We start from the raw sequence: 68363 nt of genomic DNA on the forward strand, positions 1-68363 counted from the left end.
ATTTGTCCACATTGAACATCACCCAGTTTTGTCATATCAAAGAGCACCACCCTGTTTTGCCTGTCGTTTTCCAAGACCACCCAGTTTTGACATTTGGGATCCAGTTTTGTCGGCAAAAGTTAAAAACCACCCAGTTTTGACATTTTCCCGGAAAATATGCCAATAGTCTTCAACAGACTGATGGGACAAGTGCTGTTAACCAGTAGTACTTAGGGAGGCTGGCACGGCACACGAAGGGGTGCGGGTGGCAAACACCACGCCCTTGTCTCCAAAATGCTGATGTTTACACACCACACCAGGTACTCATTTGAAGCCGCGTCGACCAGTTCAGATAATTATCACTGGTGTTGACATTGAGCAGTAATCAAACTTGGGTCACTGATAGTGCAGTGGGCTGACCACTCAACGACTGCTCCGCTATGTAGGCAACACTCACACACGCCAATTACGACAGCCAATCACCAGCCACACTGCACAAACACGTGTTGGGTGTGAAGTTTTATCAGTACCATGATGTACCTGAGACTCGTACACACAGACACGCACACACAACGACCCCCCAATTAGCCTCCACAGGCTGTTGGGGCAAGTGCTGTTAGCGCACAAGGGGATGATGGTGTGGCTTAACAGTCTGCCTGGCCACCTTTGTCTACCCAGTGCTGATGTTTAAACACACCCTCTGCATTGGGTACTCATTTTAAGGACAAGCTGACCTAGGGAAGGACCCAGGACTGGTTCTGATATTACTTGCCCACTGGTATTGAATTCGAGCAGGAATCGAACTCGGACCGCTGGGGTTTTTAGCGCAGTGCGCTAACCACTGTGCCACTGCTCCCCACACACACACGTATCGAAAAACAGCAAGTGAGAAAAAACTGTAAAAATTCAGGTGTCAACGAGGGTTGCCTTGATATCCGCTTACACCATACGTACAATGTCGTCACGACGATGGTGTTTGTGATCAATTAGCCATGAATCTATAAGTGTATTTTGCGTTCTTGTCTTTGTTATTACACACTTTCTATTAACTCACTCTGTCTGTTGTTGTTGTCTTATCCTCACATCTTGTAACTCCATTTGAACCCACTTCCCAATGTGGTATCGACTGCAAACTTGGTATACGTATGGCATACTGATGACAATACTATATTCTATCATTAAATTTTTTTTTTTAACAATCTTTTTTATATGTTATGTTTCGCCTTGGGTCTAATTGTCCACGCTCAACTGACGTTGGCTGTAAATCACCACGGCCCCTTACGTTATGGCAAGCTTCGGGCCACTTCCTGGAGTCGTGGAGTTCTTCCATTACTAGTACGGTACATTCCATTAAAGCGTGTTTTTAAAAAAAGTTTTTACAAATATTTTTGCTGAACAAGTACAAATAAAGGTTTACTGAAGAGTTCTTCAATTGCAGCTCGCTCGCCTCGCCACGCTTCTCATAATAATCATTGCCACTCTTACGATCCGTAGCGCTCACGCTGTCAAACTCGGTACAACGAAATAACTAAATTAGCCAAAACAGCGACACCACTTCGCCGCCAATAACCCCAATTACTCCGAAAGATGTTTGGCAAATCACTAATTTGACCATGGGCAATAGCTATTCATCTCACACTTTAACTGTCGTCTTTTCACGTCCGTATTTTGTGTGGGCAAGTAACGCATTGTTTGCCAAGACAATTCAAACGCAGGCACGCACTCCAATACCACGGCAACCCTACCTAGCACAGGTGTGAGATGGAATTTTGACGCTAAAGAAATCAGGAGGACCCCGCGGGGAGGTAACAGAACACTTTCCCATTTTTTTTGAAAACCCATTTTTCTTTAGAACTGCTTGTTGTGTTTAGTTTGTTGTCCTTCCCCCGCACCTACGATTAGCACGTTTCGGTACATACAGCGAGAAAAAAGTTCAACATATATTGAAGTCTCGGTTACAAATGATAGAAATTGGGCTCCACCCCATCTCCCCCGCACTCCCAAATTCTCAACATTACATTATTAAAGCTAGAATGGCACAAACTGACCTGGGGGGGGGGGGGAAGGGGGTTAAATAATACATCGTATTGTGATCCCGGTGGTCAACATGACGTGGGGGTCAAAACGCCATCTCACACCGACACCAATGCTCTGACGCTTGCGGATAATGTAAACAGTTCCGCCCCGCTGGGCGGTACAGTCATGGGTGGGGGGGGGCGAGGTTCCCGTTGAGGAGTGGGGGGCCCTGTCTGGGTGGGCTTATATGGGCCCCCCCACCCCATATCCGGGTCCACATCCGAGCGAGCAGTCGCGGGAGCAGATCCGACACCCCAAAAATCGCGCAACTTTAAAATCGCCTCCTGCCGCGACTGCTTTGTCCACATCTGAGCGAAGAGCTGCTGCACAATAGAGGGCGTGTCTAACGAGCCTCTGGCCACACCCCTCACGGCATAGCCACACTCCCTTGCTCGCTCGGTCTGCCTCCCCACACATTAGGATTGTAAGGACCCCCCCCCCCTCCCGTCGGTGACAGTAGTAATTACAGCATAAAGTACAAACTAACAAACTCAATGGTTGTCTCGCAATTCATCGTGAAAGCTGCCATTTCTCTACCATCGTTCCAGTTTCGTGTTATCTTACAGAAATAAAAATCTACCAGTACATTTACACGCGTCGTCCGTTTTCAGAATTTTTTTTTTGGGAAATGTTCTTTTAAAAAGAATATTTTTGCTTGTTTCCACCCTCTCGTTATAAAATAGAGCGCCGTTCCTGCCCAGCACACGCACTCACACCTATACACACTCACACCTACACACACACTCATACACACACACACACCTATATACACTCACACCTACACACACACACGCACTCATACACACACACCCCTATCCACACTCACACCTACACAAACACACACACTCATACAAACACACACACCTACACATGCACTCACACACACACCTATACAAACACGCGCTTATACACACTCATACTCAAGATAAAAAACACGCACACTCCTACACACAATCAAACACACACGTGCACTCATACACACTTGCATCTATACAAAAACACCACAATCATATACACTCATACAAAGACATCCATACATAACACATACACCTAAACACTCACTCATATACACCCATACAAACTTATGCAATAATGCGCATAGCATTACACATCCAAAGGCAAACATTCCCCCCCCCCCATAACTGAACAGACTGTAGGAGCCATCACATTCACACACAACTACACACACACACACTCGCAAAAACTCGCACTCACGCACTCACGCACTCACGCACACACGCGTGCACATGCACCCACCGCCCACACAATGCAGAGACCCCCCTTCAAAGCCTGGACACTGTTTTGCAGGTTGCCCAATTAGTGAGCACCCATTAAGGCTGACGTGGCACATTACACGCGACACACACACACCCTGACCGCCATCGCCTCCCCCCACCGCCGACGTCGGAACGCTACTGCAGGCAGAATCATTTTAGGCAAAGTCGAGCGAAGGGTCGTTCAAGCCAGGCGGCCTGGGACCAAACCGAGGCCTTTGGGTTGATAGCACACTGTGCCAACCACTTGCCCGCCTCTCCCCCCACGCACACGTGCTCATACGCAAAGACAAAGGTCCCCCCCCCCCATATACACTTCAATAGTCTGTTGGGGCAAGTGCTGTTAGAAAGCACCAGGTTCTCATTTAGGGCTGAGTTAACCTAGGGGAGGGCCCAGGACCAGGTCGGATATTCATCAGCGATGTTGGTGGCCGCGAGCGTGAATCGAACTCGGTTCGTAGATGGGTCCATCAAGCAGTGCACATTAACCGCTGCGCCACCACTCCCTACAGACACACACGATTACACGCACGCGGTGGTGCAGTGGTGGCACGGGGTTGGCTGCGGTGCGCGCCACCGGCGTTGCTGCGAGCGCTCCTCCCGAGCCGACGGTGAAATTCTCGCGTCTTTACGTCAGCATGGACCTGTGTCGGCACAAAGACAAAGCCCCCCGGCACCACCGTATAGTTACGCAGACAGTTGGGGCAAGCGCCGTTAGCAAGTAGCAGCATCAACGGTGGTGGTGTGGCTGGGGCGCGACGGCCGTCCCGCTTTGTCTCCCCACGACAAAGCGGGGAGAATCGGAAGCGACGTAGCGTCAGTCAATAGCGCGAGGCTCTTCTAGTGCCTCTCCAGAAACCATCACCCCTAATCACTCGACAGGAACACGCTCGTAAAATGGAAAAGTAAATAACGCGTGAAATGCAGGAGCCACGTCGTTAGAAGGACCCACTTCTGGGAGCCGGGAGGGAGTTGGCTCCCTTATCAGGGTGTTCACGAGGACAGGGCTCATGGCATCATCGGAACTGGGCCTTGGAGCAACACGAGATGATGACCGAATCATCGCCCACGTACGCGAGTGTGAGTACGAGTGCGCGTATGAACGTGTGAATACGAGTGTACGAGTGTACTAGTGCATGAGTGTGAGTGTGCGAGTATGAGGACGAGTGTGTGTACGAGTGTATGTGTGCGTGTGTATTTGTGTGAGAGTGTGTATGTGTGTGAGAGTGTGTGCGAGTATGAGTGTGAGGACGAGTGTGTGTATGAGTGTATGTGTGCGAGTGTATGTGTGTGAGAGTGTGTGCGAGTATGAGTGTGAGAACGAGTGTGTACGAGTGTATGTGTGCGAGTGTATGTGTGTGAGAGTGTGTGCGAGTATGAGTGTAAGGACGAGTGTGTGTACGAGTGTATGTACGAGTGTATGTGTGTAAGTGTGTGTGTGCAAGTGGGGAGCGGTTGTGCAGCGTTTAGCGCGCTGCGCTACGAACCTGGTCACCAGAGTTCGATTCCCGCTCACGGCCAAAATCAGTCACGATTATCTGAACCTGTCCTGGGCCTCCCCTCTAGGTCTACTCAGCCTCAAATGAGTACCTTGTGCGGTGTGTAAACATCGCCACTGGGGAGACAAAGGTGGCCGGGCGTGTGCCGTTCTGGCCTTCATAGGTGCTCGCTGACAGCACCTGCCCCAACAGTCTGTTATAGGCTATACGGGGGATCTTTGTCTTTGTGTGCGAGTACGAGTGTATGTGTGTGTGTGCGAGTGCGTGGGAGTGTTTGTGAGTATGAGTGTGTGTGTGTACGAGTGGGAGTACAAGAGTGTGAGTGTGAGTGCGTGAGTGTGCGAGTGTGAGCGAGGAGAGCCATACGCACCGGAGGGATTTGAGTCGTTCTTTCTCCGTCTGGTTCTCGGGACTCTCACTCTCGTATGACGCCACCTGCAGAGCTGGGGGTGCAATGCACGCCGTGTCGACGCAAGCGCACACACACGACGCACAGCACACACACGCACGACACACGCAAAGCAGAGCAACAAACACAATGGTGAGGACACACAGGCACACAACCCACATGCGCGCGCACACACATACACACGACGACACACGGTGAGCATGACATATCATACATGGCGCTCAAAACACAGCACATGCTGAACGGGTTTGCGCTGGAGGTCGTGAGCGAGTGAGTGGATGAGTGAGCGGGTGAGCGAGCGGGTGAGTGAGCCGGTTGAGCGAGCGAGTGTATGAGCGGGCAAGCGGGTGGATGAGCGAGTGGGTGAACGGGCGAGTGAGCAAGCGAGTGGGCGAGCAGGCGGGTGGGCGAGTGGCTCACCCTCCTCGCTGTGGTAGACGGGCGCGTGCTGCAGGTAGTCCCGCACGCTGGGCACGGATGGGTACGGGCAGCGCGCGCGTCGCCACGTCACGAACTCGCGTACCTGCCTCGTCAGCTCCTGCAGCTTCTACTCAACCACCACACCACGGACGGGCAGGAGAGGGCAGTGGAGAGGAGGGGGAGATACGAGGTGAGAGGATGAGGGGAGGAGGGTCTTTACATGGGCAGTTCCACAGGTCAAGTGGACATGCGGTCAAATTAGAAGCCCATGGTCATTGCAAATCATCCCAGTTCCACACACACAGACACGCAACAAACACAAACATCCCCACATTCTTGGTTCTTTCGGTATAGTCATGTAGAAGGGAAATAATAAAATAATAAAAGTATGAAACAATAAAAATTCTCACGACGTTTCGACTGCAACACAAGCAATCATCAGGTGTGAAATCCAAACATTCTTGCTGTGGATTTCACACCTGATGACGATTGCTTGTGTTGCAGTCGAAACGCCATGATAATTTTTATTGTTTTATATTTTTATTATTTTATTATTTCCCTTTTACGTGACTTTACCGAAAGACCCAAGAATATGAATCCCTGCAGTCACGAAAGCTTTCAATCACGAACATCCCCGTTTAGCCTTTAACAGACTGTTGGGGCAAGTGCTGTTAGCGAGCACCTATGAAGGCCGGCATAGCACAGGAAGGAGGAGGTGGCCAGCACCATGATTAGACATCGTACTGGGTACTCATTTGAGGCTGAGTCGACCACAGAGCTACCCAGTCAGGCGGGTAAGCAGATGAATGTGTGGGTGAATGGATGAGTGGCTGAGTAAGTGAGTGAGTGGCTAGTTGAATGAGTTGGTGGGTGGGTGAGTGGGTGGATGAGTCGATGGATGAGTCGGTGGATGGATGAGTCGGTGGGAGAGTGGGTGGGTGGTGGGTGGGTGAGTGGGTGAGTGAGTGACATCTTGGGTGAGGTGGTGGATGAGTGAGTGGGTGGATGAGTGGGTAGATGAGTCGATGGATGGATGAGTCGGTGGGAGAGTGGGTGGGTGACACCTTGGGTGAGGTGGTGGGTGAGCGAGTGGGTGGGTGAGTGGGTGAGTGAGTTGGTGGGTGACACCTTGGGTGAGGTGGTGGGTGAGCGAGTGGGTGGGTGAGTGGCGAGGTGGACTGTTCACCTCCACGTTGAGGTGGCCGCTGGGCAGCATGCTGGGACTTGACTCGTTGAGGAAGTAAATATCCTTGAGGAGGAGGCTGAAGAACGGGATCACGATCTGAACCAAGACACAGACAAAGATCCCCCACTTAGCCTACTCAAACTATTGCGACAAGTGCTGTGAAAGAGAGCCTATGAAAGGCAGTGCGGCACAAACGCGGGTGGCGGTGACGTCACCACAGATCTTGTGCCAGACCCAGTGCACTCGAAGTGTGTGGGAGGCTTGCTGCTGGCAGGATGTCACAGGACAGACCCAGCAGGTGCCATGGGATGACTGGCTGAGATGACTGGCAGAGGCACCAACTGTGTCAACTTGCTACGTTTTAGCCGCCCGGCGCTCCGCTCATTGTTGTCGAGCGTCGCTCTTTGCCCTCCGTTGTTGTTGGAGGGCGACTGCCTCCAATGCCAAGTAGCGTCTTTCACGAGCCTCCTCCATAGAGACCAATCTTGACACCACCGGTGCAGGTCTTCGGCAATTCTACTCAGCTCAATGTCCTCCTGTACCACATCAGTCCATCTTTTCTTCCGCCTGTGCTGTGTCCATTTAGCCCCCTATATCTGGCCAAACAGAAGCGGATTGGGCATGCAGTGGCTGGCATGTGGGCTACGTTACCTAGCCAACGCAGCCTTGCCTGCAAGAGGAGCTCATTGAAGGGACTGTGTCTCAATCTCTCAAGGATTTGTCAGCTCCTCAAACGTAATCCAGCCTGGTTAAACCGAGGATGGATCGTAGGCAAGCCAGCCGAAATCTTTTAAGCCGGCACAGATGTTCCATTAAAGGGTTCCAAGTTTCATAGGGATAGGGAAGGGAGGGCATAACGGTGGTTGAGAAGACCCGGAGCTTTGTGTGGAGCGACAGGCCAGACAGCAACATGACCCTAACTCAGGGGTCGGCAACCAAAATAACAAGAAGAGCCATTTCTTTCCAATTCGGTACAAAATTCAGTATTTCAAGAGCCGCAATGCATCTGAGTACATACTGTACATACGTACATATTGTCAAGAAGCAGCCCGTAAAGAGCCGCATGCGGCTCCGGAGCCGTAGGTTGCCGACCCCTGCCTTAACTCATCCACTGACCCACACACTCGCTCGCTCACCTTCTCACGGTCGCTCTGTGCCGCGTGTGCGCGCTGAGCGGCGGCGCGTAGGGCGGTGCGGTAATTACAGAAGTTGCTCGTGGGGTCCATGTGGTGCTGCACACACAGAGACAAAGACCCCCCAACCCTGTAGCTTTAATAGATGTTTGTGGCAAGTGCTGTTAGCGAGCACCTACGAAGGCCAGCACAGCATGCGAAGGAGTGGGTGGCCAACACCATGCCCGACCGCCTTTGTCTCCCCAGTGGCGATGTTTACACACCACACCAAGTACTCATTTGAGGCCGAGTCGATCTAGGGGAGGCCCAGGACTGGATCAAATAATCGTCACTGGTGTTGGTCGTAAGCGGGAATCGAACTCGGGTCGTCGAGTTCGTAGTGCAGCGCGCTAACCACTACGTCACCGTTCCCCTCACACACACACACATGCAAAAGCACGCGCACACACACGCGTACAGATGCACAAACACACACACACACACACACGTGCATGCACAGATGGGAAAGAGGTGAAAGAGGAGGGTATTCGGTAACATCGTCACCACGGTTACGGCGAGAGACGGCGAGCGGTAACGTGAAACCTTGGGGGTCATGTGGGGTCACGCGGGGTTCTCACCTCAAGGATCTGGAATTTGTCGGTGTTCACGTGGGACCAGGTCTTCTTGAGTCGTGCCACAGGACTCATGTTCATCCCGGCTGCAACACGGCGGGGGGGGGGGGACACGTGATATTGGATGGCTTCGTGGCTGTGTGAGCATGGTGCAAGTCGGCACAGTGGGAAGCACAGGTGGCACACATCTGCCAGTCATCTCAGTCAAGCCCATGGCACCTGGGTCTGTCCCGTGCTGTATTCATGTTAAACTAATTTTGCACCGTACATAGCCGACCGTGCTAATCGGAGGTGTCACCTGCTAGCGAGGATTTGACACTTTGCATGGCCTCAAGTGCACATGGCCTGGCACAAGCGTCGTGGTGACGTCACCGCCACTTAGTGGCGAACGGGCGGTGTTGTTGCGTGTTTGGGGAGTGGTGGCGCAGTGGTTAGCGCGCTGCGCCACGCCACGCACCAGCGACCAGCGTTCAATTTGCCCTCACGGCCACAAACACCAATGAGGATTATCTGAACCGGTCCTGGGCCTGCTGTAGGTCGACTCGGCCTCAAATGATGACCCGGTGCAGTGGGTAAAAACATCAGCAATGGGGAGACAAAGGCGGCCGGGTGTGGTTCTGGCCACACCGCCCCCGAGCAGGTGCTCTGTGTCAGCCTTGGAAGGGTGCTGCCTGCTCACAACACTTTCCTCGACAGCCTGCAAGGGCTACACGGGGGATCTTGGTAAGTTTTGTGCGAGTGGCTCACTGATGATGGCCATGAGCGAGTTGAAGTTGCCGAGGTTGAGGCATTCGCGGGCGACGTCGATGAAGAACTCCATCACTCGCGCGCGCTGCTTTTTCTTGCCGGGCTGCACGAGCGCACACACACAAAGCACCCCCCACCAGGTAAAGCCTTGAAACAAGCCTGCTGGGCCAAGTGCTGTTAGCACACGCGGCCTGCAAATGTACACCAAACATACAGACATGTATTGGACATTTTTGCTCTGATCTTTACGATAGCTACGATTCCGCTTGTTCACCCAGGAAAGGCTCACCGAGTCTCATGGCTCTTTTCCAGGAGGGTCCTGCCAAGTGTTTTTTTTTTAGCACAGAAAGACAAAGTTCCCCCGTGTAATCTACAGACCAATGGGGCAAGGTCTGTTAGCGACCACCTATTAAGGACGCCATGGCACACGAGGGGGTGGGTGGCCAGCACCATGCCCGGCCACCTTTGTCTGCCTTGTGGCGATGTTCACACACCGCACCAGGTACTCATTTGAGGCTGAGTCGACCTAGGGGAGGCCCAGGACAGGTTCATAGAATCGTCACTGGTGTTGGCCGTGAGCGAGAATCGAACTCCGGTAGCCCGGCTCGGAGAGCAGCAACTTCTACACTACCGCTCCCCAGTACACAGGTGGTGCCATCTGCCTTCAGTCATCTCAGGCAATCAACCCATGGCACCTGGATCTGTCCCGTGACGCATGTATGTTGAACTTCTTTCGCACCGTACGTAGCCAATCGTGCCACGTACACACACACACACACCTGTGTAAGCGTGCGAGGACACACTTAATTGCACGGAGGGAATTCTGGGTAAGCCACCCACCACGCAAATCTCGGTGGCCACCAGGTATGTGAGGCGGTTGAACCAGTCCACGTAGACCTCCAGTGGGGGGCTCTGCACTTTGGGAGGGCCCTTATTCTGCAGCCCACCCACGCACGCACACGACAAACACAACAACAACAACAACAGCTATTCGCCAACCGGTCGTTTATTTGTAGTTTTTTTTTTGCGTTTTAAAAAATTGGATGCAAACGATGTTTTGTGAAATCGATGACAATTCACGGGCGATTTCGTTTGGCCACGTACTGACGCAGCCAAATAGACTATTGCTCTTTACTACTTTTATTTTTGTTGACCAGGTAAGGCCCATTTAGCTATTGTTGGCCATGAGCGGGAATCGAATTCGGGTAGCTTAGTTCGTAGTACACTGCAATGCCATCCACAGCGGTATTGCATACAAACAAAGATAAAGATCCCCCGTATAGCCTTAACAGACTGTAGGGGCAAGTGCTGTTAGCGAGCACCTATGAAGGCCGGAACGGTACACGAAGGGGTGGGTGGCCAGCACCACGCCCGACCGCCTCATTTCAGGCTGAGTCGACCTAGGGGAGGCCCAGGACCGGTTCAGATAATCGTCACTGGTGTTGGCCGTGAGCGGGAATCGAACCAGGGTCGCCGGGTTCATAGCGCAGCGCGCTAACCACTACACTACCACTCCACGCACACACACGCACTCACACACTCACACACTCACGCACTCACACACTCACACACTCACGCACATACACACACACACTCACCTCCTCGCCGTCCGCCTGCTTGCTGCTGCTGGTGGCCGCCATGATGGCTTGCATGAACTCCTCGGGGCCAATGTCGTTCATCCGCTCCTGCGTGCGTACCCAAGCCAACACGCGGCATTAGCGAGCGCCTATTAACGCCGGTTAGAGCATGCGGTATTTTGACCCCATATAGAATTTGAATCCCAGGGTCAGGATATAATGTATTATTTTAACTCTGCGGTATAAACACCGTTATTGCAAAACAATAGCGTTTGTCCACACCTGAGCGATCCGTTGCATGCAAGTGAACCTCTTATGCGTGAATGTCTCTGCAACTGGTTGCGAGTAGCCCGCGCAACCGTTTGCGAGCAAATCGTGCAACCAGTTGCAGGCGTCCATCTGCTCTCCGATTTCATTGCCACGTGACGCATTTGCGTGGATGCGATTGGTTATTACAATCGTGAATTCCCGGGACACACGCATAACACCGACATTCTCGCACGATTGGGATGAACGTGACACATCACAAGAGGGTGACGCATGGCGCTCGCAAGCAACGATGTGGATGGGGCAGCTGTGGGTGGTTATGCTGCGCCACTAGTTTATCTTCGGCCAATAAACCCCAACTGGTACTACCACCACCCACCACCAGAACGACGACTGATACCACAACTACCACAATCAGAACCACAACCGCAACCACCACCACCACGACTGCTACGACAACCACCATCAGAACCACTACCACCACATCATCATCAGCCATGGTCGCTTCACTGCTGGATGAAGGCCTCCCCCCCCCTCTAAAGCCGCGGCTGTCTCTCAAGCTCGCGACGTCAGACAACCGCAAAACTCAGAAGCGAAAGCTTACCAGCTCGATGTCCGTCAGCTGCTGCGCGAGGGTGTAGGGGTCGGCGCAGGTGGCCGCCAGGTCCCAGGTCCCGCAGAGGCCCACCGAGGCCGCCCCTGCCGCACACCCCTTGGCGGCGGTCGGCTCCGCCGATGACGCCGACGATGCCGAGGACGCGGAATCCGGCGCAGCGATGCAGTGGAGAGAGAGCCGGTCGAGGGAAGGGACCTCCCACGGCAGGCCCGGCGTGGGGGGCAAAGGGGGACATCCGAGAGGGACGTGGAATCCGTCAGCCTCCTGCGGGGCGGGCGGTGGGGGGATGCGGTGTCAGAACCGCAGTGATGCGGCACAGCGCCGCAAACAGAACCAGAGGAACCGCTGCGAGCAAGAGACTGTGGTCGAGACGCACGGTCGCTACCACGGCAACCGAGATGGGGAACCACAATCACCAACCCCGACAAACACCACCAGCAGAACCACAACCGCTAACACAACCACAACCACCACCAGAACCACAAACCACCAACACCACGACCACAATCACAATCGCTAACACATCCACAACCACCACCAACACCAAAGACAAAGTTCCACCGTATAGGCTGAACAGACTGTTGGGGCAAGTGCTGTTAGCGAGCACCTATGAAGGTTGGTACACCAGACGAGGAGGTGGCTGGCCAAAACCACGCAAGGCCACCACAAGCACCACCACAAGCCCCACCAGCTATGGGCTAAAGTTAGGGGCTAGAATGAGGGGTTAGTGGCAGGGGCTAGAGGTAAGAGTTTGGGTTTAGGGTTAAGGTTTAGGGAGTGGGAACGTCTGTGACCTCTGCATGACCCACGACCCTGCGGGAGACTTCGGCGAGGAGCTGGGCGACCCGCAGATCCTCAAAGTCACGTGGGAACGTGTCGCGCCACTCGGAGAGCAACTCGGACATGTGACAGCCAAACCTCCTCCGCTTAGCCTGCACCCACAGGCACACACACACACAAAGACAGACTGTTAGGGCAAGTGCTGTTAGCGAGCACCTATGAAAGCCAGCATGGCACACAAGGGGGTGGGTGGCCAGCACCACGCCCAGCCACCTTTGTCTCCCCAGTGGCAATGTTTACATACCACAACAGGTACTCATTTGAGGCTGAGTCGACCTAGGGGAGGCCCAGGACCGGTTCAAATATTCGTCACCGGTGTTGGCCGTGAGCGGGAATCGAACCCAGGTTTGTAGCGCAGCACGCTAACCGCTACACTACCACTCCCCCCCCACACACACGCGGGCACATGCACACACACACACACACACGGATACATACACAGGCACAACAACAACAACCGCCATTCGCCACTAAGTGGCAGTGACGTCACCACGACGCCTGTGCCAGGCCATGTGCACCTTGAGGCCACGTGAAGTGTCGAAGGCACACACACACAGGCACACACAAAAACAAGGGGATGCACTCACAGGCACACGCCGCACACACCGTACACAGCACCGGCACGGGATCTTGGCACCGCATGCCGGCACGAGCCGTCCCTCACCTCGTCCCCGAGCTCCTCCGAGTGCCACCGCCGGTCGCTGGCCTCGCTCAGCAGCGCCGCGAGGTCGTGCGGTGCAGCAAACAGACGTCCACACAGCAGCACGGTGAACGCAAGCGACTTCTACGGGGCCCACGGAGACACGGGGGGACACGGGGGAGACACGGGGGGACACGGGGGAGACACGGGGGAGACACGGGGACACAGGAGAGACAAGGGGAGACAAGGAGGGACACGGGAGGGACACAGGGAGACACAGCAGGAACACGGTGGAGACATGGGAGGGACACGGGGAGACACGGGAGGACACGGGGAGACACAGGGAGATACGTGGAGACACGGACACATGGGGGAACACAAGGTAAGAGACAGCCATGACCACATGACATCTATTAAATCACTCTCCTGAGCGACTGAGAAAGTGACTAGCTGACTGCAATGATGATGATCGTGTTGACGATGTTAATGTCCATGGTGGAGGTGATGACGATTTCGATGATATCATCAATGATTATCTTTGTGACGTTGATGATGCCTTCTATGTCGATGATGGCAATGATGACGGGATGTCATTGATTGTGTACGTGATGTAAAAAGTACTGGCAATATAGAAAATGGCAGCGACGATGATGTTGGTGGTGATGTCATGCGTGATGGCGTTGGTCGTGATGCTGGTGGTGGCGGTGTCGGCAATGGCGGTGTTAGTGGTGGCAGTGGTGCCGATGTCGGTGGTGCCGATGTCGGTGGTGGCGATGTCGGTGGTGGCGATGTCGGTGGTGGCGATGTCGGTGGTGGCGATGTCGGTGGTGGCGATGTCGGTGGTGGCGATGTCGGTGGTGGCGATGTTGGTGGTGCCGATGTCGGTGGTGGCAGTTGTGCTGATGTCGGTGGTGGTAATGTCGGTGGTGGCGATGTCTCACGTCTGTGGGGAAGTCCCCCGTCGGCACCAGTCTGTCCACGAGCGCTGGCAGGTAGCCGCCCACGAGGACCCCAGCCTGGAACACCAGCTCCCCCGAGGTGTCCAGCTCACTCCTGCTCGCGTGCCTGTCCGAATCTGCAACACCCCACGCCCACAACAAGGCTTAAAACGTTGATCACGACGCGGGATCACGATGTATGCAGCACGGATGTTGAGCTTCTTTCGCACCATACGTAGCCAACCATGCCAACTGGAGGTGTGGGGGAAGGACAACAAACTAAATCTATGGCTCTCGTAAAGAGGATCGGACGTTAAAAGAATCTTTCACCTGCCAGAGAACAGGCGGCCACGGTTATCAAAAGGTTGCTCCCAAATCTTGGCAATAATAAAACAGCGATCAATGGCAAGCCTTCTCATGCAAGGTTCGTAACGTTATTACTGCTAATCAATGCAGAGTGGGAAATGTTACTGAACATTGAAAAAAACATTATTCACAAGTAATTTCTAATTTTTTTAATTTTCAAAACCTCACCGCCAAGGCCCCCGAGGCTGCCCACGCTGCTGTGCCTGTGCGGTTCGCGCGCCGTCAGGACCCCCCCGGGGCATCCATCGCTGTCCTCCCCCGCTGCCCGCGAGTGCCTGCTCGGCCGTCGCTTCAAGGACCCGCGGGCGTCCGTGGCGCCCGCCGCGGGTCGCCCGCCGGCCTGCAGCGCCACGCTGCCCAAGTCGTCCAGAGAGCGCCTGTCAAACCTGTGCGCGAAGACCCCGTCGCGGGCGTCCCTGCTGTTCTCGCTCGCGTGCCTGTGCTTGGGTTGCGACGCCGGCGTCATCAGCACCAGCGAGGCGTCTATGGACCTCCTGGCTGTGGACGGCCGTCTGCCCAGTGTATGGATCGCAAAGACCCCCTCGCGGCCGTCCTTCCCTTTCTCGCGTCGGAATTTTTCCGCCATTGTCGACGTCGTCACCGTCGTCGTCACCGTCGCCACTACCGTCGTTAACGCCGACGTCGTCGCCGCCGCCGCCGACGACGCCGACGTGGTCGTCGACTTCGCCGTCGAAGCGGCCGGATCCTCCGAGTCCACGCGGGCATCCGCGGCTCGCCCGTCCGTTACATCCGTCGACAGTTGGAGCACGTCCCGGGATCCTTGGATGCCCCATGCTAACGCGGGGGTCTTCACGACGTCCACTGGGTGGGCGGGGACCGCTACAACGGGGACAGTCATCCCGTTGCCCGTCGCCACGTGCCTGATTTTCTGCTGCTGCTGCTGCTTTCTGGGTCCTCCTCCCGTGATGATGGGCTCCACAGGGCCCCGCCCCTCCACCGCCCGCTGCGGCAGGACCCCGAGCGAGGCGTCCTTGGCTTTTCCGCGCGCGTGCCTGAATTTCTGTATCGCGAGCAACCCACGCGAGTCCAGCAGGCGCTTCATGGACGGGTGGCGGACCACGCCGGGGCGCTTCTCGACCACCTGTTGCCCCGTCAGGACCCCCCCTCCTCCTCCTCCTCCTGCCACCGTTACCGCGGCAGGGGGGGAGTCGACCGCGACGCGCCGGAGCGGCGGCTGCCGCGGGATCCCGTCCAGGGAGCGCCGGTCCCGGTGCGTCGGCGGCAGCGGCGTGGTGCCGGGGTCCACGGACCGGCGGAAAGACGACGGCTGCCGCAGGAGCCCGGATGCGTCCGCGGTGCCGTGCCGGATGGATTTTCCGTTGAGCATGGTGGCCAGTGCGAGCGTGTGAGGCATAGTTCCGTCCTGCTGGAAAGGGGCGAGATCGTTAGTGCCGAGACTTTTGCATTGGCATCATTGTCGTCGTCGTCGTCATCGACATCGTTCATCCCAGGCGCTTAATCGGCTACTCAGTGAGCCACTCACCCAGCCAATCACCACCCATCAAACCACTCACCCACACCTATCCAATAATTTTCTCACCCAGATCATGCATTCACCAATCCACCTATCCGGGTACCCACCACTCAACACCACCACCAACATCATACCAATTACATCCATCAGCACTACCAACACCATACCAATAAACAATAATTGCACTACCAGGAGCACCCTACCAACAGCACCATCACTAACACCGCCAACATCAACAATTTGGCAATGTACGGTGTGAAAGAAGTTCAACATACATACGTAAACCTTGACACAATGAGCAGCACCCCTCACCACCAACACTGCACAACCGTCGTGACACACCAACACGGCAACAATCACCACCACCGACACATTCACCAGAACCACACCAACAGCATCGCAACAGCCCAACCAATAAATAACAGCTCCACCACCACCACCACCAGCAGCATCCCCACCACCACCGCCCCTTGTTAATGTTCCCATTTGATTCTGTGTGACCAGGGTAAGAACTAGAGACCAGGATAGGAGTTCCATTTGATAAGAATGATAGTGAGTATGTGAATGGGTGGGTGAGTGAGATGGTGGGCAAGTGATTAAAAATTAGAGTCGGGTTGATTCTGTGTGACCAGGGTGAGAACTCATGACACCAAGACATGAGTCCCATTTGCAAGAGTATCCGAGGTCACCACAAAGACAAACGCAAAAAAAAGTCACAGCTATGAAGCAAAGAGAAATCGGTGCAAAGACTAAAAACATGACTGGTGAGTTTATGATTGCGTACGTGTGTGTGCGTGCGAGTGTGTGTGTGAGTCAGGTGGTGCATCAGCCAGTCATCTCAGTCAGTCAACCCATGGCACCTGGGTCTGTCCCGTGGCCTCCTACCAGAGGGCCTTCTGACACGTCACGCGGTCTCAAAATGCACCTGGCCTGATAAAAGCGACGTGGTGACATCACCGCCACTTAGTGGTGAAGGACGGTTGTTGTTGTTTTTAATGTGTCACGATCTCCACTGCAAATGCAATGCACAGATAATGTGCGCACTGTTGTTGACAAGCGCGAGTGGAGTTGTGTGGGCGTGTGTGCAGATGTGTGGGTTGTCGCGGGTGTGTGCAAAACGCGTGTGTTGATAGGCATGTCTAAGTTGGCATGTGGTGGATGCGTGCGTGTTGTGGTTGGCGCGTGTGTAAGTTGAAGTGTGTGCGTATGTGGATACGGGTGTCTTCGTATTGTCATGGGCAGGTGTACACATGTATGTATGTATGTATGCGTGTGGATGTTATCGTGCATGTGTGTGCGCTGTGGTGTGCATGTCGTGTTTTGGTAGATGTGTGTGTGGATGTGTGTGTGTGTATGTGGATGTGTGTGTGTATGTGTTGGGTGTGTTTTCAATTGGCTATGAGGCACAAGTCACGCACGGCTATTGTGCTTACAGACAATTACCTGCACGCACTGGAGAATAACAAGCGTAATGCGCGCTTGTTAGTCAGCGTGCAGTTATGTTTGTGTCAGTATCCACGTGTACTGTTTGTGCGCACACACACACATGCGCACACACACACAAAGATCCCCCGTGCAGCCTACACAAGGCTGTTGGGGCAAGTGGTGTTATCGAAAAACCTCTTAAGGCTGCCACGGAGTGGTGTGGCCAGCACCACGCCAGGCTGCCTTTGTCTTCCTGCTGATATTAACACACATTTGTACACACAACCGAAAATCCTTTTGTAAAGAAAAAGACACACACACACGCATACATATGTACACACATACATACACATCTAGACACACACATATTCACGTGTATCCATATGCACTGATAAATATACACGCTCGCACATACACAGAGTCATACAGATGCACACACTCGCAAGCTCACATAACACGGACAAACACACACTTGTACAGTCACACAAACTAACACACATGCACACACACGGACACATGCACACACTCGCCCACATGAACAACCGACGCGGGCGCATGCCCACACTGAGGAATTCCTGCGATTACAAGTGTGCGGGAATATTCAACAAACAGCCCACAAGTTCCACCTAAGAGATATTATTTGGGTTATGTCTCTGTTCCTGTAAGCAGATGCGACTCACGCCCACACACACCAGCATCAGCGGTATAGTTACGTATCACATCCATCATCATGGGCATCGACAGCTGCACCAGCATCCTCATCGGCAGGATTATCATGATCAAATGGATCATCATCAGCCAGCATCAGACCCATCAGGATCAGCAGCATCATCAGCATCGTCAGCATCATTATCATTAGCAGCAATGTAGAGTATTACAGATCTAGCGGAATCATCATCAGCACCACCATCAGCATTACCATCAGCAGCAGCAGGAATGAAGATTATTACACATCTATCAGAATCATCATCAGCAGCATTAACATCACCATCAGCGAACAAAAACTATGACACATTTAGCAGCATACTCACACACACATGTCAGTAGCAGCAGTTAAAAGTTGCACAACACAGTATCACCTGCACCACCGCCACCACCGCCAGCAGCACATTCCTACAGAATGAGGTGAGCGTGAGTGGACAGCGTGGGCAGAGACGGCGCCGCTACAGTCAACATTTCAACATCGCCGAGTGCCCCCTCGAGTGCTGTCAGTTGTCAAATCCTGAATGCAGCATCTCTGTCTCTCTCTCAGCTGCTGCCGCCGCTGCTGCTGCTGGGCACACTTCGGAATTCCAGTGAGAGCCGTCGTGGGTGACTGTGGCCGTTTGCGTGACACGCGACGCCCCCCCCCCCCCCGCGAGAGACCGCAAGGGGAAGAGCGCTCGGACAAGAGAAACAAAACCCCCCAACGAGCGGGAGAACGACGCCAACCGTCCACGTGATCGGGGAGAGCGAGCGTGGAGGGCGAGCGTGGAGGGCGAGCGTGGAGGGCGAGCGTGGAGGGCGAGCGTGGAGGGCGAGCGTGGAGGGCGAGCGTGGAGGGCGAGCGTGGAGGGCGAGCGTGGAGGGCGAGCGTGGAGGGCGAGCGTGGAGGGCGAGCGTGGAGGGCGAGCGTGGAGGGCGAGCGTGGAGGGCGAGCGTGGAGGGCGAGCGTGGAGGGCGAGCGTGGAGGGCGAGCGTGGAGGGCGAGCGTGGAGGGCGAGCGTGTAGGGCGAGCGTGGAGGGCGAGCGTGGAGGGCGAGCGTGGAGGGCGAGCGTGGAGGGCGAGCGTGGAGGGCGAGCGTGGAGGGCGAGCGTGGAGGGCGAGCGTGGAGGGCGAGCGTGGAGGGCGAGCGTGGAGGGCGAGCGTGGAGGGCGAGCGTGGAGGACGAGCGTGGAGAGCGAGCGTGGAGGGCGAGCGTGGAGGGCGAGCGTGGAGGGCGAGCGTGGAGGACGAGCGTGGAGAGCGAGCGTGGAGGGCGAGCGTGGAGGGCGAGCGTGGAGGGCGAGCGTGGAGGGCGAGCGTGGAGAGCGAGCGTGGAGGGCGAGCGTGGAGGGCGAGCGTGGAGGGCGAGCGTGGAGGGCGTGGAGGGCGAACGTGGAGAGCGAGCGTGGAGGGCGAGCGTGGAGGGCGTGGAGGGCGAACGTGGAGAGCGAGCGTGGAGGGCGAGCGTGGAGGGCGAGCGTGGAGGGCGAGCGTGGAGGGCGTGGAGGGCGAGCGTGGAGGGCGAATGTGGAGAGCGAGCGTGGAGGGCGAGCGTGGAGGGCGAGCGTGGAGAGCGAGCGTGGAGGGCGTGGAGGGCGAGCGTGGAGGGCGAACGTGGAGAGCGAGCGTGGAGGGCGAGCGTGGAGGGCGAGCGTGGAGGGCGAGCGTGGAGGGCGAGCGTGGAGGGCGAGCGTGGAGAGTGAGCGTGGAGGGCTTGGAGCAGGACGCGTCGCCGCTGAGGCGAAGGGGGCTATCGGACGACGGTCGGGAATAACAACGAAGCGGCGGTCCGAGGGGGTGGAACGCATCGCAGCGCTCGTCCACCGGTGGGAGACGGAGCGACGGTTACCAAATGGGGCAGGTTGTTTCTGTCTACAAGGGTGGACTGATGATTTCGTGTATGGATTGCACAGTTGCTAAAACTGAACGAATATTTTTGTTTGTTTTACTAGGTAAGGCCAACTCAGCTATGTAGTCCTGTTTCAGAAGCGACGGGCCACAAATGAAAGCTCAAGGAAGTGACTAATCATGACGTGGAAATGTACAGCAGCCAAATACTTTAAAACGCACGCCGATTCTAAATGTGGACGGAAAAACCGGAGGACCCGGAGAAAAATACACGCAACCACGGGGAGAGTGAACACTCAAACGCTAAATATACAGGCGTCGGGGTTGGGATCGAACCCACAACCTCCTGTATACCTGGCGAGGTAGTGAACATTTCATCGCCGCGGTGCGACACACGTAGCGACGGAGAAATCACTCAAGCACGTTTGACCCGTCGATGCGACTCGGAGTAGACGATGGCCGTCGCGGCCTCACCGGGCGACGAATCCAGTCGGGAATCCCGCAGAGCGGCACGACTTCGTGTTACAGGACGGCCCGTGGAAGCGGATACCACAGAGCTATCTCCGAGATCCGTTCTCCGTCGATTGACACACTCGTCCACACAGAACGGCCCGCAGAAGAGGATATCACAAAACTATCTCCGAGTTTCCCTTCTTCAAGTGATGCTCTGGTTCACACAGAACGGCCCGCAGAAGCGGCTATCACAAAACTACCTGTGAGATTCTTACACGTTACGGTCTGGTCAATGGAGAACGACCGAAGAAAGCGGACACCACAGAGCTACCTCTTGAGATCCTGTCTTCCTTAAGCGACCTCTGCTCCACATACAGCAGCACTGACCCACACAACTTGCCACACTCAAAGATCTGGAATTTTGCAAAAAACTCAGTGCAGAACCAAGTTGGATGTGTGTACTGTGCCTTCATAAGTGCGCACTAACAGCACTTGCCCCAACAGTCTGTTAAGGCTACACGGGGGTCTTTGTGATATAGGTGATCCAAAACTACGCAGCATTTGGAAGTGAGGGTGCGGGGTGGGGCTACGAGGGGGGGAGGTGAGTGGTGAGCGTGGGGGTGAGTGGTGTGGGGTAGGGTGGTGAGCGTGGGGGTGAGTGGTGTGGGGTAGGGTGGTGAGCGTGGGGGTGAGTGGTGTGGGGTAGGGTGGTGAGCGTGGGGGTGAGTGGTGTGGGGTAGGGTGGTGAGCGTGGGGGTGAGTGGTGTGGGGTAGGGTGGTGAGCGTGGGGGTGAGTGGTGTGGGGTAGGGTGGTGAGCGTGGGGGTGAGTGGTGTGGGGTAGGGTGGTGAGGAGGGAGAGTTCATTGTGAGCAATATTCAGCCGATCGTGTCTTAACTTGTGAGCTCACGCCTCAACCGACTCGCACACGCACACAAAGGTCCCCCCTGTAGCCCACACAGGCTGACGAGGCAAGTGCTGCAAGAGAGTAGCACCGACGGAGATCGTCGCGGCGCTGATGGTACTCATTTAACGCTGGGTCGACCTAGAGGAGGCACGCCTGGAACCGATACAGATATCACTCGTCACCGATCTCGACTGCGAGCCCGAATCGAGACTCGGGTTGCCGCCGGGTTCGTGGCGCAGCGCTACGCCACCGCTTCCCGGACGCACGCACGCACGCGTGCAGGTGTGATGGGACATTAACTATTCACCCCCAAGCACAGCTGTGCGCTTGCGTGCGTGAACACGTGCTTTATTTTTAACCGTGCAAACAACCCGTACGTGACAATGGGGCTTATTATTAATACATGCAACCGATTGTCTGCGTGAGGCTGGGGTAGATGGGAGAGGAGAGATGGGAGAGAGAGAGGGGAGAGAGGGTAGGAGGGGAGAGAGTGGGTGGGAGAGGCGAGATGGGGGAGAGAGGGTGGGAGGGGAGAGAGGGTGGGAGAGGCGAGATGGGGGAGAGAGAGAGGGGAGAGTGGGTGGGAGAGGCGAGGAGGTGGGAGAGGAACTTGGAGATAAAGGATCAGCCATTGGGACGTAGAGACAGATGTCCCCAGCTGTCAAGACAGAACAAAAACAAGACGGAGACACCACCATCACCACCACAAAGATAAACAAAGATCCCCCGTATAACTGTAACAGACTGTTGGGACAAGTGCTGTTCATGGGCACCTATATGAAGGCCAGCATGGCACACTAGGGGGTGGGTGGGTGGACAACACCACGCCTGACCACAGACACTGCCATCACTACCACCACCACCACCACTACCTCCACTACCACCACCACCAACACTACCTCCACTACCACCACCACTACCAGCAGAGGGCAACACCACCATCGCCAAAGTAAATCGACCCCTAACTCCCACATTGACCCACTGTGTAGGCGATGAGCAGGGACGGGAGCTGAGTGAGCGCAATGTGAGGAGGAGTGTTGCTTCCGACTGGGAAAGGTCAGCAGAGAGAGAAGACTCGACTCACACCGAGACACGAACTTCACCGCATCCCAAACGCACAGGGCGTGCATTGTGCGTGCATTGTGCGTGCGTGTGCGCGTGCGTGGGTGTCTGTCCCCAAAGCACAGGGCCGTACATTGTGCGTGCATGCAAGCACGTGTGAGGGCGCGTATTGGGGATGAGGGTGTATTGTGTGTGCAAGTGTGCGCGTGCGTGTACGCGTGCTTGTGTGAGTGTGTGTGTACGTGCGCGTGTGTATACGTGCGTGTGTGGGAGTGCGGGTGCATCGTTAAGATGTCTTGGAAGGAAGGGTTGAGAGTACCCACACTTTACCCCACCACACACGACATGCAGATCAACTCATCTGGGTTGAACCCCTTAAACTATGTTAGGGAGGTGGGGTGGGGGAGGGAGGTGGGGTGGGGGTGGGAGGAGGGGTGAGAGGTGGGGTGGGGGTGGGAGGTGGGGGGATCTAAGAATTCCCCCCCCACCGACCTCCATTGTCTCAGCTGCCACGCCGGGAGATGGGAGTGGAATCAGAATATTGATTAACAATGGAGGAATCCGATGAGCTATGAAGCTATTTTTCACACGCCACAACAATACAAACACACGACAGCAGTGCAAAGCATAGGGCAAGGTAGGCAAATCACAATAAAAATATACAAATAAAACTAAAACACATTTTTTTTACCAGGCAAAGCCCAACGAGCCATTAGCTTCTTTTTCAAAAGCGACCTGACCACAAATGACAGCTCAAACGAAGCGGCTTATTGCGTGGAAATTTCTCGGAGCCAAATACTCTCAGTAATCGAATACGAACCGGCGAACTCGGGATGGGCAAGTCCGGTCAGTGCTCTGCTGACCACGATCACACCACAGTGGCCGCGTGGCTCAGTTACCATCACTCGATATGACGTGTGGGTAATAGGCGCGTTGCTCGCTCACAGCACTATTGCCAACAGTCTGCTCAGGCTACACGGGGGGGGGGGGGGGTTTGTGTTTTTGTGCCGTGGGCGCGGCTGTCTGTTCGCACACACCGCGCCTGTCGGAACTTCCCCGATTACTCCATCTCCCGTGCGGGAAACCACGGTCCAAATGTCAACACCGCCACCACCACTACCACCAACACTGCCACCACCACCACCACCGACGTAGCCAGCACCACCAACACCGCCACCACCATCACCACCAACACCGCCACCACCAACACAGCCGCCACCACCACCAACGTAGCCAGCACCACCACCGCCAACACCACCAACACCGCCACCGCCAACACCGCCAACACCGCCAACACCAACAACACCACCACCACCGCCACCACCACCACCACCAACGTAGCCAGCACCACCACCAACGTAGCCAGCACCACCACCAACACCGCCACCACCACCAACACCGCCACCACCACCACCAACGTACCAGCCCTACCCACCGCTTTGCATTACTCAGCCGCCGAATATTTTGTTTTTGTAGATCGCGACCAGACCTCGACGAGCGAGACACACCGAGACAAAAAAATAACAGCCACACCGCAGCCACCGCCACGTGTGTCTGTGTCCGAGTGTGTCTGAGTGTTTCGCTGAGTGGGTGTCTGAAGTGGGGAGCGGTGGTGCAGTAGTTAGCGCGCCGCGCTCAAGACTCAGCAGCCCGAGTTAGATTCCCGCTCACAGCCAACACCGATGACGAATACCTGAACAAATCCTGGGCCTCCTCTAGGTCGATTTAGCCTAAAATGAGGACCTGGTGTGGTGTGTAAACATCAGCATTGGGGAGACAAAAGTGGCCGAGCGTGGTGGATATCATCACCTCCTTGTGCGGCGTGCCAGCCTGCAAAGGTGCTAACTAACAGCAAATGCCCCATTCACCTGCTGCTCAAGGCGATACCGGGATAAACTAAATCACGACGTTTCGGAGGCAACACAAGCTTCCGTCTTCAGGTGGAACCGTCACAGCAAAACGACTGTATCAGTGACTTTACCGCAGTCACGAAAAGTTCAAATCTAGAATTCAATTGATAGTCATTTTGCTGTGACGGTTCCACCTGAAGACGGAAGCTTGTGTTGCCTCTGAAACGTCGTGATTTAATCGATTTGTTTTCTTTAACCTACGTGACTTTACCGAAAAAAACAAAAGGTATGGATGCTTGCGGTCACAAAAACTTCAAATCTAGAGTTGTACGGGGATATTGTCTTTGTTTTTAACTGTGTCTGTGCGTCTTTGCCTGCCTGTGACAAACAGATGTACAGGCATTCATACTCTTAGTTCTTTCGGTAAAGTCACGTAGGTAAAAAATGAAATTAAGATCAATTAAAAAAATTAAACAATCTTAATTTCATTTTTTACCTACGTGACTTTACCGAAAGAACTAAGAGTATGAATCCTTGCAGTCAAGAAAGCTTCAAATCTAGAAAGATGTACAGGCAGACAGGCAAGGGGGGCAGCCTGAGAGGCAGGTAGAGAAGGAGACAAGACAGAGAGACGGACTGAGAGATACATTGACGAGACAGGCGGGTAAGGAGACAAGACACGCTGGGAGGGAGCCAGGCAGTACCCCCCCCGCCCCCCGTTCACAGGTCCAAACAGAAAGATTGACCTCAGACACTGGGCCCTGTGACTCCACACTGACTCGCTCCCCTTTTCACCACTCCGCCAGTTGAATATCGCAAGCGCTCATTTGCATCGACGCGATGACAGAGGCGCGGCACAGAAGATAACGAAATCAAACACCTCCACGCGCCCAACGCGGCACGGCATGGTTGGCAGTTTGAGCGCGTGGAGGCTCACGCGGTTCGAGCCCACGAGGGCCACCCTGGTTAATACCGTGGTGCATACCGATCCTAATAATAGTAAAACTGCCGCAGTGGCCGTTCAGAGATGCCGTGCCGTTGTTTTTTCGCAGGACTAGGACACCGTGTGCCAGCGTCACAGCCCAAGTTTGGCTAAACGTGAAAGATTACACCGATAAGTCACTCAATTGGGATCACACGCAAACGCACGCATGCAGCAGGAGCAGCAATCATCGCCCGACCGCGACTGTGAAACTACCGCAGGCCGCATGTATGAGACTCGGCAGCGCCTTCCTTCGTGATGATCAGCCTGTGCTATGGCAATGATAGCGCCGATTTCCTTGTATCTCCATATATATAAAAGGCAAAGTTGTGATTATGTGTGTCTGTTCAAAATGTTTAGTGTACTTCCTGACATGCAACAAACTTGAAATTTTCCATGTAGGTACTTTTCAGACTGTACACCATGCACAAATTATAAAAATACACTTTTCTTTTTGGGGGGGGGGGGGGAGCTCAATAATGCATATATTTTTTGCACGGCAAGTCAGCTGTGATGTCAAATCTGTCATGTGACCCGCGCATGTGGAAGCGTAACGCATTGTAGTGTCGTGGTTAGCGCCCCGCGCCACTACCCGGCGACCCGAGTTCGATTCCCGCTCACGGCCACCGCCGGTGACGATTATTTTAACCGGTCCTGGGCCTCCCCTAGGTCGACTCAGCCTCAAACGAGTAACTGCTGTGGTGTGTGAACATCGCCACTGGGGAGACAAAGGCGGCCGGGCGTGGTGAATCCAAGTCCCGGGCGAAGCCGTGTAGTACAGCTAGTTAAGTTATAAAATACGTTATCTGCATGTGCAAGTGTGTAAACATGTAGGGAGCACAGGTGGTGCAACTGCTGGTTAGTCAGGAAAGTCACGGCACCTGGGTCCGTGCCGTGATCTCCAACCAGCAGCGAAGCGTGATAGCCTCAAAGTACACCTAGCCTGGCACAAGCACTGTGGTGACGTTACCGTCACTTAGTGGAAAATATTGGCTGAATGAGAAAGTGCATACGAGTGGGGAGCGGTGGTGCAGCGGTTAGCGCGCTGCGCTACGAACGCTGCCACCAGAGTCCGATTCCCACGCACGGCCAATAACACTGGCGATTATCTGACCCGGTCCTGTGCCTCCCCTAGGTAGACTTGGCCTTAAATGAGTACCTCGTGCGGCATATATAAAAGAGCACTGGGGAGCCAAAGGCCACTGGGCGTGGTGCTGGCCACCCACCACCTTGTGTGCCGTGCCTGGGTGAATTGGTGCTGCTTGCTTACAGCACTTGCCCCAAGGCTACACAGGGCATCTTAGTCCGTCTCTATGTGCCCCTGATCGTGGCACAACTTCACACCGGAGTCCCACGCGTGTGGGATTATCTTAAACTATTTTAAAACTATTTTTTATTTCACCAGGTAAGGCCCACAGCTCTTTTCAGAAGCAACATGGCTATAACAAATGATAGCTCAACACAAATCTGGAAATGTGTACACAAACCAAATACTCAAAATGCATTATGTTGATTCTAAATATGGAGATAGAAAAACCGGAGGTCCCTGTGAAAAATCCACGCGGCCACGGGGAGAGAGAGAGAGAGAGACACGCAGACTCCAAATGTACAGCGGGTGTTATGGTCGGGATCAAACTCACGACCTCGTGTATACCAGGCGAGGTAGTTAACATCTCGCCACGAGAGTAATGGTGACCCCCGCGCGTTCGAGGCGGAAGGGCACTTGGGATGCCACCTGTACTGTCAAAGGGAACCGGGCTGGGGTCAAAGGGCACTGGGCCAACCCCCCTCCCCCCCCCCAGGCGGTGGGGGGAGGGTGTGGCAGGGCTACGGTTTAAAGGTCGGAGCTGTTTGCGTCATTGAGTAGGAATGAGACGAGAAGACAGCAAACTATAATAATACATCGCTGGATGTGACGCATGCACACAGACACACACACACGACAATGGGGAGGCAAATGTGACAGGGTGTGGTTCTGGACACATCGCCCCCCCTTCCACCTGCCTTGTGTGCAGTGCCAGCCTTCGTAGGTGCGAACGGCACTTGCTCTAACGACCTGTGTAGGTTACACTTTGGGGGATCTTTGTCTGCGTGATTGCTCTACGGAAGTTTGCGTCATGAAGTTAGAACACGCGGGCACGCAAGATAACGCGCGAAGATACCGCGGGCGGAGATGGAGAAGGCACGCACACACACCGCGCCCAGCCACCTTTACACGCCGTACCAGCCACACACTAACACACACACGTGCTCTCATAGCCACACACAAAAACACAACACACACGCTGTCTTTCACTGACAATCTCACACACACAAACGCAGACAAAAACCACTCACACTGATGCGCACACACAACAACAACAGCCTCCATTCACCACTAAGTGATGGTGACCTCACCACAGTGCTTGTGCCAGGCTCGGTGCACTCACACTCTCACAACAACAACCACCACCTTTCGCCACTATCTGGCGGTGACATCACCAAGGCGCTCGTGCCAGGCTATGTGCACTTTAAGGCCACGTGAAGTGTGGAACGCCCGCTGGCAGGAGGTCATGGGACAGACCCAGGTGCCATGGGTTGACCGACTCTCTCGTACACTCTCACACACACTGTCACTCTCACTCACTCTCTCACATGCTCGTCCACACTCTGAAATGCTTGACCACACTCACTTTCACAGGCTCTCACACACACAGACAGGCAGGTGCGGGCCATGCCTGTGTTCCATCACTCAGGTGCAAGCTGATTTTGTTTAGCCAAGGTAAGAATTCAAGAGACCATGATGGGGTCTCACCTCCAACAAAGCTGAGCCGGGTGTAAACAAAATAACAGACGGCAAAAACACGAGAAAATCAAGTGCGGCAACGAAGCCGAACAGAAAACGTGACGAAAGCCACCGCGTCGTCACGTGAGAAATCCGAATCATAGCAAGAGACTCACCGGCACCATGCCACAGTCGCACACATGTGTCTCACGGCTCGCTTCCTCTGGGGTGCATGCTCGGCTGGCTGGCGGCGGCGGTGGTACTGGGCAGACACGGTCAGGCAGGTGAGTCTCACCTGTGGGAAGGGGGGAGGGGCCAGGGCACACACGGGGACGTTTCATTGCAGAATCTTCGCGGCTGCGGCGGCAGGAGGGGCGAGGTTTATGAAACCCGTTTCCCCAGACTGTGTGTGAGTGATGGACGCGGAACTAGTCGTGTGTGTCCGTGCGTCTGTGCACGTGTGTATCTGTGTTTTTGTCCGGTTAGAAACATTCAGGCTGGCCTTACCTACCATCCATTCTGCATTAAACCAGACTGAGTTACAGTGCGAGGAGCTCACAGATCCTTGAAAGATCTGGACACAGCCCAACACTAAGCTCCTCAGGCAGGCGAGGCTGTATTGGCTGGGCTACATAGCCGTATGCACAGCCACCGCATGCCCAGGCAACTTCTATTTGGCTGGATAGCGGGGGCTAAACGGGCATGGCATGGGGTTGGAGAAAAGATGGAATGATGCAGTACAAAAGGACGTAGAGCTGAGTGGACTGGCTGATGACTGGTACCAGCGGTTTCAAAGTCAGCCTCTGTTGAAGGAGGCTTGTGAAGGACGCTATGGGGCACAGTTGGTGTGAGTCGCCCTCCAGCATGAGAGGAGGACAGAGGAGTGACGCTCACAACAATGCGCCAAGTGCCAGGCAGCTAAAATAGAGTGTGGTGGCGCAGTGGGGGGACACAGGTGGTGCATCTGTCAGTTATCTCAGCCAGTCAACCCTTGGCACCTGGGTCTGTTCCGTGACCTCCTGCCAGCAGCGAACCTTTATGATGCTTCACGTGGCCTCAACGTGCACATAGCCAGGCCACAAGCGCCGTTAGTTGTTGTTGTTGTGTAACTTAGTGGCGAATGGTTCGTGCGCTGCGCTACGAACCCGGCCACGAGCGTTCCATTGACGCTCACAGCCAAAGCCAATGACGATTATCTGAACTGGTCATGGCCCGCCCCTAGGTCGACTCAGCCTTCAATGAGTACCTGGTGCGGTGTGTAAACATCGCCACTGGGGAGACAAAGGCGGTCTGGCGTGGCGCTGGCTACCCACTCCATTGTGTGCTGTACCGGCCTTCATCTGTGCTCACTATCAGCGCTTGCCCCAACAGCCTCTCAAGGCTAAATGTTCAGATCTTTGTCTTTGTAGGTTCGTGAACCCAGCGGCACGAGTTCGAGTCTCGGTCACAGGGCAACATGGGCGACGGGCGAGTGATATCTGAACCGGTCCTGTGCCTCCCCCTAGGTTGACTTAGCATTAAATGAGCACCTGGTGCAATGTTTAAAAAAAAATTCGTTACCGGGGAGACAAAATGTGGCTTAAGTGAAGTATTGGCCACAACCGCACCCCCCACCACCACTCTCTTTGCACTGTGCCAACCACAATAGGTGGCTGCTTAACAGCACTTGCCCCGAATGGTTTGTATGTCTCTATGGGGGACCTTTGTCTCGTGTGAGTGGAGAGGCCCTGGGGGTTTGTGTTGACACTGGGGGGGTTCGTCACGGGGATGCGAGTGGGAATCTGTGACGTGTACAGCTGTCACACACATACACACATTCTCACACACGCACACAGAGGACAAACATTTACATGCACACATACATAGACAGTATTCACATACACACAACTAAACAATAAAGATCCCCCGTATAGCCTTAACAGACTGTTGGGGCAAGTGCTATTAATGAGCACCTATGAAGACCGGCATGGTACACAAAGGGGTAGGTGGCCAACACCACGCCTGACCGCCTTTGTCCCATCAGTGCCGATGTTTAGTCACCGCACTAGGTACTAATTTGAGGCCGAGTCTACCTAGCGGAGGCTCAGGACCAGTTCAAATGTTCGTCACGAGCGTGAATCGACACGCGCACAAAGTGACACGAAAAATTCAAACGCACACACAAAAAAAAGACAAAGCTTTGAACAGACTGTTGGGGCACATTGGCAAGCACAGATGAAGGCCGGCATTGCACGCGAGGGGAGCAGCAAATAAGTGATCAGTACCGCTGTTCTTGTTGTTATCGCGAACAAGAAGAGGTGTTGCCAGTGATGTCGCGAGGCGCGGGGAGAGAATTAACGACGGAGCAGAGGATCCGGAGCAGGGGACCAGGAGACTCGACACATTTTTATTTTACCAGGTAGGACCCAATGAGCTAAATAGCTTTTTTCAGAAGCGACCTGGCCACAAATGACAGCCCAATCAAGTGGCATGTCACGTGGAAATTTACAGCAGCCAAATACTCTGAACGCGTGTTGTTGATTCTAAAGCGTGGAGGGAAAAAAGCAGAGGACCCGGAGAAAAATGCACGTGACCACGAGGAAAGCGAGGGACACGCAGACTCCAAATACACAGCAGCAGGCGTCAGGGTCGGGATCGAACCCACGAACCTCCTGTATACCAGGCGAGGTAGTTAACATCTCCAAGCCACCGTGATGATGAGAGAGAGAGACACGCAACCTCCAAATATACAGCAGCAGGCGTCAGGGTCGGGATCGAACCCACGACCTCCTGTATACCAGGCGAGGTAGTTAACATCTCCTAGCCACCATGATGATGAGAGAAAGACACACAAACTCCAAAAATACAGCAGCAGGCGTCAGGGTCGGGATCGAACCCACGAACTTCTTGCATACCGGGCGAGGTAGTTAACATTTCGCCACCGCAGAAAATATGGTGAGATGAGGTTCGCGGTTCATGCCCCGTGGCCGTCCCGGTTAATACCGCGCAGCACAACGACGGCAACGGGGGGGGGGGGTCGCCCCACAAAATCCCACTTCCGTCGCGACGGCATTCAGATCTGGCGCGATTCAATCACGCGGGTCAGAGACGTTCGCGCTCGAGTTTGTTTGTTTACGATGCGCGACGCGCGGAGAAATGGGACCTTGGTGCTAACATGAGAGCAAGTCTGAGCGCAACGAGTTAAGGGTCCACTCTTCAAAGCCGAGACATGGACGTCTCGGGAGTTACCCACACTTTACCCCACACCACCTCCACCGCACGTGGTGACCTGCCCATCATAGACCTCGCGGGGGGTGGTTGAATCTATTTACACAGCATCTGCTGCTGCTGCTGCTGGGGGAGGGAGGGGGACGGGCAGAGGAGGCGGGGGGGGAGTTCGAGAAACTTGCTACGACCAGCGGCCTGTTTAGGGGCCATCCATTTAGTACGAAGGCAAAAATCTGTCAAAACTTGACCTCCCCCCCTCCCTGTACGCACGCGGACGTTTTACACCCCCCCCCTCACCTGCGTATGCACGCTTGACGCACCCCCCACCCCCCGAATCCTATAGAACAGCCGATAATTAATTCACGAAGAACGTGTTAAGCAAACAGATAGTCCACGGCCGGCTGCATTAAAGAATTAAGTTGCGTTCCCTGGCCACTGATGTTGCTGAGCTGCGTGATAGCTGCAGTCAGGGTGGCATACAAGTGACACCTCTCCCACAGTCCCACTTCTCCCGGCAGTACTTGTTGTCTGACAGCTGAAGACACTGAACTGTGGCTCATTTGAAGGCCAATGGAGACAAATTATTATCGAGGCTTCACCCCCCTCCTCCCCCCGTTTCCTATGCGTACGTACATTGTCAGTAGACCCCCCCCATACGCAAGCGTACGCATTTGGGTCAACCCCCTCCCCCCTCCATGCGTACGTACTGAATGGATGGCCCCTTCGTGCACGCCTGGTGTTACTGGGATAAGATGTGAAAGCCTTCCCCGGTGTACAGGAGGTCGTGGGTTTAATTCACACCCCATTGCGCCTATTGAAAATTTGGAGTTTGCATTTCTCTCTTTCCCCGTGGCCGCGTGGATTTTTCTCCGGGTCCTCCGGTTTCTTCCCCTCGACGTTAAAGGATCAACCACAACGCGTTCAGAGTATGTTGGCCGCTAGAATATTCCAGAAGTTAAGCCACTTCTTTGAACTATTATTCTTCAAAAGAGCTTCACAGCTCAATGGGCCCTCGCATGGTGAAATAAAAAAATGTTTTAAGTTTCGTTTCAATGTCGCTGTCATTCTCTACAAATGTTCACGTATCCGACCTCGTCACGTAAACCCCTCCGCCACCACCGTGCCCCCGTAGAGTCCGACTGACCCCCGTATACACGAGATGGGTCTCCGCGTGTCGGTCCATTTCACACTGCGGTGCACTAAATGTGACGGGTTGCCCTGGGAACTCTCTGGGATTTCTCGAAGCGCGTGGTGTTGTGCTGTTGCAGCCTCGGTGCAGTGCTCTTGTTGTCGTGCTATTGTGTTTCTCCATTGATGGCGATGATGGCGATGTGGGGAGCGGTGGTGGTGGTGGTGATGTGGGGAGCGGTTAGAGCAGCACTGCGCTACAAACCCGGCCACCCGAGTTCGATTCCCACTCGTGGCCAACCCCAGTGGCAATTATCTGAACCGGTCCTGGGCCTCCTTCCCTAGGTCGACTCAGCCTCAGATGAGTACCTGGTGCGGTGTGTAAACAACGCCACTGGGGAGACAAAGGCGGTCGAGCGTGGTGCTGGCCACCCACCCTCTCGTGTATCGTGCCGGCCTTCATAGGTGCTCACTAACTGCACTTTGCCCCGACAGTCTGTTAAAGCTATACGGGGATCTTTGTCTTTGGTGATGGTGGTGATGGTGGTGATGGTGGTGGTGATGGAGCACAGGTGGTAACATCGGCCAATAATCCGAGTCAGTCAACCCACGGCACCTGGGTCTGCTCCGTGACCTTCGGACACTTCACGTGGTCTCAAGGTGCACCTAGCCTGGCACAAGCACCGTGGTGACGTCACCACCACTTAGTGGCTGTTGTTGTTGTTGGTGGTGCCTGTGGTGGTGTTGGTGGTCGTGGGGAGCAATAGTGTAGCGGTTAGCGCGCTGCGCTATGAACCCGGCGACACGGCTTCGATTCCCGCTCACGGCCAACACCAGTGACGATTATCTGAACCGGTCCCGGGCCTCCCCTAGGTCGACTCAGCCTCAAATGAGTACCTGGTGCGGTGTATAAACATTGTGTGCCACTAGGGAGACAAAGGCGGTCGGGCGTGGTGCTGGCCACCCACCCCCTCGTGTACCGTTCCGGCCTTCATAGGTGCTCGCTAACAGCACTTGCCCCTACAGTCTGTTAAGGCTATATGGGGGAGCTTTATCTTTGGTGTTGGTGGTGAAGTTAACGGTGGCGGTTGGTGGTGGTGAAGAGTTAATCGCAAACTTTTGGGAACCTCCTTTGGGAACCTCCTTTGGGAGACAGCTTTGGGAAAGCCCTTTGACCTGCGTGGCTGTGGCCGAGATCCTCTGTGCCGAGATCCTCAGCGACGTGAATATCGCCCCCGTCTCTGACCGTCTGGACAAGCGTTATCGCGACCCCCCCCCCCCCGTTACACACACACACAAGCACTTAACAACAACGCCGACACACCGTGCTTGTTTTCCGCACTCATGTCTCGAGAGCCTGCCAGGGCAACGTGGAATTTCCATCATCATCATCAGCAGCAGCAACAGCACAGCAGCAGCAATGTCTCAGGACGATGTTGTGCCGTTATACAATCGTGGTTACCCACACTGTGCCCCACCACTGTGCACTGGGCAGGGTCGCTGCGCTGGTGGTGATTGGTGGTGTAATTGGGTGGTGGTGGTGGTGATTGGTGGTGTAATTGGGTGGTGGTGGTGATTGGTGGTGTCATTGGGTGGTGGTGATTGGTGGTGTAATTGGGTGGTGGTGATTGGTGGTGTAATTGGGTGGTGGTGATTGGTGGTGTAATTGGGTGGTGGTGATTGGTGGTGTAATTGGGTGGTGGTGGTGATTGGTGGTGTAATTGGGTGGTGGTGGTGATTGGTGGTGTAATTGGGTGGTGGTGGTGATTGGTGGTGTCATTGGGTGGTGGTGATTGGTGGTGTAATTGGGTGGTGGTGATTGGTGGTGTAATTGGGTGGTGGTGATTGGTGGTGTAATTGGGTGGTGGTGATTGGTGGTGTAATTGGGTGGTGGTGGTGATTGGTGGTGTAATTGGGTGGTGGTGGTGATTGGTGGTGTAATTGGGTGGTGGTGATTGGTGGTGTAATTGGGTGGTGGTGGTGATTGCCCCCATCATGTGGATGAGTCACCTTAACATGGGGCGCAGCAGCAGCACAGAATCGAGTGCATAAACACACTCACACACACAAAGACAAAGATCCCCCGTACAGGCTTCACAGACTGTAGGGGCAAGTGCTGTTTGCGAGCACCTATGAAGGCCGGCGGCACGGCACACGAGGGGGTGGGTGGCCAGCACCACGCCCGGTCGCCTTTGCCTCCCCAGTGGCGATGTTTACACACCGCACCACGTACTCATTTCAGGCTGAGTCGACCTAAGGGAGGCCCAGGACCAGTTCAGATGATCGTCACTGGTATTGGCCGTGGGTAGCGATCGAACTCACGGCGCAGCGCACTATCCGCTACACTACCGCTCCCCACACCACTGTAGAAACACAATACAGTGTGCACAGTGCATGTACACACTGTATATCTACACACAATACAGTGCACATGTACAAAGCGCACACACACCATACAATGCACACACGTTGCACACAAGCAGAACAGTTTATACAAAGCAGTATAGTACATCGTGTGGTGTGTATGTACACATACAGTACGGCGTGCAGTGTATATACACACAGGCCACATCACACAGTCCACTTACACATGACGTGAAACACAGTACAGATGCACACAGTACATGTACTGTGCACACTGCATGACATAGCATCAGAATATGTAAAATACACACACACACGTGTAAATACACGCCCACACACAGACCCCCAAGACACATGCACAACACAAACGCGTAAACTAACACGAAGATCCCCCCTGAAAAGACTGTCTCCCCAGTTGTGATGGCTTTTTGACACACAGAACCAGCGGACTCATTTGAGGCTGAGTCGACATCGTGGAGGCCCAGGACTAATTTAGGGAATGTGTCACTGGTGGTGTTGGTCGTGAGCTGGAATGAAACTCGGGTGGCTGGGTTCGTATCGCTGGCGTGCTAACCTCTACAACTACCGCTCCCCCTACCTAACACAACACATACATACACACGTGTACACACACACACACGTGTACACACACACACACACGTGTAAACACACACATATACTCACCACACACACGTGCAAACACACATATAGTCACCACACACACATACCACACACACACACATACTCTCCACACACTCGTGTAAACACACACACTCACTATACACACTCACCACACACACCACACTCACCAGATACTCACTCACCACACACAGACTCACCAAAAGTGTAAACACACACATACTCACCACACACACACGTCTAAATACACACACACACACCACACACACGCTCACCACACACACATACACACTAACCACACACACGCACACACTAACCACACACATACATACTCACCACACACATACACACTAACCACACACATACATACTCACCACACACATACTCACTCACCACACACACACGTGTAAACACACACATACTCTCCACACACACACACTCACCACACACACTCACCACACACTCACACACTCACCACACACACACACTCACCACACACACACTCACGTGTAAACACACACACACCACAAACACATACATACTCTCCACACACACTCACCACACACACACTCGCTACACACACACCACAGACACTCACCACACACACACACACCACAGACACTCACCACACACACACACACCACAGACACACACGTGTAAACACACACACTCACCACACACACACTCACCACACACACACACGTCTAAACACACATCACACATACTCACCACACACACACACGTGTAAACACACACTCATACTCACCACACACACACACTCACCACACACACACACACACGTGTAAACACACACTCATACTCACCACACACACATACTCACCACACACACACAGGCACAAGCAGGTGGCTAGTGCTAAATCAGTGTGTACGCTGCAGTCGGCCATTATGTACCTGTGACACTGCCACACGCGCCCACACGTTCCCAATCGACCCCGACACACGCTCGCAGCAGACACACGCGTACAAGTGCGCCGAACAAGTGCAGATCGCCCTTGGGAACAGGAGGGGCACCTCCGCAGAACAAAAAACCCAACTCGGAACATAAATCGGATCGCGTGTTGGATTTGTTGAAAATGTTTTTTTTTAACTCCGAACAGATTTTAATTGCGAACCCGTAGCCCTCGCTCCTGTCCTTCACCTCAACGCAAACGTACCTTGACATCGGAAGCTTCCTTAAGGATGCGGCCAGGACATTATCTCGTCCTGCTCGTCGCGAACCAAGCGGAGCTGTCGCGAACAGTGGCGGACGAACCTTGTGGGAGGGAGATACGGAACGGATCGAGACGCACGGACGATCACATTAGCGACGCGTGGAGAGGGGGGGGGAAGAAGTGGGTTCGATTACCCCCTAGTTCCTGTCAAGAGTGGTACGCTCTGGGCTGTACCATTTAGTTGCTTAGAGGGGGGTGTTTGTAAGATGATGTATTCCAGATTCCTCCAATTGTCGAATTGTGAGTGGTCAGGAGGGGTTATGGTTCGGGGTGTATCTGTTTTAATGTTCAGTGAGGGAGTGTAGGTGCACTGGATGCTCATTTATACAGTCGAGAAGTGGGGGCGGGGGAGGAGGGAACTCTGTAACTCCCCAGTGATTCTCAATAGTGGTATGGCCCAGTTTTAACCATTCTCATAGCGGAGTCCGCGGGCGAACCCAGATTTCAGAAACATTACCCCTGTGAGATGTCAAGAGTGGTACAGTCCGGGCTGGACCATTAATGCAATAGTAGGGATGAATACAGTATAAGGGATCTTTCCATTGTATAGTATAGATACCCCTATGTATAACCACAATTGGTATTGTCCGGGCTGTACCATTAAGGTAGCTTCATAAATGAGATGGGCTATTCGCATATAATGTGTGTGCTACGAATAAGGGCCATGCCGGAAACATCGCAGATTATTAATGTTTTATTTCAAAGCTACAGTGGTATTGCCTAATATGTTGCGTTTATATTGTATATCACAGAGGGGAGTTGCACGGGCTTATGCACATTACACAAACAAGCCCCCCTCATTTAACGTCATGAATGGTTTTGGCCTGGACTGTACCATTCACCAGCAGAGGGGAATTGAAGATGTGGGTCCAGTCTAGGCTGTACCATTCAGAACCATCTGGATACTATTCTAGATTTGAAGTTTTCGTGACTGCAAGGATCCATATTCTTGGTTCTTTCGGTAAAGTTACGTAGGTAAAGAAAATAAAAAATAAAAATTAAAACAGAACAGAAGAGAGATGTCTAGGATGGGCTCATAGACTAAATACCCCCCTGTAAATTGTGACGAGTGGTATCGTCCGTGCCGTACCAACGTGTCTACATTTTGATTTAAAGCTTTCGTGACTGCAGGGATTCATATTCTTGGTTATTTCGGTAAAGTCACGTAGAAGGGAAATAATAAAATAATATAAGTATAAAACAATAAAAATTCTCACGACGTTTCGACTGCAACACAAGCAATCATCATCAGGTGTGAAATCCACAGCAAGAAAATTTTAAAAAAAAAGTATTGCTGTGGATTTCACACCTGATGACGATTGCTTGTGTTGCAGTCGAAACGTCGTGAGAATTTTTATTGTTTTATATTTATATTATTTTATTATTTTTCTTCTACGTGACTTTACCGAAAGAACCAAGAATATGAACGTGTCTACAGGTTAACCGTGACAGGCAAGTGGTAGATTGCGGACATAAAATGTTACCTCCTTAACTTAAAAAAAGTTACGCTGTTATTATTTTTACACATCTCATCAGCCACGCATTACTAACATTTCCCCCACAGCGCCCTGGGTACTGTTTACGTGTGGAACAAGTATAACCCGTAAAAACAAAGTTTTTCACTATAAATCCTTTATATGCGTGGCGGCTAGAGTCCTCTCGTCCTCTGGCTTGAGATGGCTGCCACCTATGGGTCAGATGATTGCATTGCACCATTAAGCAATTGGTAATTAAATATAATATTTTTGTCATAAAAGTGTAAAATTTTGGAAATATTTTTTTCACGAACATTAATTGTCACGTACAACGAGTCTGTGTGGAAAATGTCAGCTCAATTGGATCACGGTAAGTGGGTTAAAAAACGACCGAAAGATTTGCATGGTCGTAAGCAAGCAAGCGAACTTAATATAAAGGATTTAAAAAAAATAGCTTCGTTGCTCATCGGATTCCTCCGGTCAGAATAAAGATTATTCTCATGTGCGAGTGTTTTTGTGTGTTGGCCATCGTGTTAAACTATCGCTAATAATTACATTTGCTCTTTGACTCAGGGACCCGTGTTTAGCTGCTGCTGAATTTAGAAACCGCTGCAGGGTTTTGTGCTTGTGCTGAAGCAATGTGGCCCATGGGAATGCAATGCTAGGGGGTGGTGGCTGATGAGATGTGTAAAATGCTTTTACTTGTATGTCTTTTAAACGTGGAGAGACGTAGATGTGGAAGGAGAGAATTGTAAATTTCGTTATTGTAGGGACTGAATCTTGACTTAAAGCTTTCGTGACTGCAGGAAATCATTCAAGTTCAAGTTCATTTATTAGGTGTAGCCCTGTGAGCCATGCGGCTCTTGAATCGGGTGCAACCGCAACAAACTAAAACAAAAACATGAACAAAAAACATCTTAAAGTGAATATGTGACTAAGTGCAAACAGAAAATCCAAGAAAAGACAGCAAAATATTGCTGAAAAAAAAGCTTAAATAGAAAACCCATTTTTTTAAAATCACGACGTTTCGATCGAATTTTTTTAACCTAAAGACGATTGATATTCTTGGTTCTTTCGGTAAAGTCACGTAGAAGGGAATTGATAATTTAAAAATAAAATAAAACTATAAAATTCTCACGACGTTTCGATTGCAAAACAAGCAACCATCATCAGGTGTGAAAACCACAGCAAGAAAATTAAATAAAAGAACGCCACTTTTTCTAAATTTCTTGCTGTGGTTTTCACACCTGATGATGATTGCTTGTTTTGCAATATAAACGTCGTGATAATTTAATAGTTTTATTTTTATTGATTTTTTAAATTATTATTTCCCTTCTACGTGACTTTACCGAAAGAACCAAGAATATGAATCCCTGCAGTCACGAAAGCTTTTAATCGAAAATTAAAGACGATTGCTTGTGTTGCGATCGAAACGTGATTTTTTAAAATTATTTTTATATCTACGTGCCTCAGGGCTTACGGACACTAAGGGGCCGTCCATAAATGACGTCACGCACCTAGGGGGGGGTCAAACATTTAAATGACGTCATGCGATTTTGGACGATTTTGGACCCCCCCTCCCATCGTCACACGGCGTCACAAAAAGTCAGAACCCCCCCTCAAATATGACGTCACAAAGCTCTGCCCCCCCCCAAAAAATAAAACATGCTTCAAATCGCTTTAAACTATTGTCATTGTATTGCGTATTTATTGTTCCGCTGCACTCTGATGTAGGAGAAAACATTTATTAAAAAGTATATTTAATCAAGTAGAACGTGTTGTCTATATTTATTTAAAGTTGCGAATTTTGATGCGACGTCACATTTCTCACCCCCCCCCCCCCCCTCGTCACACATCGTCACAAATGTCTGACCCCCCCTAGGTGCGTGACGTCATTTATGTACGGCCCCTAACCCATCATGTCACGTACCCGTCATTGTCACCCATCATCATGTCACATCATGTCACATACCCATCATTGTTACATGCCCATCATGGCACATAGCAATCATTTTATCACGTAACCATCATGTCACATACCCACAATGTCATATACCCACAATGTCACATACCCATCATGTCACATACCCATCATGTCACATACCCATCATGTCGCATACCTTTCATTGTCACATACCCATCATGTCACATACCCATCATGTCACATACCCATCATGTCACATACCCATCATGTCACATACCCATCATGTCGTATGTAAGTTTAACTTCTTTCGTAACGTAATTTGCCAACCGTGCTAAACGGAGGTGCGGGGTGATGGACATGCAGACAACTGCTCCAGACCCACGTTTCGTGAAGCACTAACGTGAATGCTGTTCTCTTCTTGTGCGTGGTGGCAACAGGAACGATACGGGCCAGGAGCTGAACGTCCAATGTCGACGACTGCTGGGCATGACGAGATGGCTTCAGCAGAGAGATCGTGTCGTGTTTGCTGTCCCTCCGTTGAAGAAGCGCAGGCAAAGTGGTGTAATAATAATAATAATAATGCATCTTCTTGGTTATTTCGGTAAAGTCATCACGTAGAAGGGAAATAATAAAATAATAAAACTAAAACATAATAAAATTATTCTCACGACGTTTCGGCCACAACGCAAGCAGCCGTCCTCAGGTAAAGAACAGGTCTGTCGGAAAGACAGCGTCTCATTCTGAATGACAGACTTTACCGAAAGAACCAAGAAGATGAATCCCTGCAGTCACGAAAGCTTTAAATAAAAAAAAACAATGCAATTTATAACGCGCGCAAATTTGCGGACGTAACGGCCGCAACTCAGAGGCGCGGAGCCAAGCTCAGAGTCGCTCGAAAGCACGTGGTTATAGAGGTGAGTTTTTAAGTGTCTCTTGAAGGAGGCGATTGAGGTGATGCTGCGAACGTGCAGAGGGATTGCGTTCCAGACTGTTGGGGCTGCCACCGAGAAGCGGCGCGTAGACATGACCATCCTGGATCTTGGTATAGGTCTCCATGGGTCTATATATCTACGAGTCTCTGACATGTCTCTGTGGGTTTGCTATACGGTCCATAGTGTGGGTTTCACGGCCACACTCGCAACCACTTTGGCTTGTCTTTAATTGTTTCTGTTTATGGCGTGCGCATGCGTGAATGGGCAAGAGTTACGGGATTTATTTACAATTATTGTTTATTATTGCCGAGCACACATTTTTGTAAGGATGTATACACCGGGGAAAATGTGCAACTTTAATCACGATATAGCGATGTTCATAAACGGACGGTACGATTAGCGTGGGGTTTGAATACCGCGCGATACAGAGTACACTGTCGAATCTATACCGGGAGGGGTCGCCCTTGAGTTGCGGGAGTTTGGGGCAGAGTCGGGTGGGGGGGGGGGTTCACATTCCGGTCAAACAAATTAAACTACAATTCTGGCAAATCGCCTGATGAAGCTGACTGTAATCACCAGCCACACGCCGTACTCAAATTGTAAATGTTGTGGGTTTACTCTCCGAAACACCGGGTGGCCTAAGTAGTAGTAACTAATTGGCCACGTTTTGTTGACGTGACAACCCTTATTAAATGTATGTGTTGGGCGGTGGTGGGTTAACGACACATTTATATTTCCGCGATCTAACCCAAAAAAACTGTATTATTAATAAGCTGATTTAAAGCTTTCGTGACTGCAGGGATTCATATTCTGGGTTCTTTCGGTAAAGTCACGTAGAAGGGAAATAATAAGAATATAAATTTTAAACAATAAAAATTCTTACGACGTTTCGACTGAAACACAAGCAATCATCATCAGGTGTGAAATCCACAGCAAGAAAATTTTAAAAACCGACACTTTTTTCAAATTTTCTTGCTGTGGATTTCACACCTGAGGATGATTGATGCTTGCATTGCAGTCGAAACGTTAAACACCCAGTCGTTCATAAAAGTTGAAGGCAGTATAGCACTATAGTAATAGAGCAAGTGCAGAATCACTGAACCGGAATTGATAGCTTGAAAGCATTTAGCGCGGGGCCCTTGAAGTGCGGGGCCCGTAGCATTTGTAGCTACTTTTGCTACGAGGATCATCCGGCACGCAATGCAAAGACAAATTTGAGTGCTGGAGCCGGTGGAGAGGAGGGGAGGGGAAGGGTGATAGTGATGACAATGGGAGGCATAAGGATTAATATCACGGGGTGGGTGAGCCAGGGTGGGTGAGTTTTTGTAAAAATATTCTGGCGAGCGTGACCTCAACTCGGACCCGGTGTGTGGATGAAATAGCCGTGTTGATGTTTTTTCTTAATCTGGCAAGTGTTGAATGACAGTGCCTCTCTGAGAATGAGGCGGCGTGGGCAGGTGTATGCACGTGCAGCAAGGGCAGATATTGACAAAATAAAGCAGTTATAGTTCACCCAAAGTAAAACCCCAAATGTCATGGACCCATTATGTCACATGGTGACGATGTCGTACGTTGCTTCCTCTTAGTACCTTTCACGCGACGGTCAATGGTATTGTGTATAGCAGATTGTATAATAATAAATAGTATAAAAGTGTAATGTTTAATATAATGTATAAGGTAATATATAGTATCGTAATTGTATAGTGAATATACAGCAGTGTGGTATACAGTAGTGACTAATCCCATATCTGCATTTTCCATAAATATTCCTCTGTTGATATGCAAATTCCTTTGTCAAGGCGCTCTCCAGCTTAAAAATACGCTGCCAAGCTTGGTGGTGTTCATTCAGACGCTGTGTTTCCGACAGCCCTGTTCTTCACCTGAGGACGGCTGCTTGCGTTGTGGCCGAAACGTCGTGAGAATTGTATTTTATTATGTTTCATTTTTATTATTTTATTATTTCCCTTCTACGTGACTTTACCGAAAGAACCAAGAAGATGTCGAACGGTTGAGTATCAAGTACGGTCTTGACATAAAGTGTTGGCGTCCAGTCAAGAGCTCCGGCAGATGTGGAGTGACTTTCAGTGATGTGTCTTGAGATGATTATTCTCTAACTAACGCCGTTGCTGAGCGCAGGCCAGCAACAAGCAGCATGATCACAGTTGTACTACATACAGGGTGGGCCATACGTAATTACCTGATTCGTTTTGCCTAAAACTTTTTTGGACTGACTCGATGGGATCGGGTCATGAACGAAGACGTTCGGAAGCGACTTGGTGTGGCCCTCATTGCGGACAAGATGCTTGAGGCAAGGCTTCGGTGGTACGGCCATGTGATGCGAAGTGAAGAGTCATCAGTGGCCAAGACTGCCGTGCGTATTGAGCCAGGGGGCCGCCGTCCACGCGGACGTCCGAAGAAGCGATGGATGATGGATCGAATAAAGGAAGACATGAAGACGGTCAACGCATCCCCCGAAGATGCCCTGGACCGAGCCAAATGGAGAAGACAATGCCGAAAAGCGGACCCTGTGCCACAGCGGGAACAACGCTAGGAAGAAGAAGTTTTGCCTAAAACTTTTGCAAAATGAAATACAAACACAAACTCTAAATGCTAGAAAAGTATTTAATTCATGGAGGTTCGATACGATAATGGATGGAAAATAATATCTTGTCAATGAAAGCCTGCGTTGCGTTAGCAAATCCGTGCTCTTTCAACGGCATTTTCCACCACTCCCCTCCATGAAAGCTCGCGAACGCTGTAGGTGGCTTTAATGGTCTCTGGCCTGACATTTTCGCTACCAGCTGAATGTTACATGGAAACGAATTCAAGTCCTGTACCAAGATTCGCCGCATCGACCGTCGTGCGATTCCACAATTGAGAGGCGCGTCTCTCCTCGTCGAAGTCTTGGGATTCTCAGTGACGACTCGCCCTTAACGTGCTCAATAGAAGTCGGAAATCGACTGGCTCGAGGTCTGCCAACACTTTGTTCCTGATTCCCTCAAATCGGGAAATCAACGCCCGATTACAGTGCGGAGTTGGAGTCTTCAAATATCTGCGATAGTCTCTCTGTGTTGAAATAATTTCACATTTTTGTTCTGAAATTAATTTCAACTACTTTTGCATGCTGCTGAGGTGTATCCCGGTTCATCATAAACTCCCAAGCTTCCACTTTCTATCTTGATTTGATGCTTTCGTGACTGCAGGAATCCATACGCTTTGGTTCTTTCGGTAAAGTCACGTAGGTATAAAAATAAATAAATCACGACGTTTCGGGCGCAACACAAGCTTTTAAAACAGTCTGCATCAGCAGCAGTCCACGCTTTCCTACCTGATGACGGACGCTTGTGTTGCGCCCAAAACGTCGTGATTTATTTTTCTTCTACTTTCTTTCTGCAAATTTTTTTTTTTACAAAATCATTCAACACAACGTACCGCTATTTCAAATCAGGGTAGTTATGGCCCACCCTGCATACCAGTTAATACGTTGATTGTTTTATTTATTTAACCAGCCTAACACCCAAATAACAGCACCCTTAACGACCAAACTGGGTATAGTAGAGCAGAGGTTTCCATTTTGGGTGAGATTTTCGTAGGTCTAATACTGTACGACTCTTAAACGTCTTAATTTTGCGTTGTTTTTGTTGTTCTCAAGTCTGCCTGTAAATGTTGGTTCCCTATCAGGCGATTTTTATCAAGGCTACGGGGCTCACAATAGCACGGTTGGCTACATACGGTGCGAAAAAAGTTCAACATACATAACACACATACAATAGTCGCCGCCATGTCTTTCATTGCAGCAAAATGAAAACAGTGGTGATGGTCAGCCCTCTTTTCAACCCTTAACTCATCTCTCACAAAGGTTTACTTCCTTGTTGCATTCTTTGCTGATAGAAAAACATCTGCACACATTCCATTTCGGTCTATGAGACGAATCGACACATTTGTGGTCATTGGTTAACACAGGAACGCGGTACAATGCGGTTCCACGCGATGGAAAGATGAGTTGGGGAACGTGCAAGGAAGATGGGATGGGCTGTTCTTGCTGTGGTTTTCCCACCTGATGATGATTGCTTGTGTTGTACTCGAAACGTCGTGATTTTATTTATTTTATACCTACGTGACTTTACCGAAAGAACCAAAGAGTATATTTAGTTTACCAGGTTAAGGCCCACTTAGCTATGCAACTCTCTTTCACAAGTGACCTGGCTACACATGCCAGCTCAACCAAGTGACTTACCACGTGGAAATGTATAGCAGCATACAAATACTCTAACAGGCATGCTTGTAGTTTGACGAGTCAGACGGGTTTGTTTTCTCAACACAGCGTGCGAACGGAATGGAGGAGGTCGAAAGGTGAAGCCGATCGGAGCCGGTTCACGTGGGGTAGGGGATCCACATGGTATATAGGCAGCAGCTTTCAAGCTACGAGGGTGGTAGGCAGCACTTTTCCAGCTGTAGCAACTGTGGGCACGGCACCAGCGTAGGAGCAAAATCAAGCAGAGTGGGAGGTGGGGGGCGCTTTGAGCGACCAACTGCATTTCCGTCCCAAGCTGTAAGTCTGCCGATTCGTCTCTTGGTTGCGGTAAGCTTCGGTAAATCGGCACAATGAGACGGCGAGAGTTGACAGTGGAGGAGGGGGTGTTTCATTTCTGTTTTGCGCTGTGGGTTGAGGGAGAGGGAAGCTCTCTGTGGTGGTGGTGGACCCAGCGGCCACTTGTGGAGAACGGGTGGGATGGAGGCGTCACGAAACTTGAAGTTCGATCCTCAACGGAGAACGTGGAAACCTTCTAGATTTGAAGTTTTCGTGACTGCAAGGATCCATACTCTTTGGTTCTTTCAGTAAAGCCACGTAGGTAAAGACAATACAATAAATTACATCACGACGTTTCGGATACAACACAGGTGGAACCTACCACAACACAAAGCTTTTTGCTGTGGTTGTTGTATCCGAAACGTCGTGATGTAATTTATTTTATTTTCTTTACCTACGTGACTTTACCCAAAGAACCAAAGAGAACGTGGTAAGCTTTTGTTGTCGTGGTGGAAGCGCACCGCGCTTCGCTTTGACATTGCCGTGCCGTGTGCCGAGTGAGGTTGACCGGATGGTGTTTGCTGGATTATGTGAGTGCGGCGCCAGTCCGTGGGATTATAGTCGATTGGAGTACCCGAAGCGCCGTGCCACATCGCGACTGGTGTACGTATGTATGTTGAACTTATCTCACACTGTACGTAGCCAATTGTGCTAAGCGGACGTGCGGGGAAGGACAACAAACTAAATGTAAAAAGCAGCTCTAACGAAATAAGTTTCCAATCTCGATTTAAAAGTGCGTTGCTCCCAGTGGCTTCGAAATATTAGAAGGAAGAGCGTTCCAGACGGCCGCAGAAGCGCATCTGAAAGCGCGCGATGCGGTGACCGCCTTTGTTCGATGGTCTGCCAAAAGCCGCCGGTGCGAGAATGATCGGAGTTCGTGTGATGATGGTTTGTGCTCTTCGACGACATCAGCAAGGTATTGTGTGGTCCATTTGTGGCGAGCGCTCTGCGTGTAAACGAGTGCGACCTCGCAACGCATTCGTTCGCCAATTGGAAGCCGATGGTGCGATGGTGCGAATTGGCACCATCGAGGACACTGCCGACTGCGGCGGTGGAGAGCATCGGGTCAGAGGCGGCAGAGTTTTCGAGGCGGTCTGGTGTCGTGGGTGCGTGGCCATTGACCCAGGAGCGGGGTTCCGTTCAAATCCATTCGAACCACCGACGCGGCGCGAGGTGGCTAAGGTGGACGTGGCCGTTAACGAGCGCGCGGACATCGGAGCGCGTGAATGTCCCGTGTCGCATCGTTCGATTTGTTTGAGCAAGGGGAACTGTTTTGAAATCCCCTTTTAAGGCAATCGACAGAATGCGCCTTTGATCATCGGCTCGCGTTTTAGGCGAGGCGGTGTTGTTACCTATCGCTGTTGGGGATTTTTGTTTTGGTTTTGTTTTAAACCGGAGGTGTGATGCGTAATAGCGTCGCACGGCCAAGGGACGCGATGACATGCCGGGTGGGGAGGAATGAGTGATAGTGGTGATGTTGGCCATCCACCCTCCTCGACTGGCGTGCCGGCCTTAATAGGTGCTCGCTAACAGAACTTGCCCCAACAGTATCTCAAGGCTATACGGGGTCGCTTTGTCTTTGATGATGACGCATGGCGATATTGTTATCATCACTGCACATAGTTTAATAAGCACGCTTCATCCAGCAGTGGATAGATCACTTGCCACCGCTCATGGCTGTTCTGGACAGAACGTTTTGATTGGCCAGACGTGGCGGGTGGACACCGCACGTCAGTGTGTATGTTGAACTTCTTTAGCACCGCACGTGGCCAGCCGCGCCAATCGGAGGCGCGGGAACAGTGGTCGCTGTTTGAGTGCGTGCAGGTGTCTGGGACGGTCGTCGTGGTCGGTAACAAGTGCGCAGATCGCGCGAGGGCATTGCAGTGGTCTCCACGAGTCCGTTCACCAAGAAGATGATCAAAGAGCAGATGGGGGGAGATGGTCAGGGCAGATCTCGTAAGTCGCCACATGTCGACCGTGCAGCAGCCGTGGGATGTGTCAGAGCTGCGAGGTGGTGAACAACGCCTTTGGCCATGATGGCAGCTTGAACTTGAACTTCATCCCAAACACCAATTATTTTATCTCCGTGACCTCACTAACTCTCACTCGTTCACTCCCCCCCCTTCCCCACCCTGTGACTCCCCCAATTCGTTATTGTACTCATGTTGTTTTTAAAAAGTAATTCATTAACTTGTGCATTCCGTGTGTCCATGCGTCCTGCAGAAACCGCGCAATATCGCGTCGCCAGGGAAAGATTGGTGCCGCAGATAAAGCGTCCCCCGAGCGAGGGTTTTTGTGTCTGGATATGGTGGATAATTCAGAGCGCCGAGACGACGCGAAGTTTTGCTGCGATCAAAAGAGTCGCGAGCCCCTCTGGATGGCGGGGACATTTTTCTTCCTTGCCTTGTCCGTGGCGCTTGCCGCGGCGCTCGGCTCAAAAGCCGTCTGCGCAAAGCAAGGTGAATGAAGTGGTGACGGTGGTGGCGGTGGTGGTGGCGGTGGTGGTGGCAGTGGTGGTGACGGTGGTGGTGACGGTGGTGGGGGGAGCGGCAGAGGTCGCAACCGGGTACCCGATACCCGTACCTTACCCGATACCCGGCTACCCGTACCCGGGTAACCGTTTGCGACCCAGGTGCGGCCGGGTACGGGTAGGCCGTGAGTCACTGGTGAGGCACCGTTTGTCACTCATTTCCAAACATCTTGTCTCTTCTCACAATTCAAGTTCCTAGAATCAACCCACCCGCGCCTGCAACATGGCTTCATCCCAGAGGTCGCAATCGGGTACCCAATACCCGTACCCTACCCGTACCCGACCGGGTACGGGTAGGGTACGGGTACCCGTTTGCGACCCTGGTGCGGCCGGGTACGGGTAAGGAATCAAAACCCGTTTGCGACCTCTGGGGAGCGGTGGCGTAGCGGTTAGCGCGCTGCGCTACAAACCCGGCGACCCGGGTTCGATTCCCACCTACGGCCACCACCAGTGACGATTATTTGAACTGGTCCTGGGCCTCCCCTAGGTTGACTCAGCCTCAAATGAGTTCATGGTGCGGTGTGTATACATCGCCACAAGAGAAACAAAGGCGACCGGGCGTGGTGCTGGCCACCCACCCCCTCGTGTGCCGTGCCGGCCTTCATAGATGCCCGCTAACAGCACTTGCCCCAACACTCTGTTCAGGCTATATGGGGGATCTTTGTCTTTGATAGTGGTAGTAGTATCGATGGTGGAGGTGGTGGCGGTGGTGATGATGGTCTGATACAAACTCCACCTCCTCGTTGCACCAGATGCCAACGCGGCGGTGTGTGTTGTAAGCAATGCCCTTGGCTAAAAGGGATGACATTAGTCGACGAGGAGCTGCGTCAGAGGTCCAGGAAGGGACATGCGACCCATGGCATCCCCTGGCCACACACTCCAGGAACAACAGGCACTTGCCATGAGTGGCCAGGTGGAATGTGTGTATACCTGTTGGGGAGGAAGAAGGATGCCATTCCTCCATTGCAATCTGAGCTACGACCGTGCACGATGTACAGAAGGTCCGGTTGACTGGTTCTGGCTCCTGTCACGAGGGATGGACAGTTCTCTACTTGCGGCAGTGGCTCCTCTTTTTCTTCGTATTGCAAGGATAAAGGAAGGATAAAGGAGGGCCTTTTAACAGTGCGGTGTGGGAGGCCGTGAGTGCAGGACTCGCCTTCTCACCAGCAGGTGCTGGCAAAAGTGGTCCCTCGAGTAGAATAATCCTGTTGGGGTGACGTTAATGCCCGAGTCGGTCATGATGCTAGAACTTGAGCCGGAGTGAAGGCATGGGCCAGATTATCTCACGAATAATGGTAAAACGTTCAGCCTAAGGGCTTGCAATGACCAACACACTGCTCCATCACCAGTACATCAACCCAACAACTTTGGTGGATGTCTGGTGTGAGAAAGACGTCTGCAAGAAGGGGGTGGTGATGATGATGATGATAATGATAGTGATGGTGCCGGTCATGTTTCTTCCCCCCCTCAGCCTCTGTGGATGTCTGCACGAGTTTCCCGTGTCCCGACTTCTGCGACAAAACCGTCAAGCCCTGCAATGGGCTGATCTTCGAGGAGCTCTGGAATCAATTCAACCTGGACACCTGGGAGCACGAGATCACCGCGGGAGGCGGAGGCGTTCGTACCCGCACCTCTAACCCCAGACTCTGACATCTCAACCTTTGACCCCCAACCCTGATGCTGAGCCGAGGCCATTACCGTGACCTCTAACTCTTCTCACTAAATTTCGATTTAAAGCTTTCGTGACTGCAGGGATTCATCTTCTTGGTTCTTTCGGTAAAGTCACGAAAGAACCAAGAAGATCTTATCACTAACTTATAACCCTGATTTCTATTAACCTCGACTTGAACCCTGGTCCATTTTTATTGACCTTTAACTGTGACACAGTCTTCTAACGCTGTCGTAACCTCTGATCTTTTTAACCCCTCATACTTGTCCCTAAGCCGGATACTAACCTGACGCCTGCGTGTCTAATTGTGACCCTGAGCCGACTCAGACCCTCACCAGAACCCTATTCCAAACTTCTCTCATGTGAAAAAGCATTTCATTATAAGAATAATCTGATACCTATCCCACCGCCACCACTACCACCACCACCATGCCATCACCATTTTTAACCACCACTTACTGCTGCGTTTGTATTTGTGTGAGGATTGTTCCTGTGGTTGTATTGCGGTGATGCTGTGGTGGTTTTTCTTTGGCTGTGTTGTGGTTTGCAGTTGTGCCATGGTTGTATTCGTGGTGGTTCCCTGGTTGTGGTTTTCCTTGGTTATTTTTGTGTTTGTATCTTAGTTGTGGCTGTAGTTATTCCTGTGGTTGTGTTGACGGTTGCATGGTTGTGGCTATTCTTGTGGTTATTCTTGTGGTGGTTGTGGTTATTCTTGTGGTTGTGGTTATTCTTGTGGTCATTCTTGTAGTGGTTTTGGTTATTCCTGTGGTTGTTGCATGGTTGTGGTTATTCTTGTGGTGGTTGTGGTTATTTTTGTGATGGTTGTGTTTATTTCTGTGGTTGTGGTTATTGTTGTGGTTATTCTTGTGGTGGTTGTGTTTATTTCTATGTTTGTGGTTATCGTTGTGGTTGTTGCGTGGTGGTGGTGTTTGCGATGATTCCCGTGTTGGTGGTTGTCTCTCTGTAGGACTGGGAGTTTCAGCACTACACGAACAACCGCAGCAACAGCTACGTGCGTGACGGGACGCTGTTCATCCGCCCGACGCTCACGGAGGAAACCTACAACGAGGACTTCGTGCGCACCGGCTCCCTCAACATCTGGGGTGAGGGTTCGAGTCCGGTCCGTGTGTGTGTGGGGGGGGGAGCAACGCCCATCTCCTTGTGATTGCAGACGGTAACACCGCGGTGCATTGTGGATGCCTGCAATGCCATTAGAGGTGAAAGGCTGAAAGGCTGACGTTAGTCGGCTGATTACCCTCATGGCGTGCTCGCATCCATCACAGGGGCAATTGTGGGCACGCTGGACGGGCCAGAATTGCTGCCAATCCCTCCACCTTTAGCTTAATTACCAAAAAGACCACAGGATAGCCGTGAAAGAAAGAACGTACTGGAGGCCCCGTGGGGACCAAATTCCGTGCCATCTCCTGGATAAATCCACACACGGCAAAGACAGGGATCTGAAAACCCACCTTGGGGAGCCTCCACAAACAAATATAACAACACTGCGGGGTTGGCCACGTGGAATGTCTGATGCTGGCTGGGGAGGAGAGGCTGCCGTTCCTCTGTCGGGAGCTGGACCTGTACTGCATTAGACCGGTATGGAATACAGGAGGTCCGGTGTGTTGTCGTGTGTGTGTGTGTGAGAGAGCTGTACTCCCTTGTACCGAGTATTGTACACGCCGCATCAGATGCTCATTTAAGGTCTAGTTGACTCTGCGTGCACTCGCACGCGCGCACCCGTACGCAGGCTCGACCCCGGCCGACATGTGCACGGGCAACGCGTTCTACGGCTGCGAGCGCTCCGGGAAAGTGGGCAGCTGGGTGGTGAACCCGGTGCAGTCGGCGCGCCTGCGCACCGTCCACTCGTTCGCCTTCACCTACGGGCGCGTCGAGGTGACCGCCAAGATGCCCACGGGCGACTGGCTGTGGCCGGGTGAGCGACGGTGCCCCTGTGCCTAGACACCCTGCACCCAGACACCCTGCACCCAGACACCCTGCACCGAGACACCCTGCACCCAGACACCCTGCACCCAGACACCCTGCACTCAGACACCCTGCACTTTAGACACCCTGCACCCAGACACCCTGCACTCAGACGCCCTGCACCGAGACACCCTGCATGAATCTGCTCATGATTACATGATTCGTGACTGTATCAAAAGTGTGTTCATGGCTGTCGTGACTTTTAACACGTAGGCCGTCGCGAGCAATACTGTGATTTATAATTTACGCGTTGATTCAGATCGCCGCGCAAGTAAAAATTTGTGTGTTCTGCACCCTCCTCCACCCGTCGCGGCCAACTTAATGAAGCGGTCCACGTGCGGAAATGCGTCAATGTATTGCCGCTTTAGCCGCACCATCGACGTACCGGAGAGCGATCCGCACACGTTTAACAAGTTGGTAGTCCCGACATTTCTCCGATGGTTGCATCGGGAATCATCGGGCAGTTTATAGAAAAGCGAAGATGTCCCCCAGCCTCGCGCCTTCTTTAACAGGGGGTGTACGGTAGCCATCGACATTTCTTAGTTCTTGGGTTATTGAGGACTTCTGGGGTAGATGCCGTGGCTTTTTGTGTGTGTGGATGTTGTGACTGCTCGCGACTCTCTCTGCTGTGTAGCGATCTGGTTGATGCCCAAGAGGAACGCGTACGGGAATTGGCCCAGCTCCGGTTTGATCAACATCGTGGAGTCCCGAGGTGAGGGGCAGCAGTACAAGTCTGGCCTACACCTCGGATAGGGGTGGAGGCTGTCTCTGTTTGGGTTGGGTTCAGTTCAGTGTGGACCTGGTCTGGTTCCGTACCAGATCCGGTCTTATCTCGGGATAGGATGGGATGGGTTTGGTCTGGGTGTGGGTCTTTGGTCGGGTTCGGTGTGGATTTGGTCTGGGTCTAGGTTTAGGATTGGGTCTGGTTCTAGGTCTGGGTTTGCTCTGGGTCTGGGCTTAGGTCTGGGTTTATTCTGCGTTTAGGCCTGCATGTGGAATGGGTCTGCGTCTGGGTCTGGATGTAGTCTGGACTTGACCGGACCGGACTGGACTGGGTGTCAATGACTGTCCCCACGCTGTGCAGGGAACGTGGACCTGAAGGACGCGCAGGGAGTGTCTCACGGGGTGGACGAGATGGGGTCCATCCTCCACTGGGGACCCTACCCCGACCTCAACTCGTGGTGGAGGACTTACGTGACAAAGTGAGGGGTACCCGAGGGGACAGTCCACAGACCGCAATTCTACCACAACCACCACAAGAACAACTACAGCAATAATTAACACCACATCGACCACACCCACCACAACAACAACAACCAACACAGCCATCACCGTGACTCCCGACAACTACGGATTCATCAATCACCAAAAAACCAGGCTTAACAACCACCATAACCACAGTGACTGCAGCATTCCAACCACAATGGTCATCACGGTGACCGCAACAAGCACATGATCAACCACCACCAGATCCACAGAAACCCAAACAATCACCAATTGATATCAACATCATCCACAACAACCACTACAACACAACAATCACAACTACAACATCATCCACCACACAAGGACCCGAACTACAATCGCACCACAGCCACCACAATGACAACATACACCACAAGAATCTCAACAACCACCACCCTCACTCCCCTGCGACTCCCACCCCCTCCTCTCTCCTCCTTTCCCCTCCCCACAGGCATGCGACACAGGGGACATTCGGAACTGGATTTCACAAATACGGGATGGAGTGGGCACCAGACTACATCAGGTATCAGCATCATCAGCTGCAACATCTTCGCCAATAGCAGCAGCACTTTCAGTTCCACCAACTCAACCATCCTCATGGCCATCATCCGTCCCACCAACAATTACCAACACCACCACTGCCATCATCACGCCAACCACCTTGCAAACCATCACCTACATCATCACACATCTGGAATCTCCCGGGTGCTTACGAGTTGCTTCTAGGTTGCTCGGCATCTTTGCAGGCGACTGGTTTGTGGTTCCAGGTTCCTGCTGGACGGTCAAGAGATCCTAAAGGTGGACCCTGGTGCGGGTGGCTTCTGGGAATTGGGGAAGTTCCCGGCGTACTTGGATAACCCGTGGAAGGGGCGGGGAAAGATGGCCCCCTTCGATCAGGAGGTGAGGATAAGGACCTGGGACGAAAGGGGAAAGGGTCTGATTCATGAACTAAACTATTTTTTATTTTACCAGGTAAGGCCCCCTGAGCTATGTAGCTCTTTTTGAGAAGTGACCTGGCCACAAATGATAGCTCAACGAACTGGAGTATTTGGACATTTGTAGCAGCCCAATGCTATAAATGCGTGATGTTGATTATACATGTGGAGGGAAAACCCACAGGACCCAGAGACCAATCCACGCGACCACCACGGGGAGAGTGAACACGCAAACTCCAAATATACAGCAGGTGACAGGGTCAGGATCAAACCCACGACCTCCTGCATACCAGGCAAGGTAGTAAACATCTCGCCACCGATCCAGGCATCTGGAGCCTGGAGCTTAGATCAAGGAACTGGATTCTGAAACTTTGATCCTGGGATCATGGTTCACAGACCTGAGGTCTAAGGAATGGGAACCGGACCCTGGACATGATAGCTAAGGTTTGGGCTCTGAGACTGGGACCGTGGCATCTGGAATGCTTGGATCCTGGGATCTGGATCTTGGAAAGTTGAACCTGAGACATAGAGTGATGGAACTGATGCCATTCCTAAACATGTCCTTAATTCTAGATTTGAAGCTTTCGTGACTGCAATGATTCATATTCTTAGGTTTTTTCGGTAAAGTCACGTAGGTAAAACATCAAAATTAATAAAAAATAAAATAAAATAAAGATCACGACGTTTCGGAGGCAACACAAGTCTCCGTCATCAGGTGGGACCGTCACAGCCAGATTAGCTGCATCAAGTGAGGCAATGATTCAATATGTAATCCCTTAAAAGCAAGTTGAGGGGGGAGGAGAGGGGGGGGGGCTCATCAGAATGTGGTAGCCAATGAATGGAACGTATCGGGAGGGAGGGGGGCGGGGCTCAAAGACGGCACGGAGTGCCACGTACAACGCATCGGGAGGGGGAGGGGGCGGGGCCAAAAGGATGGGCGCTCAACCGCGTCCACGCCGTCGCCCATCCTTTTGGCCCCGCCCCCCTCCCCCTCCCGATGCGTTGTACGTGGCACTCCGTGCCGTCTTTGAGCCCCGCCCCCCTCCCTCCCGATACGTTCCATTCATTGGCTACCACATTCTGATGAGCTCCCCCCCCTCCTCCCCCCTCAACTTGCTTTTAAGGGATTACATCTTGAATCATTGCCTCACTTGATGCAGCTAATCTGGCTGTGACGGTCCCACCTGATGACGGAGACTTGTGTTGCCTCTGAAACGTCGTGATCTTTATTTTATTTTATTTTTATTAATTTTGATGTTTTACCTACGTGACTTTACCGAAAAAACCTAAGAATATGTCCTTAATTTTCAATTTTTAACTGTCAAAAGTTTCACCTCTTGTGGGACTCTCCCATCACCCACCATGGCTCTCCCAGCCTCAAACCCGCACCTCCCATTAGCACGGTTGGCTACGTAAAGTGCGAACGAAGTTCAATACAAATACACATACAAACCCTGCCTACCGTCCACCAACGCCAAACCCCAAACATCATGTTTGACACTTTTTGATCTCAACTCGACCTTGGGCCTGTCCTTCTCTGCACGCATCGCTGCTGCGAACGTGAACATCCATTGCCCGCGATTCAACGCACCCCGTCTTCGCCACCTTCCCGACGCTCTTGGAATGGGCAGCGGTCGTTTGCCCGGTATCGTCGTGTTGTTTTTGTTTTCCTTATTTTCCTCTTCCCACGAGTGAGGCCTGGTATCACGTGATGAGCCAGATCTGGTGAGAGGGGCACCTCAATTTTCTCAGAATTTTTTTTTTTATCCTGGAGGAATCCGATGAGCTATGAAGCTCTTCTTCACAGATGTTCACGAGGGGCGGGTGAGCAAGTTATAGAAGAGCCTTCTCTCATCCAACTATTATCCGACCTCCCCCCCTCCTCCCACCCCCCAACACTTCCCCGCAGTTCTATCTGATCCTCAATCTGGCCGTTGGGGGCACTGTGAACTTCTCTGACGAGTGGACGAACCGGCCGCACGCAAAGCCCTGGAACAACACTTCTCCCACCGCTATGTTGGACTTCTACAACGCCAAGTACGTGGCTCTCGCGGGTATCACGCGGGTATCACGCGGGTGAGTACGAGCGAGTGTAAGGGTGGGTACACGCGGTTGTGTGGCTACACGCGGTTGTGTGTGTGTTGGCACGTGCGTGTTGGGAGCGGTGGCGTGGCGGTTAGCGTGGTGCGTTACGAACCCGGCGAACCGAGTTTGACTGCCACTCACGGTCAACACCAGTGATGATTATCTGAAACGATGCTGGGCTTACCCCTAGATCGACTCAGCCTCAAATGATTACCTGGTGTAGTGTCTAAACATCGCCACGAGGGGGACAAAGGCGGCTGAGCGTGGTGCTTGCCACCCACCCCATCATGTGCCACGCTGGCCTTAATATGTGTTCGCTAACAACATTTGCGCCAACAGTCTATGCAGGCTACACGGGGGATCTTTGCTTTTGGACTGTGTAGGTTGCCACCTCGCTGCTCCTGTAGGATCTCACTGCACTCGTAATATAAGAGGGTGGAAACACTCAAAGCTCCGCGCAGATGGATTCAAGAATCCATCACAGTGCTGCTCTCGCCTGCAAGCCCAAGACTCCAACTCGTGATAAACCCAGGTAGTCTCCCACCCAAATGCCAACCAGGCTCAACTATGCTAAGTGTTCATTGATTTGGAGAGGCCGGGGCATTTCCAGGGTGATGTGGTCGTAGGCAGTATCACAAATCTAAGTTGGTTAACTTTTTCCATTGAAAATTTCACGTCTTTTATCATCAATATGCGAAAATAAACTTAAATTTCGATTTAAAGCTTTCGTGACTGCAGGGATTCATCTTCTTGGTTCTTTCGGTAAAGTCACGTAGAAGGGAAGTAATAAAATAATAAAAACAAAACATAATAAAATAATATAATTCTCACGACGTTTCGGCTACAACGGCGGCTTGCGTTGTAGCCGAAACGTCGTGAGAATTATATTATTTTATTATGTTTTGTTTTTATTATTTTATTACTTCCCTTCTACGGGACTTTACCGAAAGAACCAAGAAGAGGAAAATAAACTTGTTTATATTTTACCAGGTAAGGCCCACTGAGATACATCACTATTTTTCAGAAGCGACCTGTCCACAAATGTCAGCTGAACGAAGTGGCTCACCACGTGGAAATGTATAGCAGCCAAATACTCTGAACACACGATGTTGATTCTAAACGTGGAGGGAAAAACCCGGAGGACTCGGATAAAAATCCACGCGACCACAGGGAGAGAGAGAACATGCAAATTCCAAATATATAATTGGCGCCAGGATCCGGATCAAACCGCGGACCACCTGTACACCAAGCAAATACAGGTATCGTCAGGGTCTGGATCGAACCCACGACCTCCTGTATACCAGGCGAGGTCGTTAGCATCTCATAGCCACCGCGGCGCGGTGTAGCTCCCAATAGTTCTAGATTTGAAGCTTTCGTGACTGCAAGGATTTATACTCTTAGTTTTTTCGGTAAAGTCACGTAGGTAAAAAATAGAAATTAAAATTAATAAAATAAAAATAGTAATAATTATTCTTTAATTTTAATTGAAATTAAAATTCATAATAATTATTATTATTTTATAATAATAATAATTATTATTAATTATTATTTTATTTTAATTTCAATTAAAGTTAATAAAAAATTAAAAAAATCATATTATTAATATTTGATTTTTATTCATTTCATTTTTTTACCTACGTGACTTTACCGAAAAAACTAAGAGTATAGCTCCCAATAGCCTCGGTGAGATGGCGTCTCCTTGTCGGGCTCGCCGTCTCGACGCCTGCGTCTCGTCGTGTCTGCCGCCCCGCAGGTCCCAGTGGCTCCCCACCTGGAAGAGGGAGGTGAGCAACGGCGAGGAGGCGGCGCTGCAAGTGAAGGACATCCGCGTGTGGGCCTACAAGTAGAGCCCGTCTCGTGGAGCTACGTGAGGCTCCACGTGGAGCTACGTGAGGCTCCACGTGGAGCTACGTGAGGCTCCACGTGGAGCTACGTGAGGCTCCACGTGGAGCTACGTGAGGCTCCACGTGGAGCTACGTGAGGCTCCACGTGGAGCTACGTGAGGCTCCACGTGGAGCTACGTGAGGCTCCACGTGGAGCTACGTGAGGCTCCACGTGGAGCCATGTTTGTTTGTTGTAGTACGGAGTAAGACTGATGGCCTTAATCTAAGTTGTCTTGTGGTTGTTGTTGTTGTTTGACTTGCATCCCACTGGGACTTGTGCACACAGCGTTGGTGTACGGTGCTTTTTCTGCAATATTTTGCTGTCTTTTCTTGGATTTTCTGTTTGCCCTTAGTCACATATTCACTTTTAAGATGTTTTCTTGTTCATGTTTTTGTATTTTGTTTGTTGCGGTTGCACCCGATTCAAGAGCCGAATGGCTCACATGGCTATACCTAATAAATGAACTTGAACTTGATGTGGAGCCTCGTCAATCAATGTTTCTTTCCTACCCGGAATAGCACGTTTAGCCAGTTACCCAGCAAGTGTGCATGGGAGCCACATGGAGTCACATGGACCCCTCACGGCAAATACGTGATATGCTTCGATTTAAAGCTTTCGTGACTGCAGGGATTCATCTTCTTGGTTCTTTCGGTAAAGTCACGTAGAAGGGAAGTAATAAACTACTAAAAATAAAACATAATAAAATAATTCTCACGACGTTTCGGCCACAACGCAAGCAGCCGTCCTCATGTGACTTTACCGAAAAAACCAAGAAGACATAATATGCTTTGTAATGGATCTCATGATAATATTTTGACGTGTATATGCTGTATTGGTGTGGTGTGTGAGGCTATAAGAGTGCGGTAGTGTAGTTGTTAGCACGCAAGCGCTACGCACTCGGGAACCCAGGTTCGATTCCCGCTCTGGGTCATCGCCAGTGACGATTATCTGATGTGCAAACACTGCAACTGGGGAGACAAAGGCGGCCGGGCGTGGTGATGCTGTCTCCACCCATCCCCTTGTGTGCTTTGCTGGCCTTTACAGGTGCACGCGCACGCTAACAGCACTTGCCCCAACAGTCTGCTGAGGCTATCTGGGGGATCAATATCTTTGTGTGTAGGTGCTGGGGATGAGTTCGGATTTTGAAGGACAATTTCGGATCTTTCCAGAACATTTCCATCGAACAATCGTTGAACGTCGTCTTAGCACCGTACGAGTGGCCGTGACATCATCAGGGTGTTCGTCACGTGCTCCTGTGACGTCACCACATTCTGGATCATTCCTCAAAAAAGTTTTTTTTTCTTTTTTGGATCACCCAGAATTTGCGATGCGTTTGGTATTAGTCACAAAAAAGGACCGGAAACCGGTAAAGGCGATAGGAAGATGTGCATATCTCGCGAGCGTTAGCCGGCAGTCACGAACAAACCGTTACGTATATGCGTCGTCCGGAATCCCGTATTGTAAAACTGGAATCTATAATCCAGGGTGTCCATAAAGTCCCGAATCTATTTGATTAAACTGATGGTTTATATTTTGACATGTTTCTTTGCAGGACACTATGAATGAGTGTACACGAACGTGTGATGGGAGTAACACTTTCAATAAGATGGGGGGGGGGGGGGCGGGGGGGGGGATCCTCTGTGCTTAGGCAAACATCGTGTCGGGAGAACCATCTTGAACGTTTTGCATATCGCTGGATTGGCAACAGGCACCTGGACGCCTCGATCTCCGGGATTTAACGCCTCTGGATGCGGTCTTTATCAAGTCAGGAGGGGTTATCGAACATTAGCTACAATTCTGCAAGATTTACGAGATCGTACAACAACACCACAAAATAACTCCACAGATGCTGCAACATGTGTTCCGGCAATGCAGCCGACTCGACTTGAGCCGTGCAAGAGATATCGACGCCGCTCGTGTAGAATCCAATGCGCAGGTGTGAATTAATCGATATACCTCTGATTATAGTACAGGGACTCCTCTACTTACGGACGAGTTATGTTCCAGAGGTCTGTTCGTAAGTCGATGTGTTCTCCATGTCCATTCCAAACACGTTGTACGGCGTGTACACTAAACATGGGGAATGGCTTTAACACATTCCTCCTGCGGAGGGAGCTGGTAGGAACGTTGGGTTGCTCGGTGAATGGCCAGGGTCAACGGCGGCGTGGTGTATTCCGCAAATATGGCCGACTGTGAGGGCGGGCACAAGCCGGCGTGAGTAGGTTAAACGTTGAGTTTTATAAGGGTACCACGGGGTGACCAGCCCCCCTCCCCACCCAGCCCCACCCCTCCCAGCCCCACCCAGCCCCACCCTCCCCACCCAGCCCCTCCCTACCCTCTCCACCCAGCCTCTCCCCACCCTCCCCACCTAGCCCCTCCCCACCCTCCCCTCCCCACCCAGCCTCACCCTCCCCACCCAGCCCCTCCCCACCCTCCCCACCCAGCCTTTGCTGCACGACGGACGGACACAATAATCCTTGTGGGCTGGTGTAACCTGGCGGTTCCTACCAATAAAAGTTGTATAATCTCATGCAGATGTAGATGCCACTGGTTCTTCGTGTTCTGCAGATGTAGATGCCATCACCGCCATCTATTGCGCGGCATTTGAACTCTCGGTCCGAACAGGCAACTGGACACACGGACAGGCTTGTTCGTATCTCTGAAAGTTCGCCAGTAGGATGTTCGTAAGTAGAGGACCTCCTGTAATTTTTTACACTAAATTGCTTTGATTTCAATAAAATAGATAGGGACTTTATGGACACCCTGTGTAGTGCTTGCGGTCTTTCCCCCCCTCTCTCTCTCCCGTGTGAGTTTATTGTCTTGAACCTCGACGGACGCCTACGAGCTGCCATAGTGCGCAAGAGGAAAGAGGAGAATCGGCCGCATGGGAAAACATCTTAAAGTTGCGCAACCAAATCTCCCCCCCCTCTCTCACCCCCCCCCCCCTTCTCTCCCCCCTCCCCTCTCTCTCTTGAGAAATCGCGCCGTGGTCGCCCGGAGTGATCTCCCTCGCCACCTGGTATATGCAGGAGGACGTGGGTTCCGATCCGGACCCTGACGCCTGTTGTGTCTTTGTAGTTTTTGTGTTTCTCTCTCCCCGTGGTCGCGTGGATTTTCACCTTTAATTTATAGTCAACAACAACTCCTTTAGGGTATTTGGCTGCGATACATTTCTACACGATAAGCCACTTCGCTGAGCTTTCATTTGTTATCGCCAGGTCGCTTCTAAACAAACAAAATATTAACCAAACTGTTTTGTATTTTATCAGGTGAGGCCCACTCAGCTATGACATTGTCATGTCGTGCACCACCACGACATGAAAATCACAAATTCACCATCAACATTTCAAACCCATCCCCACCACCACCACCACCACACCTGATGATGATTGCTTGTGTTGCAGTCGAAACTTCGTGAGAATTTTTATTGTTTTATATTTATATTATTTTATTATTTCCCTTCTACGTGACTTTACCGAAAGAACCAGGAATATAGTTTGGTTAATAGTTTATGAATAGTTTATATCTTCATTTGCAGCTTTCGTGACTGCAGGAATCCATGCTCGTTAGTTCTTTCAGTAAAGTCACGTAGGTAGAAATAAAATAAAATTAATCTTGACGTTTCGATCGCAACGCAAGCAATCATCATCAGGTGAGACAACTTAGCATGGATTCCTGCAGTCACGAAAGCTTCAAATCAACTCGTGGTTGTCTCACCTGATGACGATTGCTTGCGTTGCGATCGAAACGTGATTTATTTTATTTCTACCTACGTGACTTTACCGAAAGAACCAAAGAGTATGAATAGTTTTTAGTTAATAACAAGTAAATATTACGTCGGAACCGCTGATGATGGGGCTTTGCAGGCCCCTTCCTTGCGTCACCAAAACCTCCTCTCCCCACCGCACGCCACGACCTTGGCCGTGCGTCCGAGGTGTCAGGGGTGGGGGGAGACGTGGGGTGGGAGCCCCCCCCTCCTCCCTCTCTTTACCCACCTTATCGGTGTCCCTTCACTGACCCATGAATCGGTGCTTTACGAGTTGTTTGTATTGTTGGTCGTAAACCGTCGTGAGAAATTCTGGCTACTCGGGACATTCTGAGTCTGGGTTCGATCCTTGGGTCAGGGTCTGTCTCTCAGGGGCACGGCTCGTTGACGGTCGTATTGGAGACGCTGGGCCACCACCCACCGCTGATGGTTCGAATCCGGGTTGCGACCGAACAGCTGTGGTTGTCCCTGGGTACTCGAGCGTAGTGAGATGAGTGTCTCAGCCCGGTGGGCAATGACTTGCACAGAGATCCATAGACTCACACGGCGAACTCTAGACTCACAGGAACTATAGACTCACCAGCCCCTCCCCACCCAGCCCCACCTCTCCCACTCCCCACCCAGCCCTCTCCTCCCCACCCAGCCCCTCCCCACCCTCCCCTCCCCACCCAGCCCCTCCCTACCCTGCCCTCCCCACCCAGCCCCTCCCAACCCTCCCCTCCCCACCCAGCCCCTCCCTCCCCAACCAGCCCCTCCCTGCACGACGGACGGACACAATAATCCCCTGTGGGCTGGTGTAACCAGGAGGTTCCTACCAGTATAAGTAATATTAAAAAACGTTTTAAAAACACGCTTTTATGAAATGTACCGTACTAGTAATGAAAGAACTCCACGACTCCAGGAAGTAAGGGACCGTGGCCAATTACAGCCAACGTCAGTTGACCCGTGGACAATTAGACCCAAGCCGAAACATAACATATAAAAAATAATGTTTAAAACATTTATATTTGTTATTTTTATGATATATTATAGTATTGTCATCAGTATGGAATAAGTCTACCAAGTTTGCAGTCGATACCACATTGGGAAGTGGGTTAAAATTGAGTTACAAGATTTGAGGATACAACAACGACAACAACACCAACAACGACAACAACAACAACAGAACAGAGTGAGTTAATAAAAAGCGTGCAAAAAAGGGTTCTGGTGGGTGTTTGAACATCTGAACACGACTATTTGATCGCCAGAAAGTGTAAAACCGATTCTTGTTTTTTCATACTTTGATACTGGCAAAAACAAGGTCCCAAAACAATATATTCTTGAAGGGATCTCAGTTGCGGTTCGGTGAAATCCATCCCAGCGTGGGGGTCGGTCCGATGCTCACTTTAAGCCCACGTGGATTGTCGCGCATAGCCACCTCAGTTTTTTTTTTAAATCCTTTATATTAAGTTCGCTTGCTTACGACCGTGCAAATCTTTCGGTCGTTTTTTTACCCACTCCCCGTGATCCAATCGAGCTGACATTTTGCACACAGACTCGTTGTGCGTGACAATGTATTTTCGTGAAAAAAAATCCAAAATTTTACACTTTTTAGGAAAAAATCATAGTATGACTGTGTGTGTGTGGGGGGGGGGAGTCTGTTTGTATGTATGTGCGTGCAAGTCTTCATCCTGGTTCTGGTTGTATGTGCTTGCGTGTGTGAGTGTGTGAGACGAGGTGGCCGAGTGGTTAAGGCGATGGACTGCTAATCCATTGTGCTCTGCACGCGTGGGTTCGAATCCCACCTTCGTCGCGATTTTTTAATAAAATCCTTTATGTTAAGTTCACTTGCTTGCTTGCGCGCTTACGACAGTGCAAATGTTTCGGTAGTTTTTTAACCCACTTCCCGTGATCCAATCGAGCTGACATTTTCCACACATACTCGTTGTGCGTGACAATTAATTTTCGTGAAATTTTTTTTCCAAAATTTTACACTTTTGAGGAATTTTTATTATTATTTAATTACCAATTGCTTAATGGTGGCAGGCAATCACCTGACCCATAGGTGGCAGCCATCTCAAGCCAGAGGACGAGAGGACTCTAGCCGCCACGCATATAAAGGATTTATAGTGAAAAACTTTGTTTTTACGGGTTAATTTTTTGCATTGTTTGGGAAGTTCTCATGACCACGTTTCTGGGCCACGTGTCATCGCAAGGTACTACGCACTTAAATATGTAAAGCTCTCTTTCTCATGATAATTGTTTTTTTACCCTTTTATCTGGCAACAAAACTGACACATTTTTTACAAGGAGTCATGTTTGCATAGACCACAATACCTGCAGTCGTAATGCAAACAAAAAACATAACTCTGATAATGTATACACTGTCCTTGAAGTTTTATTGGTCCACATCCGAGACAGCTTTCCTTAGAGCCCAGTCTCACATGGTGTTAGACCAGATGACGCCAAAAGGCTCAGTTTTGTTGCCAGATAAAAGGGTAAAAAACCAATTATCATATTTTTCTACTGGCAAATGAGGTTCCAATGGTCTAAATGCTTGCCCCGAACTCTCATACTTTGATGGTGCATTGTCTTTGAGTTGTGCACCTTTTGGCGTCATCTGTTCCAACACCATGTGAGACTAGGCTCTAAGGAAAGCTGTCTCCGGTGTGGACCAATCAACTTCAAGGACAGTGCATACATTATCAGAGTTATGTTTTTGTTTGTATTACGACTGCAGGTATTGTGGTCTATGCAAACATGACTCCTTGTAAAAAATGTGTCAGTTTTGTTGCCAGATAAAATGGTAAAAAAAAAATTCTCATATTTTTCTACTGGCAAATGAGGTTCCAATGGTGTTCTCTCTCTCATTTATTCATTAATGCATTCGACAATCCACTCATTCATCCCCCTGTATACGCGGGTCCGAACCCCACGAGGTAAACACCGCAATAAACACTGTGGCGTCACGCAAGATACCGCAGGCAAAGATTTCTGATACGAGAGCCCCCAACAACAAGATTCAAGTGCAAGTTTGTTTTGTTTGACCTACAGGTGAAACCTCAAGATATCGGAATGAGTTTAATTTACAAGAGTGAGTGGGTGAGTGAATGAGTGAGCGTGAGTGGGTGGGTGAGCGATTAAGTGTGTGGTAAGTGAGCGTTGAGTGAGTGGGTGGGTGAAGGGGTGGGTGAAGGAGTGGGTGATTGAGCGAGTGGGTGGGTGATTGAGGGGGTGAGCGAGCGAGTGCGTGCGTGAGTGGTGAGTGAGCGTTGAGTGGGTGGGTGGGTGAAGGAGTGGATGAGCGAGCGAGTGGGTGAGTGAGTGGGTGGACGAATGATTGAGTGTTAGCGGGTGGGTGAGGGGGTGCGTGAGTGCGAGTGACTGGTGAGTGAGCTAGCGTTTGAGTGAGTGGTTAAGTCAAGGAGTGGATGAGTGAGTGGGTGGGTGAATGAGTGAGTGGGTGGGTGAGCAAGTGCGTGAGTGGTGAGCGTGTGAGTGTGTGGGTGAAGGAGTGGTCGAGTGGACGGATGAATGGTGGCTTTACCGAATGGGTGAGTGAGCTCAAGTTGATTTTGTGTAACGCAGACGAGAAGTCAAGAGACCAGGATGAGTTTCATTTGCAAGTGTGATCTGGCTCACGAGTCTGCTGGAGGGGCATTGATAGCTGCTGTCTGCGATCCCAATTTGGTGTTTCGCGTGCACATTTTGAATTGGGCACGGGATCTTTAACATCGACTGTGAGTGAAGCAGACGGCATCAGCGGCATCGTTACGGTCCGGCCCGCGGGCCGTATGAGGCCCGCGAAATCATTTGGTGTGGCCCTGCCAAGGCAACCACAGATAGGACTCGAAATTCAATAAATCTAGGAGCAAACCTGGAAAAGCAGTTGCGAGTAGCAGCAGCAACATCATCAATACCAGCTAACATCACACGCCTCGCCAAAGAGAAGCAGTTCCAGCCATCGCATTAGGGGTGGAGTTAATTAAATGTTTGACCAAATATAGCGGGCTAATTTTTAAGTTGATAATTTTGCATGGCCCGCGAATGATGTTATATAAATATCCAAATGGCCATTGGCAGAGAAAAAATGTTCCCCGCCCCTGCACTCTACACACAACGCAGTCGTAACGGTGGGAGCGGCCGCTCGATTCGAACCGTGAACTTCTGCCACGAGCTGCTTGCCCTAGCCGTGACACCGACTCTTATCCATTCCAGGGGGGGGGCGGCGGGCGGGGGGCTCCACATTTTCTCGAACCCGGCTTGGCTTCGATACCGTGTGTTCGCGATACGATATCGGCTGTTGTCAACTTTCACAACGCGGCAATCGTCGCGATATCAGTCTCCCTTCGACTCGCGTTGCCGTCACCGGCGTGAACAGCTGACGCGAGCCGGCTGAACGACTGCCTCCCCCACCACCCCCCCCGCCCCCCCCCACCACCCCCCCGCCCCCCCCCCCCCCGTATGTATAGCATCCCATCACAATACACCCCATCACAATGCCCCCCATCACAATGCCCCCATCACAATGCCCCCATCACAATGCCCCCATCACAATGGACCCATCACAATGCCCCCATCACAATGCCCCCATCACAATGATCCCATCACAATGCCCCCATCACAATGCCCCCCCCTCACAATGGATCCCATCACAATGGACCCATCACAATGGACTCCATCACAATGCACCGCATCACAATGCACCGCATCACAATGCCCCCCATCACAATGGACCCATCACAATGGACCCCATCACAATGCACCGTATCACAATGCACCGCATCACAATGGACCCTATTGCAATGGACCCCATCACAATGGAGTCTGCGTGTCTCTCTCTCATCATCATCATCACGGTGGCTAGGAGATGTTGACTACCTCGCCTGGTGTGCAGGAGGTTCGTGGGTTCGATCCCGACACCCTGACGCCTGCTGCTGTATATTTGGAGTTAGCAAGTTCTATTTCTTTCTCCCCGTGGTGGTCGCGTGGATATTTACTCCGAGTTTTTTTGCTGCAATACATTTCCATGTGATAAGCCATTTCGTTTAAGCTGTCAATTGTGGCCAGGTCGCTGCTGAAAAAGAGTTATATAGTACAGCGGACCCTACCTTGTAAAATAACAAAAAATGTTTAGTTTAAATAGTTATAAAATGTCTGAACACTGTAGAGTGGGCAGTCGAGGGTGCCATTCCCCTGGGCTTATGTGATGTGGAGCAGAGTGGACTTGCCGATGACTCGTACCGGTGGTGCCAAGAGCGGCCTCTGTGGAGAAGGGAGGCTCGTAAAGGACGCTACTGGGCCGTGCCAGGCTAGGTGCACTGTGAGGGCTATTGAGCAGTTGGAGGCAGTCGCCTTCCAACAACAGCGGAGGGTGGAGGAATGACGCTCACAACAACGAGTGGAGAGCCAGGGTGGATAAAAGGCAGCGAGGTGGCGCTGTGGGGAGCACAGGTGGTCCATCTCAGTCAGACCATGACACCTGAGTCTGCCCCGTGACCTCCTGCCAGCGAGCCTTCGACACTTTACATAATGGCTTCAAAGTGCACCCAGCCTGGCACAAGCGCCGTGGTGATGTCACATTATATGCATGTCCTCATTAATTATTGTTCATTTACAGACATTAATTTTAACGCACTCATCACTCATCCATTCCCACCAATTGCTCTCCAACCGTAACTTTTATCGCCACCACCAATTCGTCGTGAATTTACCAACACCATCACCACAATCACCTGCAATGCTTCGCACATTCGTGTGTTGTTAAATTTATCCACCAACATTCCGTCACCGCCATCAATTCATCATCATCATCACCACTATCACCACCAATGTACCACCATCATCACCAAATGATCACTATTACCACCACAAATGCACCATCGCTACTAGCTCACCACCACCATCATCACCAATTCACCATCACCAATGCACCACCACGACATAATAATCACCAATTCACCATCACCATTTCACCCCCATAAATTCATAATTATCACCACCACCAATTCACCACCACGAAATTCTATAACCACCTTCACCAATCACCGGCCCCCCGCTTTCCCTCCCTCTCTCCGTGTCAATGAAATAAAAAAAGAACTAAACAATTTTTTTATTTTACCAGGTAAGAACCGCTGAGCTATGCAGCTCTTTCTCAGAAGCGACCTGGCCACAAATGATCGTCAACGATGTGGCTTGTCACGTGGACATTTATAACAGCCAAATACTATAAACGCACGTTACTAAATGTGGAGGGAAAACCCGGAAGACCCAGAGACAAATCCACGCGACCACTACGGGGACAGCAAACACGAAAACTCCAAATACACAGCAACAGGCGTCAGGGTCAGGCTCGAACCCACGACCTCCTGTATACCAGGCGAAGGAGAGAACATCTCCTAGCCACCGTGATGATGATGATGATGAGAGAGAGACGCAAACTCTACATATACAGCAGGCGTCAGGGTCGGGATCGAACCCACGACCTCCTGTACACCAGGCGAAGGAGATAACATCTCCTAGCCATCGTGATGATGATGATGAGAGAGAGTCGCAAACTCCACATACACAGCAGATGTCAGGGTCGGGATCGAACCCACGACCTCCTGTATACCAGGCGGGGTAGTTAACATCTCATAGCCACCGTGGTGATGATGAGAGAGAGGCGCAGACTCCACATATACAGCAGGTGTCAGGGTCGGGATCGAACCCACGACCTCCTGTGTACCAGGCGAGGGAGTTAACATC

General features: G+C 51.6%; 2 protein-coding genes and 1 non-coding gene across 9 annotated transcripts; 2 read left to right on the top strand and 1 right to left on the bottom strand.

Annotated features, from left to right (window-relative positions):
• Nucleotides 1-485: 485 nt before the first annotated feature.
• On the bottom strand, nt 486-36719 carry LOC144728117 (ras-GEF domain-containing family member 1B-like). Of its 2 annotated transcripts, none has more exons than XM_078607408.1 (16): nt 36562-36719; nt 28225-28343; nt 14747-15962; nt 14216-14349; nt 13299-13418; nt 12589-12726; nt 11783-12058; nt 10933-11019; nt 10175-10270; nt 9335-9437; nt 8594-8673; nt 7980-8075; nt 6844-6939; nt 5658-5784; nt 5199-5271; nt 486-3973 (listed from the first exon to the last, which is right to left on the bottom strand). In XM_078607408.1, exons 2-16 carry the CDS (start codon nt 28231-28233, stop codon nt 3958-3960), a joined length of 2667 nt encoding a protein of 888 aa, XP_078463534.1. In that variant the 5' UTR covers nt 28234-28343; nt 36562-36719; the 3' UTR covers nt 486-3957. The 2 variants fall into 2 exon arrangements, with proteins under 2 accessions (XP_078463534.1, XP_078463533.1); XM_078607407.1 differs by having other exon boundaries at nt 14747-15965.
• An 8584-nt stretch (nt 36720-45303) lies between these two features.
• On the top strand, nt 45304-58346 carry LOC144728120 (beta-1,3-glucan-binding protein-like). Of its 6 annotated transcripts, none has more exons than XM_078607412.1 (11): nt 45304-45531; nt 47764-47999; nt 49542-49687; nt 50707-50842; nt 51487-51672; nt 52357-52434; nt 52807-52924; nt 53419-53490; nt 53735-53867; nt 55812-55967; nt 57741-58346. In XM_078607412.1, exons 2-11 carry the CDS (start codon nt 47846-47848, stop codon nt 57900-57902), a joined length of 1341 nt encoding a protein of 446 aa, XP_078463538.1. In that variant the 5' UTR covers nt 45304-45531; nt 47764-47845; the 3' UTR covers nt 57903-58346. The 6 variants fall into 6 exon arrangements, with proteins under 6 accessions (XP_078463538.1, XP_078463539.1, XP_078463542.1 ...); XM_078607413.1 differs by having other exon boundaries at nt 45304-45501; XM_078607416.1 differs by having other exon boundaries at nt 45306-45531; nt 55812-55978.
• Nucleotides 58347-63347: 5001 nt separating this feature from the next.
• On the top strand, nt 63348-63429 carry TRNAS-GCU (transfer RNA serine (anticodon GCU)). The gene has a single exon. It is a non-coding gene; the product is annotated as a tRNA-Ser (tRNA).
• The last annotated feature ends 4934 nt before the right edge of the window (nt 63430-68363 follow it).

The sequence above is a fragment of the Lampetra planeri genome, chromosome 27 (assembly GCF_965212315.1).
Source record: "Lampetra planeri chromosome 27, kcLamPlan1.2.h2, whole genome shotgun sequence".
NCBI classification, from domain to species: domain Eukaryota; kingdom Metazoa; phylum Chordata; class Hyperoartia; order Petromyzontiformes; family Petromyzontidae; genus Lampetra; species Lampetra planeri.

What these genes read in the sequence shown, in the direction of transcription:
- LOC144728117 (XM_078607407.1), bottom strand. An exon ending in CTCGCTCATGGCCATCATCA is followed by an intron (nt 8,674 to 9,334) that starts GTGAGCCACTCG and finishes GCCGTGTTGCAG; the next exon opens with CCGGGATGAACATGAGTCCT. An exon ending in ACAAATTCCAGATCCTTGAG is followed by an intron (nt 8,076 to 8,593) that starts GTGAGAACCCCG and finishes CTGTGTGTGCAG; the next exon opens with CACCACATGGACCCCACGAG.
- LOC144728120 (XM_078607412.1), top strand. Translation starts at nt 47,846, where the DNA reads ATGGTGGATAATTCAGAGCGCCGAGACGACGCGAAGTTTTGCTGCGAT. An exon ending in GGGCGACTGGCTGTGGCCGG is followed by an intron (nt 51,673 to 52,356) that starts GTGAGCGACGGT and finishes TCTGCTGTGTAG; the next exon opens with CGATCTGGTTGATGCCCAAG. An exon ending in TGGAGGACTTACGTGACAAA is followed by an intron (nt 52,925 to 53,418) that starts GTGAGGGGTACC and finishes CCCTCCCCACAG; the next exon opens with GCATGCGACACAGGGGACAT.